Source organism: Vipera ursinii (assembly GCF_947247035.1).
Source record: "Vipera ursinii genome assembly, chromosome: 6".
Lineage (NCBI taxonomy): Eukaryota > Metazoa > Chordata > Lepidosauria > Squamata > Viperidae > Vipera > Vipera ursinii.
Window position 1 is genome coordinate 64,910,575 of NC_139515.1, and position 72,089 is coordinate 64,982,663.

A 72,089-nucleotide genomic window follows, 5' to 3' on the forward strand; every position below is an offset into this window, starting at 1 on the left:
GCAGAGCGTAATTACGCACAAATTGATAAGGAGGCATTGGCCATAGTAGCTGGAGTAAAAAAAATTCCATGACTACTTGTATGGCAGGGACTTCACAGTCTTCACAGACCATAAACTGTTATTGGGGTTATTCACTACAGACAGACACCCCACACCTTATCCCCTAGAATGTTAAGATGGTCCATTTTTTTTATCGGCTTACAGTTTTAAGCTAATTCACAAACCCGGCAAGGATGTGGGCCATGCAAATGGCCTAAGCAGGCTCTCACTGCCTCAAATTGAGCCAGATCTGGCCCCAGCGGCCCACGTTTTATCCATTCAGAACTTGCCGGAGTTTCCCCTCCACGCAGGGGACATAGCTGCAGAAACGGTGGCAGACAAGACTCTAAGCAAAGTGCTATCTTGGGTTCACATGGGGTGGCTGGAAAAAAGCCCTGGACCTGAGTTCCAGAGCTACTTCACACATAGACACAAGCTCTCAGCTCATAAGGGTTGTATTCTATGGGGGAGCAGGGTCATTGTTCCCACCTCATTAAGGGACACGGTATTGCAATCACTTCATGAAGGTCATCTGGGTATTGTTCGCATGAAAGCATTGGCACAAAGCTATTTATGGTGGCCAGGATTAGATAAAGCCATTGAAGCTCAAGTACATGAGTATTACATGTGTCAGCAGTCTAGGCCTGAAATGCCACACGCCCCTGTCCATAGATGGGAGGAGACACACACACCCTGGTCGAGCATTCATATCAATTTTGCTGGGCCCTTTCAGGGACAGCTATTTCTTATAGTGGTCGACAGCCATTCTAAATGGCTGGAAGTTATACCAATCACAAATATGACTACTGCTAGGACCATCCAGGTCCTAGGAAACTCTTTGCAACGCACGGGCTACCGGACGTTGTAGTGTCAAATATCGGGGCCCAATTCACTGTGGCAGAATTTCAGTCCTTCTTGAAGGCAAACCTCATTAGGCACGCGACATTGGCTCCATTTCATCTGTCTAGTAATGGGCAAGCTGAACGACTGGTGCGCACCACGAAAGAATCACTGAAGTGCATAGTGACTGGGGACTGGCACCACAGACTGGCCGACTTTTTGCTTTGCCAGCATACCACACTGTGCACGGCAACTGGCAAAAGCCCAGCAGAGCTGCGTTGGGGGAGGCGACTAATCACGAAACTGGACAGGTTGCACCCAGACTGGGTGGCAGCAGATGCCTCTCGCCCAAGACCTCCAAGGGGGTTGCAAGTGGGTGATGGGGTGTGGGCCCGGAACTATGGGCATGGGAACTTGTGGGTGCCAGGAAAAATCACCAAAATATCAGGCCCTCTCTCATACAAAGTGGGCCTAGATTGCGGGCGAGTCGTTTGCTGCCATATTGATCAGCTGAGGAAGCGGTTTCCAGAACGGCCACAAAATGAGGACTTTGCTCCAGGTCCCATCCACGGACCTCAAACTGGCAGCCAGGCCGAACAATTCACATGCTCTGAGGTCCCTAGCAGTCAGAGCAACGGGGAGGTGGTCATAGAGGGGCAAAGCCCGGGAGTGCAACATGGGCCCCCTGACAGAGAAAGTCAACCCAAACACTACAGCCGCTGTGCTAACTCTGCGGAAACAATGGACTCTGGGGTGGGCCGACCTGGAACAGCCAGCCAGAAAAACTCAAGTCAGCCAGACTCTCTTGGACTCAAGGACCCTGGTCTACCCAGCCTGGCAGGTAAGCTGGTAGACAGGGAGCTGCCAGGTGATCTCCCAGGTGATCTACAAGGGTTTGCAAACCTCCTGCATACTTACAGGATTTTGTCCCCAAATAATTGAGCTGTAATGTTGTGTTTGTCACTGAATTGCTGCTAGACACGGAAGCCTCTGTATTAGCGAGATGCAGAACAATGTGTATTCATGCATACTACTATTTTGTATTCTTGCGAACTCTGTAATTGCTGTAATTGCTTCTTTTGTTGCTATAATGTGTGTACATTCTAGGGGGGAGGGGTGTAATGTATTGGGCTTTGTCTTACTAAGTGTATCACGTGGGTTTGATTGCTAGAAGGTTGCTTAAGCAGGGAAGCTGGCTAACGGCTCCCAGCTCAGACAACCTGGCTCCAGTGCCACCATTGGCTGCTACTAGGGCGGCAATAGGTTGCTTTAAACCTATTGGCCACCACCTAGAGCAGACATGTCAAACACAAGGCCCGGGGGTCGGATCCGGCCCACAAAGTGGTTTCATGTGGCCCGTGAAGCCATCCTGGAAACAGTGAGGGAACGGCCCCCACTGCCTTGGCCCTGGCCCAGAGACACTCCTCCTGCCAGAGACCCTCAGATTTGTCCCACTCCTGCCCAGGCCCCCATAGGCACCCTTGATGCGAACGATGTAGAGCTGGCCACGCCCACCCAGTAGGCCATACGCACTCTAGCCACGCCCACCCAGTAGGCCACACCCATCCAGGTCATACCCACCCGGCCCCCTGAGGGCAACCGCAATGCTGATGGGGCCCTCAATGAAATTGAGTTTGACACCCCTGACCTAGAGGCTTGGGTATAAATAGCTGCATTTGCAGCCCTGTTCCCCAGTTCAGTTCCTGTAAGCAAATAAACAATGATTCTTGCTGAACTCACTCGTCTCGTCTCTTCAGTCAAGCACAGAACCCAGTACACAACAAGCAGGAAGTTCCAAAATATGGCAGACCTGACTGATCACAACTAGATCATTTAACATCATAAAGTTCAGAGTCTACAGCTTCCTATGTGCAGTACAGTACTTATCTGGCCAGCACCTTACAAATATAGTAGTTGTGATGTGCACAGTATGCATAGATACAATTCTGGTATTGACCTGGGTAATTTGTTAGGAGTTACTTCCTTGCTTTTCTTTTCTTTTTGGCTGGGAACTACAAACTCTTGCTGAGAAGCCTCCTTGTACTCTTTCTCCACATTTGATTAGAAAGTGTATTATACTGTAAACCAAGCCCAAATTTCACAGAAAGCATGTATTGGTAGTGAAGTCATTTCTTTAATATGGCATATACAAAGCAAGTCTCCCAATTTCATGGCATAATTCAACATTGCCTCCCCCCAAAAAAACTTTGTTTAACCTGGTGAATGTCATTTGCAGTTCTTTCTGAGAATGAAAGTGTGACACAATCTAAGGGAAGATTATGGTGGAAATAGAAAAGTCATGATAGTAGGTTTCATCAGATTCAATTTTCCCCCCAGAAAAGTCTTTGCCTCCTGAACAATATAGCTTTGAACACTGAAAGAAGAAAGCCTTGGAAGAAATTGATACTGCTCAGAATTACACACTATGCAGCTGGTATCTGGACTGGAGAGAGTATGTGCTTGGCTTGCAAGCAGAATTCTTAATGCAGAAATAGTGGTATGTAACACAGTGTTACATGTACATGCATGTATGAAAAAAGACCATAAGCAGTATTCTTTTTTCACAGCAAACTGGATCCCCTATTGCTAGTGGAGAAAAAAAATACAGAAAAGCTAGCTAAGGATTGAAACAACTGCCCAATTTGACATAACTACCTGTAGGATTGGGAAAAACTTACAAATCCTACTACCCATTTTCAACACACCCTTTAAGAGTCATCATCATTAGAGAAAGATACGCACAACAAAACAATGAAGAACGCACCCAAGACTGCCTAGATCTCCCAAGAGAAATCCCAATTCATCTGGCAAATGCATTTGACAGCACTGCAACCTCTTCCTACTGTTTGCTTTGCTTTAGTGTCCCCTATTGCAGCAATGATTAACCTAACCCAAAGCCGTCTGGAAAGAAGGCAGGAAAGAAGGAAAGGGGGAGATTCTCTTCTCTGATCTTGTCTCCTTTGGATTCCCCTCTCTTCCCCAAGAAGTGCAATGCAGAGCAGATAGGCCCTCTTGTAACCACGGCACACCAATCCGCAGAATGGCTCATAAAGCGAACATTGCATCTTCAGCTTTGTCCTTCTTTTGCCGAGGACCGGACTTAGTAGACATGGAAGGAGCCCCTGTGGGGGCATTGGGAAGGGTAGGAAGTTGATCTGCCACCTTTGCACGCTCCTCAAGGAATCTGTCAAACTCTGGCAAGAAAGAATTAGGGAGAATTTTAAGAGAGGAAGAGGAAGAATTAAACCAGGCCTGGAAGGGCACTAGGAGGAATTACAGCTGAAACATCTATGAGGGCTTCTTGGTGCTCTCTGAACTTGGTCGTTTTCTTTCAGACATTTCATTACCCGTTTGGGTAATGAAAGGCCTGCAAGAAAACAACCAAGCTCAGAGAGGACCAAGGACGCCTCATTTCAAGTCTGAGTTACAACTATTCTCTTCTATTGGTGAAACACCTATCTGGAGTTGCACAGTTTATATCACTGTGGTAATAATCAATCACAAAGAGTTGCTAAAAGAGCTAATGCATAGCTACAAGAACTAATAAATCTAACAGATCTTGGTAACCCTATTGGGTTACAAAAATTATAGGTATGCTAAGAAATCATATGTGTGTTGTTTATATAGGATGGTTTGATTTTAGACTTTGTACACAAGGGGGTCAATAAATGAAGAACATTTCAGGCCTAATAGCTGGGGAATATTAGTCATAAGGACAGGATATATGATTGGGTATAACTTGCCTTCACTGGTGACACCCTTTGGATCCACTGTCTCGTTTCCCTGAGGAGGAAAAAAAGGCAATATGGAAAAGAAATAAGTTAAATGGAAACTTACAGGGCTTACTTGGAACGGAATGTTCTATAAATACTAAGATCTGGTATATGTTCATCCAGAGTAGATAGAGTTTCAAGGAGCAGTTGAGTTTGGGACACAGATATCAAATTTCTGTTTTTAATGCTGATATGTCAATGACAGACAGATCTGGCCATAAAAAAAGGAAGAGTAGACATTTCCTTTTCTGCCTCAGAAGAGACTCAAGGAGAGTAGTACAAGAGAAGAAGTGTCAGTAGTTAATACTTATCATCTCTATAAGCTAGAGATAGGATCTAGGATTCCCCCCTCCCCCCCATATACCATTTAGTTATTTATGTCCCTCTCCGAAAGACAGCTGGTAGGATGTGCCGGTAATTAGCTCCTTATACACAAGCATTTCATCTTCATTACATACCACTTCAGTAGAGATCCACTGTTCAATTTCTTCCATGAAAGCAGCCTGGGGTACAGGAATCTGACAAGGAAAGTGAGAAAAAGAAAAAAGGCAGAATAGACCTTGCATACCCATGTTTGTGAAAAAAAAATATCCTCAAACCTCAGGTTTAAAAAAATCACAGTTCAAATCAGTGCAATTCCTGGAGCCCATTTTTGATTCAACATTTCTTAAATGAAGCCAGCATCATTGAAGAATGGTTAAAAAATTTTTGCACCCAGCTTGGGTCTTCTTACCTTGCAGGTACAGATGTTATGGATAACATCATAATGTATATGGAGAGACATAATTAATTAGAAGTCTTTGATATACTGTATGTTTTAATTTTATCAAGCAAAGCATAAAAAGCTTCTGTGTTTTAGTTTATTTTAGGTCATACCACTGTATTTAACAAGCTTAAAGAACATTTTTCAAAACAAAATCAGGTAATTTATGTCTAGCAAGTGCTTCTGCGGGCTTCTGCTTTACTCCCATCTTATAATATAAAGGCCACTTTAAGCTCTCACTGTGCCACTCTGGTACAACAATCATACAGTTAAGATCCGACAAATAAGATCTCTCAAAGTTTCACTTCTTTCCTCTACACTTTTATCTTTTTTGGCTAATTATTACCTCTTACACTAATCTTCTTCATACAATTGTTTATGTGGGGAACAAATGGAGGAAAGAGTGATGTGTATGCTATTTGGAGTTTCTGAATGAAAGGTAGGATGTAAATCCAATAAAAAATTTAAATAAGATTCTCAGATTTTGCCCATTTGCTTTGTTTAGTAAAATATTTTTAACATATTCTTAAAATTTAAAAGAAATAGGGTTTCTTATATAAACACATTGGTGTATTCAGTCAGCCATTTTTAACTTATCGCTGTTAAGCATGTAACCTGTGCCTGTGATACAAAGGGTTTTGCTTCCATTACAAACCAAAAATGAAAACTTGCCTGGGGAATTATATTGTAATTTCACAATATAATGATGAAACTCCACTTCTTACTTCCCCACATCTTCATTTTTAAGTTTATGTTCCTATCTTAGACCAAGTATGGTAAGCTTATCTTGATAGCCAGAATGTGCAAATGAAAGAATATGTATTTTTTTGTAGCTTTTATTTTTCAAAAGCAAGCAGGTGTGGTCTCAATAGACAGATTCTTAAGTTAAGAAAGAAATGTTCAAAGTTAAAGCACAAATACCATTAAGGCAGAAAAAGTATTGAGCTTTTGTTTACAAAAACAAAGAGAACTGAACCAGAGGAATAGAAGCCAACTAGCCCAAGGGAAGAAATCATGCAATCAGTTCCATTAAAGCCGCTCCCAGAGTCTGATCTATTTTAATCTCATTCTCTTCCCTCTGCCAAGAAAAAGCTCTTTTTTTCCCTTCAAACCGGGTTGAAAATTTGGCAAAGAGAGGCATTATTAAGAAAAATGCAGTCATTTTTTTTTTTTATTCTCAGAAGAGCTTTCTGGAACAGATGGAAATGAGAGCTACAAAAGTAATCCAGAACAGTGTATGGGTTCAGCTTGGACAAAGCAGTACAATTCCAATCCTAGGTTGATGTTATTGATTAGTTCAATGGCATTTATAATCTTGGAATCTCAGGATCAAAATGATAGATAGCTGGATATTGATTCTAGTGTTTGTGCATATATTTCTCCTGAAAGTGGACGCTATAGAAAAAAGTCAAAAGAAAAAGCAAAGCAGAACTTGCCATTAGATAACTGTATGTGCCCTATGTGAGAGTACAAATCCTTGCTTGATATGGAACCATAGGATATGGTCACTTCATAATCCTTTATAATCCTCCTCTCTATCCCCCACCCCCGAAATATGGAGAACATTTCTAGTCTCTTACGAAGATAGTCAGAAAGAAATAACGGATTTTTCGTACATAATCTCTGGATTGTAATGCAATGCAAGTGCATTCAGAGTTATACACATTGTTACAAAGATGGTGGGAATACATTAAAAAACTGTAAAAGATTCTATTTTGGCTATTGTAAAAACTTTTTCTCTACCCAGGTAGTATCTGGAATGTGGCATTTTGAAGAAAAGCTTTCTTAGCTTCAAACCTAATCATATCACTTTGTCTGCTGTTGTCCCCACACAGTGTTCAATCTGTGCCACAATATGCTTGATATTCTTTAAACGCTTCTTAAAATCTTCCCCAGCAGTGATACATTCTCACCATTCCTTGGCGCATCATCCAGTTTGTAATCGGGGCCTCATCAGTAGAAGCAACTGGCTCCAGCTAATTAAGAGAAAATTTGCTTTCAAAGAAGATAGAAAATGTGGGTGACGAGGAGAGCAGGGATCTTTTATCTAAAAGATCATGGGGGAACCATCTCTTCTGCCTGTTATTCTTTTTAATAAAATTGAAGGAACTTATGGCCGAAGTCCATAAGAGAAGGTTGAATTATCCATAGAACAGAAAGAAACTGAATGGAGAAACAGTGCTTTTTGCTCTTAAGCACTGAGTTTAAAAAGGACCTATTTAGGAGTCTAAATCAGACTTCGAAAGAAGCTCGATTCAGATGAACTATATTTGAAACCTATGTTACTATAAAGTGGATTCAACACAAGAAGATGATATATTTAGAGAACTCATCTTTTTGACTGTATTTACCCCAGGATGAATGCATAGGACTAATTCTCTTTTGCAGTTTTTTAGTATTGTATTTTTGGAGCTTGATGACTGTTAATTGATTGAAGAATTTTGATGATACATACAGCATTTTTAATTAGCATCTTTTCTTATGGCTGAGGTATAATAACTCCAATATACTGTATTGTAGAACAAAAGTATTATGAGGATTAAAATGTTATATAGGTAAATATATTCATATACAAATTCTACATGAAAACATAGAAACCTGTATTATGAAGGATAATTACTACAATCTCCCCAAATTTAGCATCCTTCAGTTATGTTGAATTACACTTCACATTGTCTCAGCAAAAATAACTGATCATGCTGGTTAGAGATCAGTGGTACATATGGGGAGGTACATGATGCCTTGAACAGACAGGACATGTCTCTTCAGTTATATAATTATGTAGTTTATACATACAACTGTCTAACAGTTTGATAGATAGCTACTCACTGCTCCTGTATTCTGTTGTCTGGCATCCAAGGCTCCAGCTAGACCTTTTGTTGCTAAAGGATCTTCATACTTCACCCTGAAAGAGGAAATCAGGTTAGCCGACATGGGTTTGGGCATTTTATCCAAAGCACTGACATTGGGGGTGCTTTACACACAGACAGACAGACACACACACACATCCCACATAGACACACCAATAGTCAGGCCCAATAGAAATGTAATATAAATTACATTAAATGTCTGATTTGTCATTTTCTTTTAAACTTTTTTACTCATTTAATGCATAACAGTTGAATGTTCTTAAGTAAACTACATTTTCTCTGAAGAAAAAACCCACTGTGATTGACTTATAAGACTTGACTTTTGGTGATCTATCTATCTATCTATCTATCTATCTATCTATCTATCTATCTATCTATCTATCTATCTATCATCTATCCTGCATATAATTTGGTAAACACTGGTACATACATGTACTTAGGTTGGCCGTAAAACCAAATTTAAAAAAAAAGGTGAGAGAGAAAGGATTTAGAGAAAATTTTAATGTTAAAATGAATAAACTCCCCTTCAATTGTCTCTTTTTATAGGCTCATACAATATTAAAGAATTTTCTAGGAATATATGGTGACATCAGATATTAGATTTATGATACTGATTAGTTGTGGACATTTGAGAATGAAATAAAACAGCAAATTCAACTGCATCAGAGATTGGAAAAATTAGCTACAAATAGTTCCATACACAGTTAGAATTCATATTTAGAAGTAAAATATCAATCAGGAAAAGAACTATTTCATTATTGGTAATCAGTAGAACTCTCAGATGAATTATTTACAATGTATGTTCACAATTTTGCTGGACATTCTCAGAATAGTTGCTAGCAAAGCTGTGAACCTGCAGGCTCTTCTGTGTATTTATGAGTGATTGAAAGACTATACCCAATCTCTGCCCAAGTTCCATGAAAAAACTGCTGACTCCTAGAGTTTGCAAATAATTGCTTAAATGTAAATATCAGTAGTTGTTGAAATACATTTGGGTAGCATTAATAAGGTTGTTAAGACACTGGCAGCACAGAAATGCTGGTATCAATTTTCCTAAATTCTCAAGCATTCTTTGTAATATATCCTTTAACCACCCATCAATCTCAAGTTTGTACAATCCTTCATACTTTAAGAAATGACTTACTTTGTATTTTGAGAAGGCCATGTGAAAACTGTAGAAAAGTTCTTTCTCCACATTCCATCTCTGTACGTTTTCCACTGTAACTGTAGTATCAGAGTTATGAAATCTTATTCTCAGCTACTTAATCTCTTTTAAGAGGCATGTGAAAAATGTTTTGCCAGGCTGTAGCTATAGTTGGATGATGCTACTGGTGTGAATTATTTATTATTTTTAGTGGACTTAGAATGGCTGTAAATCATCTTAAGCACCAATGTGCAGGAATAAAGTGTGCAAAGGGTTAAGAAGATGCCACAAAGATTTTAAGTCTAAGTCTTTGATAGCTAGATCTTTCTCTATTGCATATTGATTTGCATGCATATATACTAGGTGAAGCAGTTGCAACTGTTTCATCCTAAAATTTAATATTCAATTATAGTTTCACTGAACTTTACTGTATGTTTTCTCAATGATATAAAGCACAGAAAGTCAAGATTGCATACCTGCAGAATCTGTTTTGTTTTTGACTAGAATTAAAGAATTCTGAGTTTACACATCTATCACCAGAATTAAACGGAATGCCTAGTCATTCCACATAAAAATCCATTCAGTCAGCTTAAACTTTATTTTGGTATAATAGTTTACAACTAATATAGAACCAATTTGTTTGCTGCTAAACTGAGATTTAGAATAAGTAATTTTAGAAAAAAATAATTTATTACAAGACTACTGAAGTGGGTTGGCTGAGAATAGGTGAAAGGCTGTAAGTCACCCAATGATTCCGAGTCTTCTCAGCCCAACATCTTACAAACTAAACCTTAAAAACCCAGTTTGTTTGAGAATCTAACCTGGTCCTCTAATCAAATCTATTTCCCATTTTGAGAAAAAAAATATAGTTTTGCAGCCTGCATACACTAAGCAAATAAAACACTTTTGCACGCTATCTTTCAGTTTGATATTTTACAGAAATTATTTTGATGTTGGTAGTTGGTGGGGAAGGTTAAAGGATTATAATAGCTATTAATCTGCTGTGCCCTGCCCCTAGCAATCTGTCTATCTGCTTGCTTTTTGCAAACATCATTTTAAGTATAGCTCTACAAGAAGAGGGAATAAGATACTTTCATTTAATAGTTTTTATAAGCACTCGATATAGAACTGCTCGTGCACATAGATCTACATTTAACTCTATTTTACTTTAATATATGAACCTAACACACATTACACGCTCTCTTTTACAGATAAAATTAGACTGGCATAACGTTTCCAGATTAATTAATGCATACCGGTAGTTATTGCAATGCCTTTTCAACTGAACATCATCTCATAGAAACTGTTTCATAGAGTTACACACTTTTTGACAAAAATCACTATTTTTTGTTAATTACTCTAAAGTATAACCAGATCTGCCTTCTGTCTACATTCTACCTAAATAATTTCTTATACAGGGTCAGTGCAATCTTGGATGATGTTGCCCCAGAAATGAGCTCCCCCGAGCTCATATTTCTGTCCCACCCATAATTACTGGGACTTGTTCCTTCTTGCAGCCAGGGGGTTGGGCCACTTCTGCTCAAACTTTTCAAAGAAATGCTTGTCTGTGAAGGGCCCACTGTGCACAATAGCATCAAGGATGAAGCAGAGTGCCACCACCATACCAGTGATAAGGCAGAAAGGTAGGAATGGTTTAATGTGTTGCCAGAACTTCTGCATGATGCTTATGATGTTTGGAAAGACACCCAAGCCCAACTCCAATAAAGTTATCTTGATCTGACAGTCAAAGCATAAAAAAAAGCACAAACGTATGTGGAAGTAGAGGCAGGCTGCAGAATAGATAATCCCAATCTGGTTTCCGAGCAAAAAAATTAAAATAGGAGGCAACCAGTCCAACTTGAGATAGCAGAATAAACCGAAGGTGTCTGTTTATCAGAAAGATTACATTTGCTTAATCATAAGAGGATCTAGTAGTGCTGGAGAAATATGCTGCCAATTCCTGTGCAATTATCCAGAGTGGGAAAAGATCAGCCAGAGTGGATGTCAAGAGATTAGGTTTCAGCTGCTTCTAGTGCTGGTTCACTCTCTGCTTTCTTTCCAAATAGTTCCCAATTCTACTTCATATTATATTAGCAGCAAGCAGGCCGGGATTAGTCTTCCTGCCACCTGGTATATTCATGAGGCGTCTGTATTCTTCCTCTGGTATGGTTTCCCTTCATCTTTGAACCAGGCAGAATCTCTGAAAAGGCGCTCTCTGTAGCAAGCATTATAAGTTCTTCAGTGGCGGCAAGAGCTGAATCAGGGATGCCTAAAAGCATACTGGCACATAGCCTATTTTGCTAAGTGTTGGAGAGTGCATAAGTGCACATGCCCATAAAAACATCTGTTTCTATTAGCACCGATGTCACTCAAAAAGACTTGCTCTAATCTTATGCTATCAAGACTGAAAAATATGTCAGGGCATAGCTGTGTTTTTTTGGAACTACTGAGTTAGGCAGGACCCTCAAAATTAGCTATATATCACTGTAAGACTAAAGCCAGATGAACAGTACTTAGAATTGTGTATCATAGTTTTTTGGTATACAAAATGCCTCAGGTAATTTTCATAGCCATTCTGCAGAGTGGACCAGTACTGCCATTATTCCTATTAAACAAATCTTGGAATAAAGCGAGGGAAGGTGCAATGTCTAAGAAAATTATGGTTATTTTAAAGCTATTTGGTGAATGCATGGTTTTGCATCAGGAATGTGTCAGAAGAGTGTGTCAAAATAGCCTGTCCTATTGCAGGAAATTTCTGTGGCTTTATACAGAGAAGAGCTGTGTCAACTTTTAAGATGTTTATTTACCAAACAACTAAGTAATTAAGAATATGTGAGAAAATTAAAATCAAAGAACTTTCTGACAAACAAGCAGTTTCCTCAGAAAAATGCTACCTCAGCCATACCCTGTGGAAACAGCTCATGCTTTTAGCTTGCATAACAGCTTGCAGACAATCTGCATTACGGCTACTAGATAAATAAACAAGGTGCAGATCCTCAACTGCCAACCACCTGTTAAGCAACTGTTTGAAATTACAATGGTGCTGAACGAAGGGAGCTACAAGTTGTACTTGAAGTTCTGACTGCTGTAACAACCCTGTGCTCACATGATCACAATTCAGGAACTTGACAATTTGCCAATCCTTACAACCGATCTCAGGGATGCCACAACTGCCCCCACCAGCCTATCTCCCCCACCCAATCCTGTCCTATTATGTCTCTCGGGCTTAATTTCCACTTGGCAGGGTCCTAGGGGCCTTGGCCTGTTCCCTGTCCAACTAAGTCCAACACCCTTGGGCCAGTTCTGATGGACTTTGCTCCACTTACGTTTTCCCAAGATTGCCTTTATGAAAGAGAATCAGTCCACGTGCTTTTCTATACAGAAACCACCAGGTGCCATCCTGGAAGCATGCACCATTTTGGAAGCAGTCACAATTCTCACAATCCAAGAATGACAGTCATTTCCAAAATGGCACCTGCCTCCAAGATGGCACTAAGCAGCTTCTATATAGGAAGGCTGTGTGGCACATCAGCTGATTTTCTTTTGGAAAGGAGATCTTCAAAGATCAGTAATCAGTAATAAGATGGAGGGTTTGTGTCACTGTAAGTTGGGGGTGGGGGGCACGAAGGGAGGCTCAGCCAATCTCAATGTATACATGGTTGTACTTTGACAATAAAGGTTCATTCATTCATTTTCCAACAGAGTGTCCAGCCGATGTGCCCCACAGGCTTTTACAGAGGCTGCCTCGCACCATTCTGGAAGTGGCTGCCATTCTCACAATCTCTCAGAAGGACATGATTTTCCAAATTGCATGAATTGGAAAATCACGCCTCTCTGAGAGATTGCACAAATGGTGCCCACTCCGGAACATACAAAGCTGTTTCTGCAGGAAGACTGCAACATCACATTGGCTGGAGGTCAGAAAAAGTCAGTGGAACAAAGCATGACGGGGAGAGAAGGTCCAAGGGGCAGGAAGCTGTGCAAGGGGTGCCTTGAGGGTGTGAGAGGTCCTGAAAACCCAGCACAACCAGAGTGAGCCGGGGAAGTGCATAACATTAACTAAGGCATTAGTCTTAATTGACTGTTACTTTGCTAAAACTGCACTTATTCATAATTCTGTTCTTCATTTGGTCCATGTTATTAACAACAAACCTTCCATTTTATTGCAGCTGCAATTCACAGAAACCTCTAGAGATTTAGGAAATGCCAAGGAGGACAGGGAGTGGAGGAGAGGAATGTGCTAATTACAGCTGAGGTTAGTCCTAGTTCTTCTGAGTAGAACAACAAACAGACTTTTGAAATTTCAACAATTTAACTCTGCAAACCACACTAGCATTATGGTTAAGGCATAATAAGACACAAAATATGTTTTGTTAGTATCACTGTATTAAAAATTTAAGGAGTCAATACCTAAAATTCAATAGTTTATTGTCAAAAAGGAAATCTAATTCCAAACGGTACTACTCATTCCCAAACTGACACCAAAACTAGGAATTTCAACTTCACATACAACATGGAAAGACTGAAGCTATGTGAACCAAGTGACATCACTTTCAAAACTTATTCTTCGTAATAGTGGCAGCCTTGATTTCAGTCTCCTGGTTTGTCTTAAGTACTTGCAGGACTTAAGAATTTTGGATTAACAACTTCCTTCTCTGCATGAAAATATATGGAAGGGCAGATAGTCGAAAGCTTTTGAAATTATGTCTATATTTAAAAAATGTTTTGCATAGATGAAATCAAAATGACACCAGTAAAATCTGAATACAGACATACATTAATTTACCAAATTGGGCATTCAATCTCTTAGTTTGAAAAATTTGGTTTACAGTATTAATTTCTGCCCGTTTTAATATAGTGGGTATATTCACTTACTCTTTGCGTTGCTCAGCTAAGGAACTGCCACGGGTCAGTGCAAACATATCAAACTCTTCTTCCAGTTTGCTGGAATTATTGAGGGACTGCAAACCTGCACTGACACTGCTAGAACCAAGATCTATAAGGCAAAAAACAGCAAGGTATCTCTAGAATGTTAAAAATACATGATGATTTAATGAACCTATCAGTCTGAAAAAGAAGAATCAAGCTTTCTTGCATGGAGGGGGGGGGCAAATTCTCCAGAAGAAGAAAGTATTACAAAGATCTATTGTGACTTCTACACAGCATGCATTTGGCCAAATATGGCGATTTGGTTTTCAGTAATTTCTCAATAAATCTGCCTATTAGTGATTGTGTTTGCCTGCATTCAAACAATGTTGTTTGTTGTTTTTAATTAGGAGGGAAATTGTATAAAAACTAGAGAGCGCTCGCCAAATGGTCAGAAGTTTGAATTGGAATGGGGAAAATAATTTTGCAGCCCTACAAACCCAACTAACATACTTACCAATTCCTGCAAGTTGAGATGAAAGTGTATTGGCAGTTTCAGGAACGTTTTGTGCTGGTGCGATACTAGGTCCCATGTCAAGCAGACTGTTTTCATTCTCTGTCTCATTTTGTTGCTTGGGAAAAAAAAGTAAAACAAAATGCATTTTGCTAATCTTGGATTGCTGTGAAGGATTATAGCATTTCTTTCAAAACATGCCTCCCAATTCACAGATCATGTGTTTGGATTTGTTGGGGAAATCCAACCGAGGATATGAAAGCCTGAGAAAAGGGTGATATGAATGAAAAGTTGCTACATTAAACAGTCAGTTAAATAGAGAAACAAGGAAACAAAGGAAAAAAAGGCCACATAGCCCTTCCCATGTTCAAAGGAATTCTCACACAAGCATTTCCTGGGGCATCTTAAGATTTCAATACGTATCAGACTTCATGCTTCCAATGTAGGTTCTACTGTGCAATCAGTAAAATTTTGGGGGCTTCCTGGAGTTGAAGTTTATGGAGTTATGAAAGTATATGACAAAAACGACAAGTCTAATAATGTACACAAATTAAGAAAAGCGTTTTTGGATTGAAATGAAAATATTATTCACCATCTCAAACTATTCCCTACATTGATTGGCTGTCGATGTCCCATTTCTATCTGGAAAAGTCAGAACTGAATCTAGGATCTTTGGCACAGAGTACACAAACTCTTACCCTGAATCACAACAATTGCCCTAGTTTAGGAGCAGTCCAAACAACCAGGTACACTAACGAACAATCCTCCTAGAATCTTTCTCTAAATCTAGTAAATGCAAAACTTGGTTAAATTTTAGGCATCATAAAGTGATATGTATCCTGAATCATAAACTGATGTGCATCCTGTATTGCAAACATTTTGGCACAACCAAACCGAGGTAAGTTCCCCAGCAAAATGCCACTAGAACTTTTAACAGCTTTATGTTGTTGTTTAGGTGGAAAAAGCCCAACTATAAATATCTGAAGCCAAGAAGGATTGTACAAAATAAGATCAAGTATGCTTTTGCAGTCACTATCTATTTTATCTTATTCTCTAGCAGTATGACCTCATGAGCATGCTTTGAAGGAGTACTTAGTGGTCAAATAATTACATTAGGACAAGGAAATCCCAGGATCAAGTCCACCCACAGCTAAGGAAATTTACAGGTAATTTTAGGCCACATACTCTTTCAACCCAAGCTATCTGTCTGGGTCGCTTTGGAGGGTACAGATTAGTAAAGGCAATGTATGTTCTCCTGAGTTCTTGGAGAAAAGGTGGGTTGTAATTCAAACAAAGTAAGTAAGTGATGAAATACCTTTGCAGACTGGCCAGATCGGAGCCGTTCAAACCTATGAGGATCAAGGAGATAGTTTCAATGGAAAACAGCAGGCTGCTTCATTTATAAAAGAGAAGGGAAAGAAAAAGGGAAAGGGAAAGTTGATATCAGAAATACCGTTCATGGCGCAGGAAAATATTGTTGAGGTTGTCATTCACAATGAGCAGCTCCTCAGTTAGCTGTTCATTGAGGATGCGGGGAATCAGCTCCAATATACGCTGCTGCATTGCTTTACATGTCCGGTTGAGTTCCTAGACGCAGAAGGAAGGTACAAGTTATGAGAACAGAACCAAAGAAACTAAGTTAAGAAGCAGCTGCTAATAACTAATCAGTTAAAAATCTAGGTTTACTCATCCAGGTCATGAATCCGAAAATTAGTTTTTGGGTTCAGGCTCAATGATTGCTAGGTTGAACTAAATGTCACTAAATAGTAGATGTCACATTTCAGCACTTCGTACCTGGAGCAGTTCAAGGTCAGAAGGTTCAGTTTGTCCTGGCACTAATTCTGTTAACATCTCAGACATTACTTTTACATTTCCATTCACCACTTCCAATTCACTGCGCAATTTTCCAATCTGAAAACAACAATAGAGACATTTTCTAAGCATTCCGTTGCTGATATGTTGCCTTAATTTGTCAAACTAATAGTCATCCATCTAGTATAATCTGGTTGCTCTTGTCTATCAAGTTTTCTCTGTTCGTTAGGTGTGATAATTTACACATAAATAAGCTCAGTATTTTCCTGCTCCTTTCCTGGCTATTTCCAGGAATCTCCTCAAATTAATTTTAGATTCTGAGTTAACAACACCTATTCCTCTTTTACCTTGAATTCTTCAGCTCTATGGTTAGACAGATGCAAATAGAGCTGAGTTTGTCCTACGTTAGAACAGATAACTGGAATTTTGTCTCCAGTGTTATGTCGTTACAGTCAATATGACCTAAAGTCTATCAGCTAAAAGTGAAAGCTAAGAGGCACCATTTCAAACTTTGCATATAAGTTATGAATAGATTACAAAGGGTGTGACATATGTACTAATGGAAGTGGTCTTATTAGTGAATTATACATGGGAGCCTGGCTATTCCCTTCTCCCCTGGCTTCTGCTCAGAAGTAATGTTTTTATACTGAACATCTGAAATTTAAAAAAAGATAATGTTCCCTGTATGACAAATGTAATAAGGATTGCTGACAATTTACCGTCATCCCAGGAAAGAGAGAAATCCTTATATCCTGTCTAAATCGTCTGTTTAATATTGTTACTCTTTCAGACAAACATGTCCTTTGACATTGGTCCATAAGATGCATGGATTCTTGTTTCAGAAAGTCAGAAAGTAAAAATGGGCGGCCTTCAACAAAAAAACTCTTATATAGAGAGAAAGGAGTGGTTAGTGTTGCTCTTACCTGGTCTGGCGTAGGTGTGATAGAGGCATCAGCTGCAATCTCTGGAACTTGTGGTAAGGACACAGGGTGCAGGATTGAATCTATCGCTTGAGGAGAATCTGCTGATGAAGTAACTCCTGACTGGGAATCTGGTGGTGTGTATACAGTCTAAAGAGAAATCCATAAAGGAGAGGAAGAACAGTTCAATTATTTCTCCTTAAAAAATTCTGCCCTATATATTATATGCTGTTTTTCTTACCCACAACTATAGTGTTTTCTTTTTATCTAAGTAATGAGCTGGTCAAAATGTTTCCCATTCTCCTTAATGTTTCTTTATGGTTTCTAAAGCAGGCACTGCAGTCAGGTTCTTTTCATTTCTCTGCATGAGTAGCAACCAGCAGTAGGATGAAATATGTTACTTTTCAAAACAAAGCAGATTTTCAACTAGACTGTGTGCTTTGGGGGAAATGTCCAAAATAGTTTGTGTTCAAAACCCTCAACTATGTCTTTCAGTGATTATGAGGCCTGTTTCTAGAATTCTGTATGGTTCTTAGACTTTGATTATGATAGCAATAAATTACCCTAAATAAATAAATAAACCAAGTGATCTGCTTACTTTCACCACACTTGATATATCTTGCCATGCAGTTCATTTTTTTTTCATAACATGTATCAGTTTGGAAAGGGGAAAAAATTGGAACAGATCAACAGCACTATTTCTAAATACCTTCAAGATACATTTCATATAATATTATTCATATAACATTTCACTCTAATATTTGTAATGCAAATGAAGAATTATTGTGCATCAAAACATTTACCCTCTGTGGTGTATGGATGGGTGATAGCATATCTAGATCTGTCATGGGAAACTCCAGGCCTTTTCTCCTCAGGTCCTCATAAACAGTTACAACCCCAGTCAGGTCCGGTGCACTACGAAAGGCATCAGCCCAGGACTAGATAGGCAGGAAAACAATTACAATTTTTTCATTTTTAAACTCCTGTGTGATTTTTTTTATAAGCAGGAACATTATGATTCTGTTAAGCATGCAAGAAAAGCAGATTGTGTTAAAAGCAAAGAGGAATTACCAGATTTGAACATTCCATAGTACCCTAGATATTTCAGCTTTTTAAAGGTTTTTGGCTGCATGGGCTGGTCAGAGTCTAAATGCTGGAATGATCTGATAAATACTAGATATATGGTAACACTAACAGCATATAGCTGTTAGAAAACCTGATTTTGACTTTTTAAAAATGTTTGCCACCCATCTTATCACAATGTTAAGTTTCTAGCCCTTGTGACCATAAGCTTGTAACTGCTCCAGCTGAGATCTAAAAGAAACAGTAGGTTTTATGAGTTTAAAAAAAATAGCTTTTGCCTGTTGCCTGCGTTTTGCCTCTTTCCATGAACAGTAACATAATTATTTATACAAAATGAGGTCTTAAATTATTTATAATAATTTTATACAAGATAAGTTCTGATATTATGTAAACTGAATACATGTACAATGTACATAAATGTTTCAGATTTCAGTTATCCTCAGGAAATCAAGTATGGGTAGAAAGTTTACTTCTATTTAATAAGCATAGATTACATACTGCCATGAAAATAATCTGGGTTTGTGGTTTAGTCAAAGTAATTGTGGGTCTGTTATCATTCATGGAGACCCTCTGAAAAACAGAAAGATTGACAGGGATGCACTTACTTGGATGAGGGTCAGCACCTTATCATGTACAATAGCTGGAGGATTGTTTTTGGGAAGGATAGTTCGTACTAATACACCTTCTACAAAATCCTGGCTAGCAACAAGTATGTGAAAGCGATGACCACAGTTTTTGACACATGTCTCAAGTACCTGCAAAGTCAAAGAAGATACATTAGAAATTACTTTTGGTCTACTTGCTTTTTGCTTTTTCATTTCCTGATCACACTACAGCTAGTGTTTTAGAAATACCTACGTGTCACCAATCCCAAGTGATTCAGTTCCTTGGTTGCAAAAACAAGATAAGTTCTGATATTATGTAAATTGGATTGAATTGGTGTCCACAGGCAAATAGAAAGGGATAGTTGTTTCACATTAGAGCAATAAAATTATTCTTCTACTGTCAAGTGTATTTGCACTCTTTCAATTAATTCAGACAATCTTCACAATATACTTTTTTTAAAAAAAACTGTGCTTCCTCTTACTTATATGAAAACTTAGTATTCCAGGTTAGAGGTCACTCCTCTTTTCCATGTATATCCTTGAGATAAGACAATTACCACAACAGCTTTCTCCCTTGCTAGCACCTTCCTAATGGAGCAGAACTGCCTCTCACACAGTTTGTCAATAAAGCTTAACTGGAAAGCTATCCCCACTGACAGATGGTAAAAAGCAAAGGTGAGAGAGAAAGTGAAGGGATAACTTTATGTATAGTGGAAGTAAGTCTACACACCCCTGTTAAAATACCAAATTTTTGAGATGTAAAAAAATTGAGATCGAACATAGAATAATAGAGTTGAAAGGGACCTTTTAGTTTTTAACCCCTTGCTGAGCAGGAGACCCTATACCATTTCAGACAGTGATGGAGCACCCACAACTTCTGAAGACAAGCTATTCCATTGGCTGATGGCTCTCACCATTAGGAATTTTCTCCTTAGTTCTAGGCTGCTTCTCTCTTTGGTTAGATTCTATCCATCGTTTCTTGTCTTGCCTTTTGGTACTTTGGAAAATAGTTTGATCCCCTCGTGTCTGTAGGAGCCCCTCAAATACTGGAAAATCACTTCAGAATTTTTTCCACTTTTAATATAACATATAAACTATACAATTCAATTGAAAAAACTGAAATCTTTTATGCATAAACATAACAATAAAAAACTAGAATAACGTGGCTGCATAAGTATGCCCACCCTCTTATAATCAGGGATGTGGCTGTGTTCAGAATTAATCAGCCACATTCACAATGATGGTACACACCTGCCATCAATTTAAATGACTCTGATCAAGTTCAGCTATTTTAGTAGGATTTTTCTGACATTTACTCAGTTGCCTTTTACAGCAAAAGCCTGCAAAGGGCTTACAAAGAATCAAAGGGATCTCATTGTTGGAAGGTATCAGTCAGGAGAAAGGTACAAAAAAATTTCTAAGGCATTGGATATCCCAGGGCTCTTCAAACCTGGCCCTTTTACGACTTGTGGACTTCAACTCCCAGAATTCCTTAGCCAGGCACGCTGTCTGAGGAATTCTGGGAGTTGAAGTCCACAAGTCGTAAAAAAGCCAAGTTTGAAGAGCCCTGGGATATACCATGGAACACAGTGAAGACCGTTATCAATAAGTGGAGAAAATATGACAATGACATCTCCTATAGATATCCCTCCATAACTGAGGGGGAAAAAAACAAGACAAAAAAGTGGTCCAAGAGGCTGCCAAGAGGCCTACAGCTACATTAAAGTAGCTGCAGGAATTTTGAGCAAGTGCTGATGGTGTGCTACATTTTACAACAATCTCCCAATTTATCATTTGTCTCGGCTCTGGGGTAGATGGCAAAAGGGAGACTTTTCTCACAAAGAAAAACATCCAAGCCCAGCTACATTTTGCAAAAACCCTATAAGCAAGTCTGACAAAAGCATGTGGGAAAATGTGGTCTGGTAAAACCAAGTTGACGTTTTTGGCCATAATTTCAAAAAGCATGTTTGGCACAAAAACAATACCGTGTCACCAAAAGTACATCATACCACAGTGAAGCATGGGTATGTCAGCATTATGCTTTGGGGCTGCTTTTCTTAGCTGGAACCAGGGCTTTAGTCAAGGTGGAGGGAATTATGAACAGTTCCAAACATCAGTCAATGTTGGCATAAAGCCTTTAGGCCTCTGCTAAAATGCTAAAGCTGAACAGGAATTTCACCTTTCATCACAAGGACCCAAAGCATACTTCCAATTCAACAAAAGAATGGTTTTACCAGAAGAAGATTAAAGTTTTGGAATAATCCAGCCAGAGCCCGGATCTGAATCCAACTGAAAATCTGTGGTGTGACCTGAAAGGGGTGGTGGTGCACAGGAGATGCCCTTGCAATCTGACAGTTTGGAGTGCTTTTGCAAGGAAGAGTGGGCAAAGATTCCCAAGGCACAATGTGACATGTTGATAAGCAGCTCTTGCAAAAAACTGAACGCTGTTGTAAAATCAAACGGTGCTTCAACAAAGTATTAGTTTAAGGGTGTGCATAGTTATGAGCTACATTATTCTGGTTGCTTACTGTTATTTTCATCCTAAAAGATTTCGGTTTGTTTTTCAATTGAATTGTATAGCTTATACGTTATATTAAAAGTGGAAAAAAATCTTTGAAGTTATTTATCTTGATGTGGTTTTTTTTACATCTCAAAAACATGGCATTTTAACAGAATGTGTAGACCTTCTATTCTACCGTGACTGAAAAATCTGCATCATACTCACTGTCAAAGCCAGCATCACTTCGTGGAAATTCTTATTCCCGGCAATCCTTTTCTTTATGGCTCGAAAAGCATCTTTGGGCCTAACAATAGCAAATGTCAGATTATAAAAGTACTAACATTGAAAAAGAGACATATACTTGCAATTTGCCAGACAATAAGGGTCAGAATCAGGTTTGTTCTTCTTCAATTATACCCTGGAATCACCCAACCAAAGCAGAAAAAGAGCAACCTCCTCTTCACAATACAGTAAATGATTTTCTTTCTCCCCCAACACACAACATTTTTATTCACATAAATTAAAAGAACCAAGATTCCTAAACATAACGAAAATACCTGAAAATGAGGCACTAAGTTGGAAAAGAAGATAATTTAAATTATTTAAAGAATTAACAATTAACATTAACAGATCTAGAGAAAAATACATTAAGAGTCGTTTTAGTTTTTTCAGATGTCAGGAAAAGTGTGTAAGATTGATTTTACCCTTGTGCAAAGTATTACAACTATGATAATGGGATTTTTGGCATTGATAACAAAAAACAGTGTTTGAGCTATGCTCCTTTTTGAAAATTGTCAGAAGACCCAGCGTTGAGCTTTTAAGTTTTATATCAATGCTCCCTGTTACAAGTATCACTTTTCCTGAGCTGGGTGTGTCTATAAGAAACTCGGGAAAATGTGTAGGCGAATGCAAAATCATCAGTGAACATATCCAGAAAATGACTGTTGATTCTCTGTTCAGCACTTGTTTCCTTACCCTTCTTCTGTCTCATTAATGATGTCACAGATTTCCATGTTAAGAGCCCAATCTTCATTCTGTAAGGAGCCATCAGTAGCTTTCTCTGCGGAAATAGAAAAAATACAACCTCTATTATTCAATTTACTAGGCTTATATACAGCTTCAGCCACTGCTGACTCTGAGAGGTTTATACAATCAAATACACATAAACTTTGAAATAACCAGTGCCAAAACACATAAACTTGATTTAAAAAAAGTAGTGTAAGATCATTACAACTGGTAACAACATTTACAGTGCACCGGGGAATAAATACAATTCAATTAAATGAATACATTCTCAAATGAATACATATCCACTCCTAAGATCGGCTGATAGAGCTAGATTTTGATAGGTTTCCTGAATCTTAGCAAGATTGGGGCCAGTCAGTGTTTAGGAAAAATATTATTTCAGAGAAGGGGAGGAGCAGTAGAGAAAGTATACTTTTTCAGTGTCTTCTGATGGCACTGCCTGAGAAGGAAACCACATGGATTCTACTCTTTCTGATGGTATTGAATGAACAAATACAACTGGGAGACAGTCCTTAAGACATATATCTGTTATACAGAATCATACAGAGCTTTAAGGGATGATGACCATCATCTCAAATTGCACACAAAAGCCAATTGGTAACCAGTGCAGTTCAGAATGTACAGATGCATCCATAACTATTTGAACTGCTCTATTCTGGACCAATTATAACTTCCTAATGGTCTTTAACAACAGCCCCCGTGTACATGGTGTTGCAACAGAGCAAATGAACCAAAGTGTGAATGGCCTTCTGTTCTGGGAAAGTTTGCAGTTGGTGCATCAATTGAAGCCATTTTCCTAGACCAGAATGGGCCAACATGCCATGGCCAATTCAATAATTCAATTTAATTATTTAAAATAATTTAAAAAATATTTTAATTTTTTGTCATTCGTGTTTCATTTTGTCCCAACTTTTGCATTCTTTCTTTAATGATTCTATTCCACCATTTCTTTGATATTGGTGTAACTCTTGTCCTGGGGCGAGTTGGCAGTGGTGAGTTGTCTATGGTGTGCTATCCTAGACCCTCCTAGACCCAGCTTCACTTGCTCTTCAAATAGGAGCTGTGAGTCATAAAGGACCCTTTGAGAATAAACCAGTTCAGTATAGTGAACCATGATCTTATCCACAATTAAAGATGGAACATCCCTTGTAAAAAATCTCTAGATGTAGGCCCCATTCTCCTTAGGACAGATAGCAGGGACCAAGCCAGTCAGTTACGGTGCCTAGTAATCTCTTTGTTTACTCCCATGATACAGACGGTGTTTTGCTACCGAGCCTTAGTCATGTGATAACTCTTTAAAAATGCTTTTAAATCCCAAATACTACAATAAAGTAATACTACGAAAAGCAAAACAAAATAAGAAAATGAACAGAAAAAGCTATACAATTATATATACAACAGAACATAAACTCTTAAACAATAATTAAACCTTGACCATACACTAATAGGGCAATGGTGTCCCTCCACCCCATTAGTCATGTGGCTGGTTGCTGAAAACCCTTTGATAGGTTTCTCCTTGTTTGCTTATCCAGGTTTTGGTTATAATAGTCTATTCAACAGCTACCGTCTCCACAGATGTGCAGTTTCAGGCAAACACTTGATTTCTGAGGTCTTATAGAGGCAGTAAGGAGATGGCAACATGCAGTTACACTCTGCCACTACTTCTGTAGCACCCCCTGAACTCAAATGAATATTTTCCTGAGCCTGCATGGCTAGCATCACACTGTAGAAAAAGACATGTACCAAGGTGGCTATGCTGAATCTAAACTGTCTTTGCCTATTTCAGAATAACATACTGCACAATGCTAATCTATGAAAGATTCTTCAGAGGGAAAAAATGTGCAACAGAGTATAATAACAGAGTATTATAATGTAGGCAGATCTTGTTCTCTCTGCAATGTTGCTAATGCCAGGGTGATGACCGACAAGCTGTTAGTGCTAATGTTTAATCCTGCAATCAGTGGAGTCTCAATTGCTTTTGGCAAACAGTTTGATTTAAGTTCAGGGAAGAGTATTGTCAATGTAAAAAAAAAAAACCCACCACTATCACCACCACCAAAAAGTGGATGTCTAGACTTAAACTAATAGTAGCTGATAATAACAATTAATTAGCTAATGGAAAAGAAAAGAACCAAAGGTACAAGTTATCTACAGTAATATAAACAAGCAACAAACAGGACAAATGAAAGAAAAAGAAATTTCACTCAGAAGAGCAGATTAAAAATGCCACCGATTTTTCCTGGATGAATTACTCCAGACATGTCAAACACAAGGCCCGGGGGCCGGATCCGGCCCGCAAAATGGTTTCATGCGGCCCACGAAGCCATCCTGGAAACAGTGAGGGAACGGCCCCCACTGCCTTGGCCTTGGCCCAGAGACCCTCCTTCTGCCAGAGACCCTCAGATCTGTCCCACTCCTGCCCAGGCCCCCATAGGCACCCTTTATGCGAACGATGGAGAGCTGGCCACACCCACCCAGTAGGCCATATGCACTCTAGCCACGCCCACCCAGTAGGCCACGCCCACCCAGGCCATACCCACCCGGCCCCCTGAGGGCAACCGCAATGCTGATGCGGCCCTCAATGAAATTGAGTTTGACACCCCTGAATTACTCTAATAAAGTAATAATAACAGTCTAGCACCAGTAATTAGCAAACTGAAACCCTTAGGAGGTGCCTGGGCTTTTTGGGATTTCCAAGGTGTGGTTCAGTTTTTAAAACAATGAATACTATTAACTGAAAGCTGTGAAACTAATTATGTTAAAATATATTAGATATTATAAGAGTGAGTTCAGTCTTAAGAGATCTTTATCCTGCCTGCTTCTGAGCAAATCACTAACAGTCTGGTCCCAGGTGTCTTGAAGTCTAAAGACCCTGAAGCCTACTTTTTAACTGATTGGATAAGGTAGTAAAACAATACTTATAAGAAGCCAGTGGTAGAAATTATTAGGGTGTTGAAACTGAGTGTCACAAACATGCTGTTACAAAGCAGCTCTCTCCCTCTGTCATTATTCAGATGATTTAATTTATCAGATTTTAGGTGCCACATGATTTCACAATACATGTAGTAGTGGAATTAGACAGAATTATTCTGTTGTGATTCCGTGCCAGCCTGTGATCCTGACAGCTGTATATTTTATAAAATATAAAAAACAGACAACTTACTTCACTTCCAGTACTTAGGAGAACACGTCTTATATTAAAAAAATGTCTTTTCCACTGTTAACAATTAGTGTCCTTTCTGAAGAGAGAATTGTCACTATTGCTTCTGGAACCACTGCCACCAAAATGGGTTTTCCCAGTTACCCCTACCTCTTACTAACTAAAGACACAAGTGCCAATAGTTGCTGAGTTCATATTTGGATACATTTTGAAAGCAACAATTTATAGAATCATAGGTTGGAAGGAACTCTGTGTCCAAGGCAGGAATCCTTATACCATCTCGGATAAATAGTTCTACAATATTTTCTTGAAAACCTCCACCCCCTATGTGGGTCTACGGAGCACCCATAACTCAGGAACCAAGCTTGTTTGCTCTTCAAATTTGAGAAACACAGAACATGAGCTATAACAAGGCATATTTGTCCATGGCAAAGTGATACTATATTAGTAACTTCTTCCATTTCCTTATGACTGTGCATTATGCTGCAAATGAAAACCACTGGCCTGATTCTATCTCATTGTACAGTTCTCATGTTTGGCTGTGCTGAACATCTCTTTAGATTGAGATCTCATAAAAGAGCCTCATCCTATCAAATAAACCCTTTTTTCCTCTCATATATCAATGAAATAGATTTTGAGTTATAATATTTCATGTTTTTGCATTTGAAGTGGGGAAAAACAAGAAAAATTATTTTATTTAAACAAAAGCTTTTATTAAGCTTTTCTAAACACAAGGTCCTCAATAGTGATGTGAATGATAGATGCTAAATTCAGCTTCGGAAGCTATAATTAGAACCATCAACACCTCGGAAGTCTAACTCAGGCCACACAATTTCTATACAGAATAAACAAAGCAGTTTAAATCTCACCTGAAAACTACAAACAATTCTAGTTGAAAGACCACAAAATTAAATGTGCCAGCAAATTTAATATTCCAAACTAGTAATATATGTGAGTTTTGCCTGAGTTCTTACAGGCAAACTCAGCAAGATATATCTTAGCCTGCTGCCAGGGTGTGGAGATTTGGCAATTAATGACACATCACTAATATGTTAAGAATTACTGGTTATGAAGGTTTTGGATTCCAAGGGCTCCAATATCATCAGAAACTATTATTTTTATCCACTAAAAACAGAAGAGGATTTATCAGTTAATACCATTAACATCTATTACAGTCTAAGCATATTTCAATTGCTTCAAATTTCAATTGCTTCAAATTTCAATTTGCTTCAAATTTCAATTTGCTTGTTTAAATTACATTTCAAACACATAAGTTGAATAAAATGAAGCAAAGCACAAAAATCAGTGGAACAGATTTTTACGTTATTTGGTTTCAGTTGATTTTAATGTCTCTAATCTCTAAGTCTAGATTTTTCTCAGCATTATGAACAGCATACACATGTGTGTGAATTTAGGCAAAGATCTTATTTAGGAGTTTAACTTCAGATTTAAATCAGAAATATATTTTAGTAAGTCACATGGGATTTTTATAAATGAAACAGATTGTGATGCCACAAGGAAAAGATATACCTGTAGAATAGTAAGATGGCACTTGTGTGGTATGCTTTTTTCTTACAAAAATACATGTTTGCGTGGCTATATAATACATATAATACACATCGCTGGCAATGCGTTCTCTGACACAAGAACCCCAAGATCAATAAATGAATCTTTTTGGCATGCCTTAATTTTAAAATTACAGTACCTGTACCTACACAGCACTTTTCTTCCAGATAAAGAAGGAAGGATTTAGGAAACAATGTCATTATTTTCTCACCCAATAGGCATTCTTGATTATAGGGTCCATTGCTGAAATCTGTCCTAAGATCCTTAACTTAGAACATATTCATTAAAAAAGGAACAGCAACAGAGAACGTAACTCTACAAACGTTTGAGAACTACAGTTCCCAGGACCCCCTGTTTGCATGACGGAATGCTTCAACGTGCGAATCAGCAACAACAGTAAGGCCACAGGCTCCTCGCCAGTCACTTAAACGATACAGATAGAATTTTTTTCCTCTCTCTTAGGAAACCAGGACCAGACTTTTTTTTAGTGCTCCAAACAGCCAACCATTTTTCATTTTGTTCCCCACTCAATGCCATCCCCACGGGACAGACCGCACCTAGAAGAGATGGAATTCGTAGTCTACTAAGTACTTCACGTGGACGGTCTCTGGTTACTGGGACGACTAGAGCAGCGTTTTCCAACCTTAGGAACTTGAAGATGCGTGGACTTCAACTCCCAGAATTCCCCAGCCAGCAAAGCTGGCTGGGGAATTCTGGGAGTTGAAGTCCACGCATCTTCAAGTTCCTAAGGTTGGGAAATGCTGGACTAGAGGAAGGAAGGATTTAAGCCTCTGCCCATTCTGTTTGCCAATTAGTGCTTTTGCGACAACCTCGAAAGCAACTGAAGGGCAGCCTTCGAAGACCTTTTTAAAATTATTTCAACTGTTGGTAGGCAGCCCACTCTTAAAAGATCGACTACGCTACAGCGAACAGCCTTCCAGGGGGCGTGACGTTTACACCAGAGGCGCGTCCCCTTTAAATAAGCAAACTTTATCCCTTCCTCGAGACCCCCCCCTCTACTGTTACCGCGACAGGATTGGCCCACAAGGCCTACCCCAAGAACCCGCCTCTTCGATGACACCTCATTGATCGGCACGAAATGTCCGTCAGAAAGAGTGTCCTATCCGCATCGACCAGGGGAAAAAAACACATATCTCTAAACCCCGCCTCCGTGGTTTGTAAGCTCCGCCCCTCCCGCGGTCAGACGCTGACCTGAGGTAAAATCTGGAGTTTAAAACTACGGTCGCGCCAGCGGTCGAACTCGGGAGATACACGGGGGACGGAGGAAGCCCTAAAACGCAAGAATCAGGCTGCAACTCACCAATACGCTGTCCGACCGGAGAGCTGAAAGGATTGCCGAGGAGAAACTCCATCACCACCTCCTAGACAACCGCCACGGCTTAGCAGGCATCAGCTGACGGGGGCCGCGAGCGGATCACGTGACCAGCCTGAGCTGCAGGAGGGCGTGCTTCGCTCTTTGCTCTTGCGACACTCCCCGCGGCCTAAGCGCCTCCTTGGCGAGCGGAGTTGTAACGCGGAAATCTGACAGACCGAGAGGTTGGGCGGAATGTAGGCCCGGCCGGCTTCTTAAGCATCTTCGCCGGGAGTAAGATTTTCTAATTTCGGGGGAGGCATTTCCTGGCAAGGACGCTCGGGAGACTCTAGACTTTTACAAGGCTCTTGACTGTAGAGAAAGGTTTTGTTACCTGATGACGGCAAGCGGCGACGGTTGGATGATGCCATAATACAGGGGTCTTCAAACTTGGCCCTTTTATGACTTGTGGACTTCAACTCCCAGAATTCCTCAGCCAGCTTTGCTGGCTGAGGAATTCTGGGAGTTGAAGTCCACAAGTCATAAAAGGGCCAAGTTTGAAGACCCCTGCCATAATAGGTCGCAGCCATGGTAGCTTCCCCGGAGGGCCTGCTCGGGGGAAAAAGCAGCTTGAACGAGACTCCATTTCGCTCTACCACAATCGAAGTCGTAATTAAGCTAAACCTGACTGTAAAAAAAGGCGCGTTACTGCCACCAGGGCAGAGCTGAGGTATCTTCTTCCATTACTGATGTCTTTCAGTTCTTTTTCAGTAGCAACCAAAGAAGATGCCCAAGTTGTCAGACTGTTTTTCCCATCCAAACTCATATGTTAAGGGAGTTATAAGCATTTAATTGTATGTATCAATATCAACGCAATGCAAGAAAGAAACACGGTTGAGTAGATTCGGTAAAGCCTTGAGAAAATTTTTGGAGTCTCATCCGGATTCAAATGAATTTAAATTATAAATTTAAAAAGTACATTTGCAACCTCAAACCATAAATGCAAAGCTATTACACTACTGGAATACTGGAAAGTCACATCTTTGAATGTTCATCAGAAGAGTTGTTATATGTACAGTATACATATGCAAAATACACCCAATTGAAAAAGTAATTTTAAATCTAACACAGATTACTGATGATTTCAAGGTATTTTGCACCATGAGTATAGTATTAATATTTCAGTATTTTATAGATGTCATTTAATGTGGAAATAGAAGTAACACCTCAAAAAAGCAAAGCATCTTCCTTGCTAATAACTTTTAATAGCAACAATTTGCTTGATTTGCTGATGCATATTTTTTATTTATTTTTATTTTTATTAGATTTATATACCGCCCTTTCCTGAAGGACTCAGGGCAGTTTACAGGGCATTTTAAAATCACACCAATACAAAATACAAAGTTAAAAGACAATTAAAAGATTAAATTATCCCTGAAAATAAAACCCCAGTTAAAATTCTCAGCCTGGGCCAGAGAGCTCAAAGAGCCAAGTCTTCAGGTCCCGGCGGAATGAACGTAGGTCAGGGGCAGTCCTGAGCTCCACAGGCAGCTGGTTCCAGAGGGCAGGCGCACCCACAGAGAAGGCCCTCACCCTGGGTGTTATCCGCCGGCAATCTTTTACCGGCGGCACCCTGAGAAGACCCTCCCTCTGCGAGCGCACTGGACGAAGGGAACTTGATGCTGGCAGCAGGTGTTCCCTCAAATATCCCGGACCCAAGCCATTTAGGGCTTTATAGGTCATCACCAGCACCTTGAATCTCACCCGGAGGGCAACTGGAAGCCAATGCAGCTCACGGAGTAGAGGTGTTACATGGGAGTATCGGGAAACCCCCATCACAACTCTCTCGGCCGCATTCTGCACCAGTTGAAGCCTCCGAGTGGTCCTCAAGGACAGCCCCATGTAGACAGCGTTGCAGTAGTCTAAACGGGAGGTCACGAGCGCATGAGTGACTGCGTAGGGCATCTCGGTCCAGGTAGGGTCGCAACTGGCGCACCAGGCGAACCTGGGCAAAAGCTCCCCTGGTCACGGCTCCTATATGATCTTCAAAATTGAGCAGTGAGTCCAGGAGGACGCCCAAGTTGCGAGCCCTATCAACGGGGGGGTGACACCTCACCCCCCATCATTAAAGGTGGAATAGTTTGGTTAGCCCGAGATGCTGATACGCAAAGCCACTCAGTTTGGCAGGATTGAGACGAAGCCTGTTTCTCCCCATCCAGACCTGGACCGCTTCCAGGCAACGGGATATCACGGCGAGGGCATCGCTGGGACAAAGTTCTCCATTTTAAAACAAGCTTGTGTCAAAACCAATGTAAGAATGTATCTCACATGTTAATCTGTTACAGGCTCAAGTTCTCATATTTCAAGTAAATACAGTACAGGTAGTCCTTAATTTACCACAATTGAGCCCAACATTTCTGTTGTTAAGTGAGACATTTGTTAAGTGAATTTTGTCCCAATTTATGACCTTTCTTGCCACAGTTAAGTGAATCACTTCAGTTATCAATTAGTAATACAGCTGTTAAGTAATCTGGCTTCCCCATTGATTTTGCTTATCAAAAGGTTGCAAAAGATGATCATATGATCTTGGGACACAGCAATGGTTATAACTATGAACCAATTGCCAAGTATCTGAATTTTTATCACATGATCATGGGGATGCTTTGTTAGTGTGAAAAATGGTCATGTCACTTTTTTCAATGCCATTGTAAGTTTGAACAGTCACTAAACAAACTGTTGTAAGTTGAGGATTACCTATACTATGCTTTTCCACTTCAGGACCCAGACTGTTATGAATGCCAGCAGACCGACCCACAAACTTCACATGAAAATTATGACAAACTCATTTACAACTAAAGAGTTTATAACAACTGTTCCTGGAAGACACACTGACTGAATTTCAAACTAATAACCTTGAAGCAAAATTAAAAAAAGGCATAGAGTTCTACAGAAGGACATGTATAGGTGATTATCATACAAGGATAGTGACATACTGATGGGAGAGGGAGGGAAAATTTTCTGATACTGAAAAACCTGTACATGAATTAATGGGAGGAAAGAGAAATGAATCAGAATAAAATGTCCAGGTATAAAAACGTTTATGTACAATACCAAGAAGGTTGAATGCAGGAACTAACAAATACATAAAAAACAAAAGCATTTACGTTCAAAACCTTTCACTATCAAATATGACAAGATATGTATTATACAAATGTGTACAAATTTTAAATAAAGATACATCAAGTACATTTAAAACATCAAGTGTACCATATTGCAAATGGTAAATGTGAAGCAGATCTTCTATTTAATCCAAGATGCTGAAAACTTAAAACTACATATTGTCTGTTTGTGAATTAAAGCCTTTAATTGACAAGATTATTTGAGCCACTGGAAGAAGGCAATTATTTCTGATTCTCCTGTGCTCACTTTCTGTGTTCTGGTTTTTTCTAGCTTTTGTGATGTATCTGTGGGTGGGGTAGCACAGGACAGGAGGACATAAGTAAAAATTGCTTTTCTTTATTTGTAGGAGAGCCGTGTTAGCCTAGGCTGGCAAAAAAACAAACAAAAAAACCCAGGTGTTTGATAGCACCAACTAACATATTAAATGGAGTAAGCTTTTGCAAGATGTAGCTCATTTGGTCAGACGTGAGATATCCGATAATGCCTTTTAATTACATTTCTTAGTTGGAAAAGGTGCTACCAAACTCCTAATTTTAAAGACTTTCCACTCAATGCTGAAAACCCAAAGAACTTTCCAAAAGCATATAGTGTGATGATTCTGCTAAATGTCCAGGTCTAAAGATTGATACTCTTTATTGCTCATTTACTGCTTGTATGTCTGCACATTTCTGAGTGACTGACTCACAGGATGTTTCTTAAAAGTAATTTGCCATTGCTTGTTTCCTAGGGCTGAGAAAAAAATGATTGGCCTAAGGTCATCAGATGGCTTCCATGTTTTCCTGGCTTCCAGCCTGATGCTTAAGCACTATATCAATTGGTCCTTATATTGCTTGTAAAGGTAAAGGTAAAGGTTCCCCCGCACATGCGTGCTAGTCGTTTCCAATTCTAGGGGCCGGTGCTCATCTCTGTTTCAAAGCCGAAGAGCCAGCGCTTGTCCGAGGACATCTCCGTGGTCATGTGGCCGGCATGACTAGACGCCAAAGGCGCACGGAACGCTGTTACCTTTCCACCATAGTGGTCCCTATTTTTCTACTTGTATTTTTACGTGCCTTCGAACTGCTAGGTTGGCAGAAGCTGGGACGAGTAACAGGCGCTCACTCTGTTACGCGACACTCGGGATTCGACCCGCCAAACTGCCGACCATCTGATCGACAAGCTCAGCGTCCTAACCCACTGAGCCACCACATCCCTTATATTGCTTGTAGCACAGTTCAAATAACACAAAATCTGAATAAGTTTTTAAAGCCTCAAGTCATTAGCTCTTAACACATAGTACTTTAATCTTCAGGTTTAACTAGGGCAGACAAGTCAAACCCGCAACGTCACATGATGTCATGTGACATATCCGAGCTTTTTTACCATTGCTGGCAATGGGATGGGCGTGGTTTCCTGGTGATGCGTGCGGCCTGCGGGCCAGCAGTTTGACACCCCTGAACTGGGGGATAGGAATGGAGATGGGTGCTTCATTATTTAGAGGAAGTTTAAAATGAACTGATGGAAAACCAGTCAATTTAGCACCTTACCAATTAGAAAAATATCCACTATAAGACCTAGGAAAGCGATATATATTTAATCTTGGATTCAAAATTATTTCATTTCCTGTTTTAAGATTTTTAAATCCTATGTGATAAGGTTATATGATGTAGCATTTTAACATTTGTTTCATCCCTTTTTTTAACCACACTGCAAGGACACATCGATTCACAAACGCAGTTGGGACCAGAACTTCTGTCCCTAAACAGTGTGGTGGTTAAGTGAGTCATCATGTGACTGCACCTAATTTTATGACCTTTTTGCTATGGTCCTTAAATGAACCTAGCTTCCCCCATTGACTTTGCTTGTGCGAAGCCAGGTGGGCAGTTCACAAATGGCGATCACATTACCCTGGGATGCTGCAATCATCATAAATATATGCAGGTCACATGATCATATGTCACTTTTTTCACCCTGTTGTAACTCTGAACATTTGCTAAATGAATGGCTGTAAGTTGTGGACTACCTGTATTGCTATTTTCATTTGAATATTTTTAAAAAAATTCAAAATCTCCTTTGAATCAATACTTGTTATAACATGAAGTTCAATTCTGACAAGATCATATAGATGAGAAAACCAATATAGTCCTTACAACCATTTGTTTAATGACCATTTCAAGTTACAACCGCACTGAAAAAAGTGACTTATGACCATTTTTCACACTTATGACCATTGCAGCATCCTCATGGTCATGTGATCAAAATTCAGATGCTTGACAACTGGCTCATATTTATGACTGCTGCAGCATCCCAGGTTGTGTGATCACCTTTTGTAACCTGACAAGCAAAGTCAATGGGGAAGTTAGATTCACTTAACAACTGCATTACTAACAGTTACAGTGATTCACTTAACAACTGTGGCAAGAAAGGTCATAAAATGGGGCAAAACTCAACAACTGTCTCAGCAACATAAATTTTGGGCTCAGTTGTGGCCATAGGTTGAGAACTATCTGTACATGTTTTCTGAACAATAGTAAGAGGAATTTTTTGTGTCCTAATTAGAACTATATACAAAAATACACAAAAAATGTAAATACCTATATTAAGAATGCCATACTTAATCCTATGAAAATGCTTTCCCAGAGAAGAAGAGATTCAGAACACTAAAGCCTGTGCTGGGACATTGGATTTCTCTTCCTCTTATTAAATCCTTCAGTATCACCTCTCTAACTGCCTCTACATGAATATTAGCACCATAAGAGAAAAAAAGTCAATTTGCTGGTAGTAAGAATTGGAATTTGTGTAATTGGGGGAATGCTCTTTGCCTTCTATGACAATATTTTTAGCTGCTGTTTCAGAAGTCACTAAATGTGAAAAATTTGGAGCTTGGAAATGTAGGCTAAGGATCTTTTCTCTCATAATCTGAAGATTGTGTGAAATATTACATTTCTATACTCTAATTATAGTGCTATGTTTTGAAAATTATTTGGAAGAATTGCTTCAAAACTTGATTGAATTTGAGTTAGCACTTCACTGCTACTTATTAAAACAAGTATGTGTGGAGAAAAATATAGCTGCTTTTAGCAGTCACATTAAAGAAATAACTGTTTTAATGATTTGATTTCATTCACTACCATATTTGTATATAGCCCTGTCAATCAATGAATGCAACAATTACCGTAATAAGTCCTAATGTCAGAACAATTCTTTAGGGATAGGACAATTTTTTCCATCATTACTTAGAACAAGATGTCCATTATTTTTTCCCCATTCCACTGTTTCCACTTAGAGAAGTACTATTTTATAGCAACAGCAGTAACATTTAGGCTTATATACTGCCCAATAGCATTGTGCAGCACTCTCTGGATGGTTTACAATGTTGAAGCATTATTTGTATATTGCCCCAACAATCTGGGTCCTCATTTTACCTTTCTCGGGAAGATGGAAGGCTAAGTCAACCTTGACCTCTGTTAGGATCAAACTCCAGGTTGTGCACAGTTTGCCTGCAATACTGCACTTTAACCACTGCACCATCAGGGCTCTGTTTTATACTAAAATATTAGTGGTACTGGGTCTATGGCACTTATTTGCCCCAAAGTTGCTTGACATTTCTAATTAAAATAATTCAATATATTTTTCTTTTATATTAAGGCTGATATGTAAAAATACTAAACTCTTAATTATGTCAAAACACAGACTTAAGAAAACATCTTCCAATACTTGCAAATTAAGTGCAGAACTTTTCATAAAATCAAGTTAAACAATTATTGACAAAAAGTTAAAATTCTGTAGGTTGAGACTTGAAGAACACAATATATATGTATACACACCAGTAACACAGCAGTAGATTACTTTCCACACTCCCTTTTTTTGTCAAAGACCGGGCATTATGTAGGCAATATTATCTAATGTATTTGACTGAAAAGACAGAAACATTAAATTAATTCAGTATGTATGTTACAAAGTGAAATGTTTTTTGCTTGAATAGAATATTTAAGGAAAACCCCATCAAAGGTAACTTGTCTTCCCAGCCCCACTTCTGCATTGCCAAAATTGACAACAAATCTTCAATTTTTGATTCAGTATAATTTTTCCTGTTTACTTTGTTTTAAAACCAACAGTGTCTGAAATAAATGTGACAATTTCCTATTTCACACAATAGCATACAGAAAATGCTTAAAATGTGAGCCCTGGACACTGTTGATCGTGTCATGGTATCTACCATATTTTGGCTTACGACCATAATTGTACTGCCCATCCCTGTTGTGAATAGATACCAAAGGCTGCATTTCTTCAGAAATACTTTCCTCTGACCTGGATTATATAATTGTTATAAAGCTAATAAAGATGTTAGAAGGGGTTTTTTTGGCTCCCTTTCATAGTTAGGTATAAACTTGTATCTAAATCTTATTAAACTCATTGGGACTTATGTTAGAAGTAATTAAATTAAGTAACAGATTCAAATGAATATTTTATCTCCATTTTATGCTCCATTTCCAAAAATGGAGACCATTTCCTCCCCACCTTGGATTTATAGAGATCAGCTGAGGCATTTGTACTGTTAAAATGGAACTCTTCAGCTCCCTTTCAGAGCCAAAGAATGGGAAAGCAAGTTGGAATGTATTTATTAGCTGTGATAACTCTCCAAACCCCATGCAATTAAAAGAGAGCTGCTATTTCAATTATCAGTTAGGAAAAAGGATGGAGCTCCTTGCCCTTTTCAAGCCAGGATGAAAAACTCACTTTTGATGATAGGATTAAATGAATGTTCAGCTTTTAAGTCTCTTTCCCCCCACTTACAATACATGTATTTCAGGATGTGGTAAGAGAGAGATGTTAGCATAAAAGAACACTCTATTTATGAAAACTTCCCAAGGAGTGTATTACCTTATATAGCTTGTCCTCGATTAACAGTGGTTAATAAGAGACTGGAATTTACATTGCTAATCGGTGTGGTCATAAAGTGTGATGTCACATAACTATTGCTTAGTGATTGCAATCCTGGTCATCCCCATTGCCATTATTAAGCAAATTGTCATGTGAGGACCACCCCGATCCAAGCCATTCTAGACTTGGTCCCTCCCAGCTTTGGTAAGGTAAAGGAGTGCCTCCTTTTGAATAATCTTCACCTGCCTATCTCTCTCACTGTCTCTGCCATTTTGGTTGCCTGCCTGCCTGCTGCCACCCAGTATCCCCATCACCTAGCTGTCCATTGCCCCTGCATCTGCAGCACTGAATGCAACTATTGTACTGGATGGGGTCTCTGTTTGCGCCCTGCATAACTAAAATTTAAGACCTAGTAAGACAGTTTGGTAATTAAGGGTAACTTACCAAAACATGTTTGGGGCAGCCATTTAGCTCAGGTAACTGGGATGTGAGGCAAGTCAAAGGGCCCAGAGCACAAATAATTGAATCCAGGAGTACTGATAAACTTCCTGATACAGCTACCATTCCCTGGGAGGCCAAAAAGGAATGAGAAAAGTTGTTAATCTAATATACTCAGTATCAATGTACCCTTCCTATTTTAGGTCCATCATAATTTTCTCAAATTCAGCAGCCCTATTCTGCTCTGTGAAAGAGCTTTTACAGAGAAATCGCACACAGAGAAATGAATGAACATGAATTCAACTGAAAGCAAGAAAGGCTACATTCTGTACCACACATGTATAAGATAAGCAAACACAAAATGTAGCACTTCATAAAATACACAAGCAAAGTAGATTCTCACCTAAATATTTATGCACTGGGTGTGCAGTTAGAAAATTAAGTGCACTGTTGTTCAGTAGGCTAATATATTTAAAATGGAGAGCCTCCACACTTCCTCTCTCTTTAGGCAGCTTCTTAGTAGTCTATTCTACAGGGCAGATCATAATACCATAATTAGGTTAGAATATCATGGTGGATCAGAAGTCCCATCTTCATCCAGCATTTTGTTTCCTAAGACAATAGTTGCTTCTGAGATGCTCTCGGCAAGAAGTGGAAAAATAGCTTATTTCCAATATTTGCCCTACCAATTTGATACTTGGATATCACTTTCCATCTCCAAGGTTAAGAGTTTTTGATATAATCTGTCCATTACTTTTTATTTGTATCCATTGGTATCTATTGCCATCTTCTGTGATCCTGTGTATGCCAGAGTTTAATCAGGCGCTCTATGATAAAATATTTTCTTCGATCTGTTCTAATTAATCTTTCAATTGCCTTTACCAGATAAATTCAGATCTTTGGATGAGGTAATGAGATTTATTCGTTTTCTTTTTTAAAGTAATTTCAGTTGTTAAACAATCAGTGGAACCTCTGAATAATGTACTGTAGGTTAGAAACTTCATGATTTACAAGAAGCAGAAGTAGTGGTATATCAATTGCATTCCAAGTATGCTAAATTTTGTAGATTACAGTACAATCTTCTACAACATAGCATACTATAGATTTTTGCTGCATTGCAATTGCCATTAACCTAAACTACTCACTACAAGAGGTGGGACTTGAATTTCCAGCTCCAACTTTTGTAGGTGAGTTATTTCAATAGTTGTTTATTTTTTAAATGAAAGCTTATTACAAAAGGTAGACATCTGCAATAAAATCTTAGGATGCAAAAAAAACTAGAGGTGGGGACCTCATGTGACCTAGGGATTATCCACTCATGATCTGACTGAAGAATAGAGCAAGAAATCAACTACACAGGAAGCATACTACTACTTTTATTAAGATTGGCTACAATAAGAATCTTGCAAGTCTGATTGTGCTTCTTCTTTCTTATAAGTCTGAATTAAGGAGGTACCTGTCTGAACTGCTTCCAAATATCTGTCTATGGAAGACTTAAAATATGTTTCAATTTGCTATTGCCTGGTAACAGATCTTGTGTATCTTTTATTTTCTATAAATATTAAAGAGGAATGAAACTACATTATAGCTCTTGTACCTACTTCAGTCTCCTGCAGCCTGTGGCCAATAAGACTTAGAGACTCTCCCAGTAATTGCAGATGTGCAGCTACATCAATGGGATCTGTCTCAGGAACTTTCACTGGTGAAGAGGATAATACCATCATGCTAGTTGGGGACTTTTTATGGGGTGAAGGCACGCTTGTTAGAGAAGCTGAAAACAGACAATAAAACAGTTAAAAAAAAACAATATACCTTTATACAATATACAAAAAAGTTAAAATGGGAACATACATATATATAATTGGGTTAGAAAACCAAGGAGTATATGAAATCCCATGCACCACCTGCCCCACCACATACATCGGACAGACCAACAGAAGAATAAGTGCACGCATTGAAGAGCACAAAAACTCACTCAGAAAGGGAGAACAAACTTCATCCCTGGTCCAACACTTTGAAGCCACGGGACATGAAATTGATGTAAAAAAACCCAAAACTATCGCCAAAATTGAACATTTTAACAACAGAATAATCAGAGAAGCCATTGAGATAGAAAAACGCCCCCACAGCATGAACAAACGAGATGATACCTCTCGCCTACCAGCCATTTGGAAACCCGCCTTGATTGACAGACGAGTCCCAACCACCAAGAATGATACCAGACCCAAACTCATGATAACATCACATGACACCACCACCACACAACCATTCAAAAAGCAAATCCGAACCCACAATGATAACGACGCACAACCACAAAACAGAAACCTAACTACAGCTGCAACATCAGCCACTTTAAACCCCTCCAAACCACACAATAAGCAAACAGACACCCACTATAAAAACATAGCACCACCACAAACACGAAGCCAAACAAAAGCAGCACAACTCACCAGCTCAGGTCTAAGGCTGGCAGCTGAGACCAGCCCATCCACTCAAAACACCCCCCCACCCAATCAGAACACACCCACCATTCAAAACACACTCCCACCCAATCAGAACACACTTAATCCCCCACCCAATCAGAGCACACCTCCACCCACAGAACACACCCCCTCTGGCAGTTTAAAAAAGAGGAACAAACAGCCACTACCACATGCTTCTCCCAGAAGAAGGAAGCTGAAGCCTCCAGCCTGAGGATGACGGATGGGATTCCGTCGAAACGTTGCTCCTACACCTTCAACTCTACACAGGAAAAAACCCGAATAACCAAAGATCCACATACAAACACCCGCGAAAACCTCAGAAAACACACACACACACACACACACACTTCTTTAATTCATGCCTTTTGGAAAATAAGAAGAGCTGGAAAAGCTGCCCAGAGATCCAGAGAGCAGAGAAGTTTAATAATTATTATCAATTTCCCTCACAACTCAAATAACTCATGTTTGCATTGGCTCTGTCCAAAAAAGCTTTCCCTAAATTGTTAACCTTCCATTATACTGGATTTAAATTTTCACAATTTCCACGTAATTGTGGGGCTTGAAGTTCTCCAATCACTGGTCCATCAAAGTTCTCTTCGTATTTCACATTGTGAGTACCGTATTTTGTATTGATTGTTCAATAATCTTTTGTCCTTAAGTCAAACCCTACCTAGGAGATAAAAGCAAGATTAACACAAAGTTCAAGAAAGTATCTTTAATGATAGTCTGGATTAAAACAGAATCTTGACAATAGCAAGAGTAAATTCTCAAATTTGGCAATAATGAATTAATTTAAGTGGAGTCTCTTGGAAATATACTGTTCTCACATCTGGACTGTGCTGCTTCTTCTCAGATAATTCAACTCCTCAACCACTGCTTTCCTACATCTCTTATACCTTTCCATCTATTACTTTATTTCAAAAAGGCAGCTGATAATTCTGTAAAAGTGAAATCAGTTTAATACACAATTATCAAAAAATGAAACAAATTTACATTTTTGGTGCCTAGTCTTTTGGTATTTGATTCATTGTTCTAATCTATGCAGACTTATTCTAGATAGTCTGATTAATAGCAATCTTGGCTTAAAGCAGCTTTTACAGTACTTCTCAGACCTTCATATTTGAATTTTGAGGTCTGGGAGTAAACCAAAGCCCTAATATCTGCCAATTTCTCATCAGCTATTAATGATAAAATTTTTGTCTGGAATCTTGGAGCAGTTTGATGAAAGAGACAAATGTCCCAATATATTTAGTTACAATAATACAAATTAACTTGGGAGGAAAACATGAATATAATGGAATGTGGAAGCTACCTTTCAATTTTGGGGAACCCTCTGATGACATTGCTTTCCTCTTCACTGTCGTTGCCTCTGCTTTATTCTGCTTATGTTGCAAATACTGAGCCTTCTGCTTCCAAACCTGCAAAGAATAAGGAAAGCAAAACTGACACGAAAAACTGCACTGTTTAGGCAATTGATTAGCAAAATGTGCAGCCCATATAGTTAAAAGTACTTAGATCCCAAGTATTTCATAATTATTAAATGTGGAGGGGACTGCTATACATAAACTACTCTGGGGAGTAAATTAATGCAAGCATCATCCCAACTCAGATTTTTTTAAAAAAAATATCTTCTCAAATATTTACCAGCTTATCTTTCTCTGGAAGCTGTTTCCAAACCTCTGCTAGCTTTTTGCTCAGCTCACCAAAATCTAGCAGGAAATCAGAGAAGGTGAACAGTTCAGAATAAAAGCAGATAGTTTCTAATTTTAATGAGGAATCTGATTCATGAACATTTAGTTAACCACTGAATCAATTATAAGACACATTAACAAAACATGCAACAATAAATATTTTTCAATAACTATAAAATATAAAGCTATCCATGTCAGATTTTATATTAAATGTACAAAGCAAAGGCATCCCATAATAATTTTATTTATTTCGGCAATACAAACTACTACCATAAGACTGCAAGTACTTCTAAAAAAATTCTGAGTGAAAGGAACTGGTGCAATCTGGCTGCTAAAAGAACAAAATAAGATAGATATTTAATTATCCTGATTTATATTAGCCAATACCAGTCCACATTTAGGAAGATCAGTAAAGCAAATTCTTATTGATAGGTGTGAATTAATTTATTTAGATACTCAGCAAAAATTAGTATGCTTGTCTTTTGATACTGCAAATTTAATTGCTAGCTTAATTGATTATAGCTACAATGGCAGCCATTTTTATTTATAATGTTGTTGTTGTTGTTAGCTGCGAAGTCGTGTCCGACCCATCGCGACCCTATGGACAACATTCCTCCAGGCCTTCCTGTCCTCTACCATCTTCTGGAGTCCATTTAAGCTCACGCCTACTGCTTCAGTGACTCCATCCAGCCACCTCATTCTCTGTCGTCCCCTTCTTCTATTGCCCTCGATCTTCCCCAGCATTAGGCTCTTCTCCAGGGAGTCCTTCCTTCTCATTAGGTGGCCAAAGTACTTGAGTTTTAGCTTCAGGATCTGGCCTTCTAAAGAGCAGTCAGGATTGATCTCCTCTAGGACTGACCGGTTTGATCGGCTTGCAGTCCAAGGGACTCGCAGGAGTCTTCTCCAGCACCACAGTTCAAAGGCCTCAATTCTTTGGCGCTCAGCCTTTCTTATGGTCCAACTTTCACTACCATACATTGCAACTGGAAAGACCATAGCCTTGACTATACGCACTTTTGTTGACAGGGTGATGTCTCTGCTTTTTAGTGTGCTGTCTAGATTTGCCATGGCTTTCCTCCCCAGGAGCAAGCGTCTTTTAATTTCTTGGCTACAGTCCCCATCTGCAGTGATCTTGGAGCCCAGGAAAATAAAATCTGTCACTACCTCCATTTCTTCCCCATCTATTTGCCAGGAATTGAGAGGGCCAGATGCCATGATCTTGGTTTTCTTAATGATAAGTTTCAACCCAAGTTTTGCACTCTCCTTCTTCACCTGCAACAAGAGGCTCTTTAGTTCTTCTTCACTTTCTGCCATTAGAGTGGTATCATCTGCGTATCTTAGGTTGTTGATATTTCTTCCGGCAATCTTAATTCCAACTTTTGATTCATCTAGCCCTGCCTTTCTCATGATGTGCTCTGCATATAAGTTAAATAGGCAGGGCGACAGTATACAGCCTTGCCGGACTCCTTTCCCAATTTTGAACCAATCAGTGGTTCCGTGTCCAGTTCTCACTGTTGCTTCTTGACCCGCATATAGGTTTCTCAAGAGACCAATAAGATGGTCTGGTACTCCCATCTCTTTAAGAACTTGCCACAGTTTGTTATGATCCACACAATCAAAGGCTTTAGCATAGTCAATGAAGCAGAAGTAGATGTTTTTCTGGAACTCCCTAGCTTTCTCCATGATCCAGCGTATGTTGGCAATTTGATCTCTAGTTCCTCTGCCTCTTCGAAATCCCGCCTGCACTTCTGGTAGTTCTCGATCCACATACTGCTGAAGTCTAGCTTGTAGGATTTTAAGCATGACTTTACTAGCATGAGAAATGAGTGCAATGGTGCGATAGTTTGAACATTCTTTGGCACTGCCTTTCTTAGGAATTGGAATGTAAACTGATCTTTTCCAATCCTGTGGCCACTGTTGAGTTTTCCAAATTTGCTGGCAAATTGAGTGTAGTACTTTTACTGCATTGTCTTTTAAGATTTTGAATAGCTCAGCTGGAATACTGTCACCTCCACTAGCTTTGTTGTTGCTCAGCTTTTCTAAGGCCCACTTCACTTCACATTCTAGGATGTCTGGCTTGAGGTCAGTGACCACCTCATTGTGATTATCAGGGACGTTAAGCTCATTCTTGTATAGTTCTTCTGTGTAATTTTGCCACCTCTTCTTAATCTCTTCTGCCTCTGTTAGGTCCCTGCCATTTTGGTCCTTTATCATGCCCATTTTTGCATTAAACGTTCCCTTCATTTCTCCAATTTTCTTGAAAAGATCTCTGGTCCTCCCTATTCTATTGTTTTCTTCTATTTCTTTGCACTGTTCATTTAAGAAGGCATTCTTATCTCTTCTAGCTATTCTCTGGAATTCTGCATTTATTTATAATAGTTATCAACATTTAACTGAGCTGAGAGGAAATCAGTTTATACTTTAACCAAACTACTTAGCTTAACTAAGAATTAAATGACCATCTGCTGAAGTAATTATTTTACAATGATAGGCAGTAATCCTACAGTATATGTACTTACCTGAAATCAGTGGTAGTGAGTACCAAGTTGTCTTGTATAAGAATTTATTAATTACTTTTATTTTTTTTTCCTTATGCAAAAATTTCCCTACACTGTAAAAATATTAGAGATGGTTTCAACATTTGCACCAAGCTAGACTACCTGACAACATGTTTAATTCAAAAACTGTGTAACAAAGACAAAGAAAAGGAAACTCAGAACCTGAATTATGTCTGGCCATGTTGTCTTGAGAATTAAAACACTGTTTGCCATGTCTTATTTTGTTTGTTTTAAAATATGCCAAAATATAAATTATTGCAGTATGTTTTATGTGGGCCTGCCCTGATCAGAAACTGTAATTGTTTTAAACTACAAGCACTAGAATAGAACTGGGAAATACCTTTCTATTCTTTAAAATTTGTTCTTTATAGTTCTAACTTAAAGATGGCCAGACAGGTTATTACAGTAAGTGTCAAAAACTATTCTCTGGGTTCTAATGTTATTAATAGTGAGGAAAAGACTAATTGGAAATTTAGACTTTTCAGTGGTGACATCTTGAATCTTCCCATCAGGATGATTCATGGAATGGTGAATTTTGTAATTTTCGGCAACCAGCTAAAATGTTTTTTTAAATTCGACTATGAAATGCTTCTTTTGTGATATATAATTTCTTAACACAGATTCAAATTGTATTGTCAATCGCTATAATTTCTGGAGTGGAAAGTGGAGTAACAGATGGTATCGTAAGAAAAGTGACGCTTATGAGGAAATATCACTTTCTGAAAGTGCAGATTTTAAAAGCATGTGCATAATCTTTATAAGCATGTGCATAATCTCACTTACTGCTCAAATGAGTATTTTAATCTTTAGGCAAATAATTTGAAGAAAATATAATAGAGGTTGGATTAAACAAACAACAAAAACTCAACCCTCATAGGGCTGTTATTTTACCTATTCCTGGATGCTCAGCCACAATGTTCACACGATATTCCTTACAGAATACTTGGTAGGCAGACATATTTTTCTTCTTTGGCTAATTAGAAAAAGGGGGGGAGGCAGATAATATTTTACAGTATGTACTAGTATCAATTTCTTTCTAATGCCTATAGAAATAGCTGAAAAACCATTTCATATTCCATTTCTTTATACATTAGTACCTGAGCTGAATTTTTTTGTTATGCAGCATATGTTTTTAACAAACCATAGCTTTATAGTTGGAAGGAAAAATGCAGTATTTCTTATTCCCTTCATGATGATAATGAAAAAAGACAGCATCTAAAACATTTTGCAACACAAAAACCTCTGGAATAAATAGCAGATTATGGCTTAAAATCTGGAGTTACAAAGGACATTTTGAATTTGCTATTGCAAGAATCAACCATAACTTATAGTACTCACTTCCTACGCAGTTTTACCTTTTCTTTTTCAATTTTCTCAATCTTCTCTTTTTCTTCTTTCTTCTTCTTTTTCTCATTCAGGCCATCTGTACAGAAAACAGGTGGTAATGGTGAGGGAGGAGGAGGGGCAGGTAGAGCAAACTGGATGCTAGCTGGAGAAACAGGCAGCTGTGGTGTTATTTCTACTGCTGCTGGTGATGAAGAGAGGCCAGAACTCTTCTTCAATTTAGAGTGTTTTTTCTCCTTGTGTTTCTCCTTGTCTTTCTTCTTTTTACTCTTCTTTGATTTCTTTTTCTTTTTTATCTCCCGATATGAATCGTCAATGATTAGTTCTCCAGCTTCCAACTCACCTCCAGATGAAGATCCAGATTCCATTTGTGGTTCCAAGTTTGAAAGCTCAAAGTCACTGCTTTGGCCTTCAGGGAAAAGGGATGTGTCTGGGCTGAAGCCCTCAGCAGGCGAAAGGGGATGGGGATCTGGAGGTGGCTTGTGCTTCTTCCGGGATGATTTCATGAAGCTGTGTGTATCAAGGCCTGGGGGCTGCGAGCTTTGTTCATCCCGAATAGACTTCTTAGAGGTCTTTTTTATAGCTCCAGAATGTGAAAAGGGGTCTTCTGTTATGCTACTGGCTTTCTCTTTTGGTGAGAGGATTAACTTCATTTTTAAGCCATCAGGCTCACGTAAGGTTAGCATTTCAGTGTTTACATATGGTGGTTTTATTTTTTTGGACTTGTGGAAAGTTCCATCATCCAAGGGTGGTTCGCTGCTTCCACTTAGCTTCTTCTTGTGATGTTCCTTCTTACTCTCTGAATAACTGGGAGCACTGAATGAAGAATGAGATGATTTTTCCAAAGTCCTTTTAGATGATTTGGAGCTAGTGGCTAAAGGAGTGTTGATGGCTTTAAGCAAATCCATGGCAGTGTTAGTGGAGAGTGGGGAAAAAAAATACTTTTTCCTATTCTTTGATGACTCCAAAGGCAGGGAAAGTTCAAAAGGACAAAAGTCTAAAAGAGCACAGAAAAAACAGGTAAAAATAAGTACATGCACCAGACATCAAAACCAACTGTATCTTCATTTACAAACTGTAAACAGTATTTAGAGTAAGAAATCAGAAGAATAAAATACAGGGTTGGAGTAGCAAGAAACTAAAACATAAAATGCCTAAAACAATTAAGTAGTGCTTGTCTAGGGCCAGACATATATAAAACAGGTACCAGGCAGATTTTCAGGAACAGGGATTTCCACAACTGAATACCCTCAAGATGGATAATATGACTAAAGCCCTGCCCTATTTTAGGTACCCATTACACCCATTTAAAAAGTGCAGGGCTTCAACTGCATAACCACACCTGCCACTTTGACTTTTTTTTATCACTCCTCAGTAGAACTCCCAAAAGAATGTTCAGCTGTGCTTTTGCTTTTCTCAGATAAATATTTTTGGATCTTGCTTAAGATGTGTGGTGGGAAAAGCTCTCCAAATACCAAGAACCAGAAAGTTTTTTAAAATCAAAAGCAATACTTTGATATAGACTCAGAAATGTGATGGCACCTGGTGAACATGATGGAATACTGCTTAATATACTCATGATGTCCAATGTAAAGTATTATGGTAGTAGCACAATTTTGATCCACCTGATTACTTTTAAAGGCAGAATCATAAATTGTGACTGATTGAATGAATACAATATTAATCAGACTAGAAACTAACTTAAGTATTTTTAGAAACCATTTGAGAGAAAAGAGGAGAGGCAAGAAGGTTGAGAAGGTTGCTCAATGATTACGGCTGTTTCCTGACATCTGTTGATTGTCCATTAAATTGTTGACTGCACTGATTGCAGTTAATTACTGAGTATGACACTGGAGCATGGTTTTAACACACCTGGAAATGTGAGAAGTTCCTGGACAAGATAGATGAAATTCCTCAGGAAAGACACATAAAAGTGAACACCAGAGAAGGGGAAAACAAGTAGAAAAATGTGACAACCCCCCCCCCCCAAAAAGCAAGAGAGTCAGGAAATACTCAGTGCTAGTCTAGTTTGGCAGCTGGTATTATAGTTTTCTTCTAGAAGACAATTCACGGCTACCCTAATGTCTGCTAATCCTGGTTTCTCAGAATAAGGTGGGTCAAAGAAACCAAATAACCACTTTAAGGAAGAAGAGAGTTGTGGTGATTGGTGATTCTTTGCAGAACCAACGTAGCAGTGAGAGATTTGATATAACATGTGGAAGGTGATTCATGTAGGGATGAATTATATTACAGAATATCTAAAACAGAATATCTGAACATTAGAGGAAGAGAACAGAAATTATGATCAAAATGATCTGCTTATAATTCAAATCTCACTAATCAGATTTCGAAACACAATGCTTCGCTAAACGGACTAATTCAGCAAGAGTATTTTATATTTTTATTGTTAATTTTTCAGTTACTCCACAGTAGTTTACATAATAACAATAATAATTTCTTAAGTTCTTTAACATTTACCTAACTTCAACAAGTTAAAAGACTGAAAATAAGTTCAAACATGTGAGAAGTGCTGTTGAGCTACAGGAAACCTGGCAAAGAATTGGGGTTTACCTTATTCTGGATAGTAAGTGCTTTTCAGCTGTTTTAACCTTCAAACTTGTGAAAGGTGTATCTAGTTAGGTCCAACATCATTTTATGAAATAAATAAATAAATTTATACAGGTCTGAGCTACATCCCAAACTGATCACAACAATGTATTCTGCATGAAGCTACTGTATTCCAGAATAGTTTCTGGAAGTTTCAATTAGTGAAAAATGCAGCAGTTCATGATACTGGGTATATATTACACTTGTGTTAAACGTTCAGCACTTATTGCCAATTATTCTGTAAAACAGTTTAACATGTTTGTGTTAACATCCAAAGTCCTAAATCTATCCTGATGAGTCTGTATGCTGAAAAAAATGCAAAACTAACTCTCTTGAAGTTGCCTTTACTTTTCAAGGCCTGTTTGCTGGGCCACAGCAGATGGCCTTCTCTGTTCTTGCTCTCAAGCTATGGACACTCCCTCAAGAGCTGCTCTTGGCTCCCATTCTTGTCACTATTCAGAAAGGAATCCCCCATGGACAGAAAAATGGGATATAAAACAAAATAAAGACAGTAATACTAGTAGTATTGGTAATAACAATAAGCATTTATAATTTAACTTTTTAGATGCTGGAATTTGGATTTCAGTTCATAAAATAATGACACTGAATAAGAAACTCATTGTCAATGCATTCCTAATTCAGTTGTTACCATTTTAACAAAATCAGAGCAGAAAATCTTCTCCTTCTCTCACCTTCAGTCTATTTTCTGCATTCCTCCTGACTTCAGCAGCTCTCTCTTTTTCCAGAAGCAGATTCTTATAGGAACGTTTCTTTTCTTATTGGGTTCTGCCAGCTGCTAGTCCCACACCATCTATTTGGTTATTACCTAAGAAAGGAATACAATTAAGATGAAGGGCAGTGCTTTTTTTGTAAAACAAAAAGGTGCCGGAACTCACACGTTATACAACCCGCCTTGCCTACCCTACAAGGTTTTATCCAAAAAAGGTGCCTGAACTCCGTTCTGAGCGTTCAATGAGAAAAAAAGCCCTCATGAAGGGAAGCCTTAATTATAAGATACCACATTATGACCCCAAATAAATGATGATGCAAAAGAAAGCAGACAATACAGGCAGACACCCCTTCACATTTAAACAACAGTGGTTCTAAGTTGCAAGTATGCTTTTAAAAGAATGAAATTGTATTCTTACTCAATTCCTTCCCTCTGATAACAATTGAAAAGGCTGTGCATACAATCAAGGACATAGATATAGTATACTGCCATGCAGAAGTTATGCATTCGGGCTCTAAATTGAATTATTATTCATTGGAGCTGACAGAATTAAGTATGAAGACAGAATTCTACCCTATCAACATTCTACACTATTCTTTATGACACTCTTGTTTCAGTCCTGATTCCCTGAGAATAAGGAGAGAGGATATGAAAAGCTGTAGACACCCAAACCATGCAAGGCATTGGTTTTTCCCCCCACCCCCTAGACATGGCTGGGCTACTATACTCTCCGTAACATCTCTTAGATTAAGAAATTATCCTACCTTTTTTCTGGGAGTCATCATAAAGCCATGTCTCTCCTGCACGGATCTGAGAATGTGTTGCCACATCTAGCCTTCTTCCCAACTACAGAGTAAGGTCTAAGAAACAGAAAATAAGAATCACCCTCCCATAAAGTGAGAATCATAATGCAGAAAGGGACTAAATATTTAAAATAATGAAAAGTAGAAGGATAAAGAGATGCTACTGTCTACAACTTATTATCTTTACCCTTCAAAGAGATCAAAGCACAGAGAAAGGAACTAATTTTAACAAGAATTCATTTATCCAATGTCCTTATTAATAGGTAGAGAAGGAATTCTTATTAAGATGATAGCTAATATTCTATTTCAAGTAGCTGGATGCTAGGTTCCAGATTTTATTTAAAAAGGACAGTGATCAAATGGCTTTTATAATGTTACAAGGCCTTTCAAACAGAGATCTGTATTTAATTCCATGTATTTTAAGTTAAGGTTATATAGAATGAGAGTATGAGATAGAATTGTGAGGTATATGAGTAGTTTTTGATTATGTCAAGACATAAATGAAATAATCCACTTGGAAACCACTTTTGGACTTTGTAACTGAAAATGAAATATTGACTTTCCATTTTGCTGATTAGATAAGTTTGTTGCCATAGAAATGTAAAAATAAAAAGTTGATACTGTATGTTATTTTATTCTACTGTGCTAAAAAACTCAGAAGTCAGTGCTTTTCTTCCTTTCCCCCCTACACTTTCCACTCTCCTCTCTCCCCCCTTTCCCACTATTTCCCTTTTATCTTCTAATAAATAAAAAGAAAGAAGACAGGAAAAAAGAAAACTCTTTCCCTGAGCCTCTGCAGCATTTCTAGCTTCTTGTGACCTACAATTGTTCAGAGGTTCCTCATCCTGGCTCAAGAAGGACAGTTCAGTGAGAAGGGCAGCTGCTACCTCTGTTACTGAAGGAACCTTCCTTCTCTCCTCTCAGAATGACAGCTGCATGACAGCTTCTTCCAGAGCACATTTTTTAAAATTGCTTTGGAGCGTTACCATAAAGTAAAAAAAAATAGTTCTAGGATTATTTTTTTTAATTTGTTATTTTCATATGAACATCAATTTCAACCTCCACTTCTAAAAGACAGCCAAAACAAGCTAAATTTACAACTGATGCGCTCCCGCGACAGAAAAACTTTCCCTGGGTATAAATGGGAAATAGAAAGCTCAAGTGTCAAGAGACTTTATTCATTACAAGTGCTATAGTGCCTTGGAAGACAAATCCCGAAGAACACAATCATCCTCCATCAAGCGAATGCCTCCTAGATCAGGGGTAGGCAACCTGGGCTCTTTTATCACTCGTGGACTTCAACTCCCAGAATTCCTGAGCCAGCCGGCTCAAGGAATTCTGGGAGTTGAGGTCCACGAGTCATAAAAGAGCCCAGCTTGCCTACCCCTGTCCTAGATAATAGCAGTTCCCGCCACAAGTCTCTCCGGCAGCCTGTTGCTTATTCGGCGTTACCGTCCTTCAGCCAAGGTTGTGCTTACAGTCAGACATCAGACCTCACGCAGATAAGACCAGGCACGAGCCGTAAAAGCCGGCAGGCAGCGTCTTCTCCCTCCAACCGCGGCAAGAGGACCGCCCAGAACAAGGAAGTCGACGCCGGCGGGGATACCCGGAGCCTTTCGCAAGGCCGCGCTGACAGCGACCCGAGTCCCGCCCCTCGCGAGAAGGCGGAGAGGCGCGAGATCTCGCCAGAGTCGGTAGCGTAGACATCGCGCGAGATTTCAGCGGGAGAGGGGGCGGCCCTTGGAAGTTTGTCTCTCGTGGGTTTTGATAAGCGGGAGAAAGCGGGCGGGCGGGCTAGAGCCGGTTCTCCCTAATGGGGCTACTGCAGTCTAGGCCAGGGGTCTTCAAACTTGGCCCTTTTATGACTTGTGGACTTCAACTCCCAGAATTCCTCAGCCAGCTTTGCTGGCTGAGGAATTCTGGGAGTTGAAGTCCACAAGTCATAAAAGGGCCAAGTTTGAAGACCCCTGGTCTAGGCTAAGGGTGGGCAGCAGTATCTTATATTAATTTTCAAGGCCCACAATTTGGATTTCTCTTGAGATAACACTTTATAATCTCATAAAGAAATTGGGAATGGAAGAGCGGAGCGTCGGATCAAGCGCCCGTGGCTCCCCAAGCGGTCACCAAAGACGCTGTTAGTTCAAGCATCGCGCTCCATGGGGCGCATTTCGATGGCTCCTACTCCTGCTGGACGGCAGATATGTCAAACGGTAGTCATATATGTTTCACAAATCAAATTTAAAACCGAGTTTTCTTTAAAAGATGTCCTAGTCTTTAGCCTCAAAGGCATGATTTTCGGATTAATTCGCTTAAGAGCCACTCTTAGCCTGACCAGCGGCCGGCGGTGGAAACTGCCTCTTTTCAAGCTGTTTGAAATTGGTAAAAACTGCAAGGTGAAATAATTGTATTAAGAAGAGGCACGAGTGCATCTAAGATCTAACCTTATTTAAAGTTTGAAATGTTTCCATTGCTTTTTACTCCAGAGTCGCAAGAGTAGGGTAGAATGGCAGTCCATGCTAGCTCAGAAAGCTTGACTAAGGAAATTATTTTACAATTGTTTGTTCGTCTATTACAACAAACTTTATTACAGTCGTGGACCAGAATCCCAAACAAAAGCATTAAAAACAATGTTAGCTGCGAAGTCGTGTCCGACCCATCGCGACCCTATGGACAACGTTCCTCCAGGCCTTCCTGTCCTCTACCATCTTCTGGAGTCCATTTAAGCTCACACCTACTGCTTCAGTGACTCCATTCAGACACCTCATTCTCTTTCGTCCTGTTCTTCTATTGCCCTCAATCTTTCCCAGCATTAGGCTCTTCTCCAGTGAGTCCTTCCTTCTCATTAGGTGGCCAAAGTATTTGAGTTTTAGCTTCAGGATCTGGCCTTCTAAAGAGCAGTCAGGGTTGATTTCCTCTAGGACTGACTGGTTTGATCGCCTTGCAGTCCAAGGGATTCGCAGGAGTCTTCTCCAGCACCATAGTTCAAAGGCCTCAATTCTTTGGTACTCAGCCTTTCTTATGGTCCAACTTTCACTGCCATACATTGCAACTGGGAAGACCATAGCCTTGACTATACGCACTTTTGTTGACAGGGTGATGTCTGCTTTTTAGTGTGCTGTCTAGATTTGCCATGGCTTTCCTCCTGAGGAGCAAGTGTCTTAATTTCTTGGCCATACTCCCCATCAGGCATATACATAGAATGAAGGCTATTGTTAAGCTTGTAAGCCGCCCTGAGTCTTCGGAGAAGGGCGGGATATAAATGGAATAAAAATAAATAAATAAATAAATCTGCAGTGATCTTGAAGCCCAGGAAAATGAAATCTGTCACTACCTCCATTTCTTCCCCACCTATTTGCCAGGAATTGAGAGGGCCGGATGCCATGATCTTGGTTTTTTTAATGTTAAGTTTCAAGCCAACTTTTGCACTCTCTTCACCTGCAATAAAAGGCTCTTTAGTTCTTCACTTTCTGCCGTTAGAGTGGTATCATCTGCATATCTTAGATTGTTGATATTTCTCCCGGCAATCTTAATTCCAACTTTTGATTCATCTAGCCCTGTCTCTTGATGTGCTCTGCATATAGGTTAAATGAAGGCTACTGCTAAATAAGAATGAAGGCTACTGCTAAGTTTGTAAGCCGCCCTGAGTCTTCGGAGAAGGGCGGGATATAAATGGAATTAAAATAAAAAAAATAAATAGGCAGGGCGACAGTATACAGCCTTGCTGGACTCTTTTCCCAATTTTGAACCAATCTGGTTCCGTGTCCAGTTCTCACTGTTGCTTCTTGGCCCACATATATTTTATTTTATTTATTTAATTTAATTTGTATACCGCCCTTCTCCCAAAGGACTCAGGGCGGTGAACAGGGCAATAAATACTAAAATACCAAAATACAAAAATTAAGAACAGATTAAACCAAATGCCCAAATACAATAAATAAATAAATAGGTTTCTCAAGAGACAAATAAGATGGTCTGGTACTCCCATCTCTTTAAGAACTTGCCACAGTTTGTTGTGATCCACACAAAAGCTTTAGCATAGTCAATGAAGCAGAAGTAGATGTTTTTCTGGAACTCCCTAGCTTTCTCCATAATCCAGCGTATGTTGGCAATTTGATCTCTAGTTCCTCTGCCTCTTCGAAATCCTGCCTGTACTTCTGGTAGTTCTCGATCCACATACTGCTGGAGTCTAGCTTGTAGGATTTTAAGCATAACTTTACTAGCATGAGAAATGAGTGCAATGGTGCGATAGTTTGAACATTCTTTGGCGCTGCCTTTCTTTGGAATTGAAATATAAACTGATCTTTTCTAATCCTGTGGCTACTGTTGAGTTTTCCAAATTTGCTGGCAAATTGAGTGTAGCACTTTTACTGCATCGTCTTAAGATTTTGAATAGCTCAGCTGGAATACTGTTACCTCCACTAGCTTTGTTGTTGCTCAGCTTTTCTAAGGTCCACTTCACATTCTAGGATGTCTGGCTCGAGGTCAGTGATTATCGTGATTATCAGGGACGTTAAGCTCATTCTTGTATAGTTCTTCTGTGTAATTTTGCCACCTCTTCTTAATCTCTTCTGCCTCTGTTAGGTCCCTGCCATTTTGGTCCTTTATCATGCCCATTTTTGCATTAAACATTCCCTTCATCTCCAATTTTTTTAAAAAGATCTCTGGTCCTCCCTATTCTATTGTTTTCTTCTATTTCTTTGCACCGTTCATTTAGGAAGGCATTCTTATCTCTTCTAGCTATTCTCTGGAATTCTGTATTCAATTGGGTGTATATTTCTTTTTCTTCCTTGCCTTTTGCTTCCCTCCTTTCCTCAGCTATTTGCAAAGCTTCCTCAGACAGCCATTTTGCTTTCTTGCATTTCTTTTTCTTTGGGATGGTTTTAGTTGCTACCTCTTGTACAATGTTGCAAACCTCTGTCCATAGTTCTTCAGGCACTCTATCAGATCTAATTCCTTAAATCTATTTGTCACCTCTACTGTATATTCAACAGGGATATGATATGATATTTAATTCATACCTGAGTGGCCTAGTACTTTTCCCTACTTTCTTTAGTTTAAGCCTAAACTTTGCAATGAGAAGCTCATTGTCTGAGCCACAGTCAGCTCCTGGTCTTGTTTTTAGTGACTGTATAGAGCTTCTCCATCTTTGGCTGCAGAGCACATAGTCAATCTGATTTCTGTGTTGACTGTCTGGTGATGTCCATGTGTAGAGCCGTCTCGGGTTGTTGGAAAAGAGTGTTTGCTATGACCATCATATTCTCTTGTCAAAATTCTATCAGCCTGTGCCCTGCTTCATTTTGTAATCCAAGGCCAAACTTGCCTGTTATTCCGGTTATCTTTTGGCTTCCTACTTTAGCATTCCAATCCCCCATGATGATAAGGATATCAATTTTTGGTGTTAGTTCTATGAGGTGCCATAGGGCTTCATAGAATCGGTCAATTTCATCCTCTTCAGCACTGGTGGTTGGGGCATAGTCTTGGACTACTGTGATATTGAATGGTTTGCCTTCGATTCGAACAGATCATTCTGTCATTTCTGGGATTGTATCCCAGTATTGCTTTTCCTATTCTTTTATTGACTATGAAGATTACTCCATTTCTTCTGAGGGATTCTTGCCCGCAGTAGTATACCTGATGGTCATCTGAATTAAATTCACCCATTCCTGTCCATTTTAGTTTGCTGATACCTAAGATGTCGATGTTCAGTCTTGTCATCTCTTGTTTTACTACGTCCAGCTTTCCTTGATTCATGGATCTTACATTCCAGGTTCCTATGGAGAAAAAATCTTTACAGCATCGGACTTTCCTTTCACCACCAGACACATTCACAGCTGAGCGTCCTTTCGGCTTTGGCCCAGTCGCTTCATTCTTTCTGGCGCTACTAGCACTAGCCCTGTGCTCTTCCCCAGTAGCATATTGGATGCCTTCCGACCTGAGGGGCTCATCTTCCAGTGTCATATCGTTTTGCCTTTTGGTACTGTCCATAGGGTTTTCATGGCAAAGATACTGGAGTGGGTTGCCATTTCCTTCTCCAGTGGATCATGTTTTGTCAGAACTCTGCTATGACCTGTCCGTCTTGGGTGGCCCTGCATGGCATAGCTCATAGCTTCATTGAATTACGCAAACCCCTTCGCCACGACAAGGCAGTAATCCATGAAAGGGAAAACAATAATAGTAAAAAACAAAAGAATAAATTGCGGTTAATATTGCGGTTGGTGGTGGATTATTAGTGTGCATTTAAAAGTTTGCTTAATTTTATATACAACATAGCAAAATTTGGCCATATTCAAAGAAACTACTTTCACTTTTCTGATAGTTGCACATAACAATGATAAGTATTTCCCAGATATTTTATTAGGTAAGGTGTTATAAATTGAGTCTGTGTCCCCTTATAGAACAGGGGTCTTCAAACTTGGTCCTTTTATGACTTGTGGACTTCAACTCCCAGAATTCCTCAGCCAGCAATCCTGGCTGAGGAATTCTGAAGTTGAAATCCACAAGTCATAAAAGGGCCAAGTTTGAAGACCCCTGTTATAGAAGATGCTGTATATTAATTTAAACAATGCATTAAAGTTACACATTAAAATACTAAACACTCTGCTGTAACTGGCTAAGAGCTAGATGTGCTGGGGATGAGGTCTTACCCCATCTGCCAGTGGTGAGTGTCCTCGGGGCTGCAGGCGACATGGCAAACCCACGTATTAATACCCTTCAGGAAGGCCAAAAGGGTGGGGGCAGTTCTTTAGTGGTAGAATGTTCAACACAGATGGGCCATAGCCAAAAAGGTTCTTGATCCTGCCTGCTTCAATTCCTTGGCAGACAGGATCAATAACGCATCTGTGACACAAGCTGGGCAGGTTTGTCCCATTGGGGATAGATGGCTCCTCTGATACAATTGATATCATTGCAGTTGTTTGGAAATCAATATAAAAAGCACCCTAGGAAAATAATGCTTCTATTGTTTGCAATTGCAATTTAAGTCATCTCATTAGTCAGTTTCAGTACATAATTCAGGTTACATTATCAAAACATCCTCAATTTCCCTTAACATTTCATACAACCAGTTTAAACTAATAAATTTCTAGAAATGTTCAGTGGAAAAATTTGTCAATTCAGTTTCGTCTATGTCCTGTTATTAAAGTCTACCTAATTTTAATTATTCAAATTATCCCAAATAATATTCACAACCCAAATTTCCCTTATTTCATTACAGCAAAAACTATAGCATCTAACATGTACACAGTGGCTGAGTAGCTATGTTCTACCTAATAAAACATCTGTTTCACATCCTAATACATCATACGTTGCTGACAGGACCACAGCCTACTGACATAATGTAAATTTGGTTTATAAATCCCACTTTTGATGTTAAAAGACATTTGATTATTCTATTTAAGAATTAAGAATTAGCTAAAATTTAAAACAGAATCTGGTTGTGTATAAATAGTTACAGGTTGATAAACAAATTCTTAAATAATACCATTTTTTGATCAGCTTGTCTCCTCCCAGGCACAAGGCCATCTGAAGAAATGTATTGTTCATTGCTGAGCTACAGTGGTTATAAAAAATGTGGTGGCTAATACCAATAGTATTCTCCATTCAGCCCTTGAAGACTTTGATGTTCTCATTTTCCCTCGACTCAACCAATCACACAGAACTGTGCAGGAAAACAGGAGGAAAGATCACTAAACTACCTTGAGCTTCTTGACAAAAGGCAGGAACCTGTGAACTACAATTGTACATAAGTATAACTGTTGTGCCAGTCATTACAAACCAGCAAAATTTAAACTTAAAGTTCAAGATCAATAGGACATAAGAGGATTTATTTATTAATTAAACAAATTTATACTGCTAAGCTTGTAAGCCGCCCTGAGTCTTCGGAGAAGGGCGGGATATAAATGGAATTAAAAATAAAATAAAAATAAATAAAATAAATATAGCTGCTTAATTCACACATGGTGAAGCCAGGTGATATATAGCAATAAAACTCAAACCCTGCCCTCCCTCCCATGGCAGTGACAAGCATTCAAACAAGCCACATGAGTGGCTCCATAATCTGGGGTCCCCAAGCCCACTGACAGAACCATGTTTTCAGAATAATAATAAAATGGGGATTAATCTTAATCTGGGGAATGATGGTTCACAGTGGGGGAGCCACTACGAGAAGGTATAGTGCAACATACCAAGCATATAGTCATTTAACTGTATGCATATATAATGAAATTTGGTTATGTACTATATTAGAAGATATTTCAGAATTTATTTCAGAGTACATGTAATTGGAACATAACATTCAATCAGGTTTTAACGACATCATTTGGCTTATGTTGCATTACTCTAAGGATGTTGCTAATTACTGCTAATTAATTCAGAGTTCTATATATGTCTGCAAGATGTTGATATGTCATGAGCTTTCAGTGATTGGTGGAGTTTTTTTTAAAGCCCAGTTTGTACTTTTATATAAGCAAATCCAGTACTGCTTCTGAATTCTGTATGCAAACCCTCAAGAAGACCAACACCCTGGAGGCAATTTTAGCATCAGAAGCTGAAGATTTTTTTAATAGTCTATTAATAAACAAGCTGTCAAGACTAAAATAGAAGTATGATTAGAAAATGAGGATAGAAGCTTAGTGTCCGTCTCCTATTTCATGGGAAGCATAAATGTAGTCCCTTTGAAGGTCAGTTATTTTACCAATGATTTAGAAGTGTTGCATTCCATACATGATTGAAAAGACGTCATTTCATTCTTAAAATGCCTGGGTTCCTTGATAGTTTTGTATTTTAATTAAAATTCCACTCACTACTTTTGCTCTAAGCTGCTATATCCTGTCCAAAGCATACAGAATTCACATAATGAATTCCCTCTGAAAGCTGTTTAAAAATGTGCTATTTTCAAAGTCAAATTGCTGTATGGCTCCATATCATTTATTCTCATGAAGCATTTAGAACAATTGCATCCTATTGCAGTCTGGCATCAGTCGGTTGTGGGATTGCAATTCCCAATCCCAAAACATCTGGAAAATGCCAAATTGCAAAAAGCTGTTTTGTTGTTATTAAGCCAAATATGACATACATTCTTCTGCTTAGTTCTGTTTCCCGTTCTCCTGCTCCAGTTTTTTTGTTCGCTAAAAAATTGAAAGCATGTGAGATACAGGCCTGTCACATCCATTCTTTGTGAAGTGCTATTTACATGGCTGAAGAAATAATTATTATCTTGCATTATAGTTGTCTTTGACACTGAATATTGTCAATAATTTAACTTGAAAACAGGGCTCTTTATTGAATTCAAATTAATTCTGAGTTGAATTTAATTATTTTTGTCTCATAGATTGATGGAGCTAACAAGATAGGGTTAGCTCCTTTTCTAATCAGAAGCCTGGGCATTAACATTTTCCAGAAAATAGAAACTTTTCTTTGAATTCTTCTGTTGTGTACTGGGTTCGTTGTGCAGGAATGAAGACGAGGCGAGTGAGTTCAGCAAAGTTCATGGTTTATTGCTTGCAGGATCTGAACTAGAGAACAGGGCTGCAGATGCAGCAATTTACACCCTGGCCCCTAGGCGGCGGCCAATAGGTTTGAAGCAACCTATTGCCACCTAGGGGCGACCAATAGCAGCACTGTCTGAGATGCTCCCTGCTCCAGCAGCCTGCCAGCCGTTACCATGTGGTGTTAACAAGCAAGCTCAATAGATTACATCTTCTATCTAGCAACAGTCCCCAGTAGCTAATCTGCAGACTCAAATCAACTATGTATACTTGGACTTTCCAGGAAATGGACTTGGCACAAAGAGGATATATACAGATTTTACCTAAAGCACACTTTAGGCTTTTTGTCAGATATTTATCTTCTATAAATACAGGGGCCTTGGTTGCTTACAAAACATACTGCATTGGTGTGTTCCATCAATGGCCTAATTTCTCCTAGAGAACTTGAGAGCAGTTATTTCAACAGCTGAGTGATGGGGATTTCCATACCTGATATCTAGCTCCATTGACATAATAAATGAAAACAGTATTTGGATTTAATACAAGTTAGCTTTCTTGTCATACACTGGTATTGTTATCACATGTATCATTTAATTTAACTGAGATGTACTACTATTAAACATTTTCCATTCTCTACCATGAGAAATATAGCTATTCAAATGGCAAAAGATGCATTCATTTCTTATTCGATCCACAGTAATTGTACTTTTATTTTGTTTGGATATCTCCTACTGAGCCTGTTTTACTTCTTTTTAACTTGCTTCTGAGTTATTATTTTGTTCCTTAATTGTTTCTACTTGAAGAAACTCAAAGGAAAAATTATGATGACTAATAGATTTGCAAATGATCAATGCTTAACCACCCTTATAAATTGCTTTGGCAAAATTAGCAGAACGAACAGCTGTTGGCATGCATTTATTGCAGTAAGAAACATAAATAAATTTGAAAACATTGTTCACATGAAATTCAGCTATATTTGTAGTGAAAATTAGAGATAAATTAGGTTCAAGAAAGAGATTGAACATAGGAACAGAAAAGCTAAAGAGGAAGATGAAGTAAGAAAAACTTGGTGTTTTATTATATTATGTTACCTTCATTACTTCTCATGGTAAGATAGAACAGCAACTGCTACTTTATGTTAGCAATATAACATTACCATGATGTTTCTGTATTTTGATTATTCGTTCCTACATGAGAAAAATACATGAAAAAGAAAATTATTATTAATTAGAGATCTATGTGATGTAGAGGCATGTCTTTCATCTCAGTTTTAACCACTAATTGAAAACAGTCTGTTACAAGCAGCTTTTATTTGTTCATAGAGCAGCATGAACAGACCTTTTAGACTGCATTGACTTCATAGATAGTTCCTTGCCTTTCTCATTGCATACTGATTTTGTTGTCCTGCTTTTACATAGACATTTCTATCAAACTATTCAAGGTTTGCATTTTAAAATGGATTTTCCTTGCTTTGAATTCTTCAGATCTTTTGGGACTTCCCTCATATTTTTTAGCTCTTAAATGGATAGACATTCTGGGAGTTATAGTCCTAATATACCTACAGAATTCCTGGGGAAGATAGGGTTAAAATGAAGCTTAAGATGGGACTGGCCAAACTTTATCACATTAAAATCTTGATCACATAGTAACTTTATTAACCACAAAAATAGGCTTGGGAGAGCTGGATATTGTGCACCACCAGCCTGGAACCAAAGATCCATGATATAAGAAAGAAGAAAAGAAATAGCTCCATATACAATATTAGTTATTTCATAATCCTGTATAGTTAAATTAGATAATTAATAATCAAATGAGATGGTAGCCATAGAAGAAATTGGTTGTACATACAGGAATACAAATGGCAGGGCCCTTGCTATCTACTCTAGTGGAATACTACCATAGAATTTATTAGATTTATATCAACTTTTTCTTCAGAAACTCAAAATGCTCTACACAGTGTTTCTTTCTTCCACTTCCCTCCCTCATGGAAGTAGCTAGGAGGACAATTGTCCAAACTGCGTAATATTTCAACTATTGGATCGAATGGCCATAATCTAAATTAAAAGAAAAAGAAAATACAAGATTTTTGAGGGCCTAGGAATCTTTTGGTCATAAGATGGCATTTGTTCTTCAGATCAAATGAGAGGTATCATACTCCATACACATGTGTAGCAAGAAAATTTAAATATAAAACTTAAGTTCGAGGTAGTGGTGGTTAATTTTTAATCTACCGGTATATTGTCTACCAACACAACTGTAGAAAAAAAATATGTAATTTCTAACACATTGAAATTGATGTGGGAATTCTCAAACTGGTTAAGACTTCCTGAGGGCAAAGGATTTTTTTACTCTTGTGTAAAGGTAAAGGTTCCCCTGCACATGCGTGCTAGTCGTTTCCAACTCTAAGGGCCAGTGCTCATCTCTGTTTCAAAGCTGAAGAGCCAGCGTTTGTCTGAGGATGTCTCCGTGGTCATGTGGCCGGCATGACTAGACGCCAAAGGCGCACGGAACGCTGTTACCTTCCCACCATAGTGGTCCCTATTTTTCTACTTGCATTTTTACATGCTTTCAAACTGCTAGGTTGGCAGAAGCTGGGACAAGTAACAGGGACTAAATAGGCACTTTAACCATCTGCCATAATGAAAGTATTTTATATTAGTTTTCAAGGCCCACAATTTTGTATTCTCTTGGGGTAACACGTCATAATCTCATAAAGAAATTAGGATAGAAATCTAAGAAAACTTGGAGAAAACAAGAGCTGATGGATAGCTAGGTTTTTAAAAAAAGAAAAAATAGTATAGAAAGATAGCAATAGCAATAGCACTTAGACTTTATATCGCTTCACATTGCTTTACAGCCCTCTTTAAATGGTTTATAGAATTAGCATATTGCTCCCAACAATCTGGTTCCTCTTTTTACCAACCTCGGAAGGATGGAAGACTGAGTCAACTGTTGTTCCTTAGTAGCTGGTGCTTAACCATGTTGCCTTAGATTCTGGAGATTAGATATAGCCAGTGCTTTTTTTGTAAAAAAAAAGGTGCCAGAACTCACATCTTGTTAATCTTTTATTTAAAAAATTATATATTCAGTTCTTAGCAGGACCAGTGGTTGAGAAGTAATTAGTATTTTGTTTTTCATTTTTAAATTCGGGGTCACACTTTTACACTAAAAATTTTAAAAAAGATTTTCAATTCACCACTATTTTTTTGAAATAAATTGTTTATCTTTCGCACTTAGTCAATCACTGTACACACACCCACACACGTCAGTTGTGTAATGAAACATAACGGTCGCCGCCTGCAGTAAGCATTCAGCGTGCGACCACAGGACCAATCACAAGCTGAGCAGTGCCACAAGCCGAGCAGCGCCATCACAAGCAATGCGGACAAAGTATGCATGCTTTGGACTCGACACACAAGCAGCCCGCATGCACCATTTTAATAATTTTGCCACCGACCTGCTATGCTCGACAGGGCAATTTGAGTCCACGTGGACCAAATATCAAATTTTCAAACTTTTAAAACTTGAAAATCTATAAAAAAAAAGAGGTGCCAGAACTCCGTTCCAGTGCGTTCTTTGACAAAAAAAAGCACTGGATATAGCCATTGAGACAAATACTGTAGCTATGTTGCTGAAACTCTTCAAACTATCTAAATGGAGTATCTTGCTCCATCTGATGGTAGCCAGTTTCACTGTGTTATGAAAAGAAATGCCTCATCAGGATCTAATATTGTGAGAGAGGAAGAAGGCTGGATTACGTATAACTGTATTACATATAACCCTTCTTGGCAGTCTCCTAAATTAGAAAGTCCTAAATTTGTAGCTTTCGGACAGACTAATTTTGATTACCCTTTTAGAACTTTGTCCAACTCCACAATACCCTTTGTGAGATATGCCAAACAGAATTATGGGCAATAATCTTTAGTGTGATCACGGAACTCCTCTGAAGCTATGACTAAATTTACAGTTTTATTTTCATTCCTTTTACTGTTGATGGATAGCAGTCAAATATCAATTTTGTATATAGAAGCTACTAAATAGGGTTGACATTTCACTGAAGCATCATAACTCTTGATCCTTTCTTGATTATATATGATGATCAAGAAAGGATCAAGAGTTACGATGCTTCAGTGAAATGTATATGTTTAGGCCTTATTATTGTATACTGTATATAAAATTTGGCTCTTTTGCTTGAATGTGCATCACTTTGTATTTGCTTCCATGGCATTGCATTTACTAAAATTTTAAATTCATGACTGGGAAAATCCTTTTTAAATTGTTTGCAATAATGAACTCTTGTCTTAGCATCCTTTTAAAAGATCTGCTTAAGTATGATACCTGAATGATACTCAATTTTGCATTTTTAAGCAAACTAGGTCTGACGTAATCTTACCTGATAGGTCAGAAACAATCTCTCTCTCTCTTTCTCTTCCTCCCTCCCTCCACTGGGATTTATTTACCACTCCAATCTAGAAAGATTCAAATTTCAAAGTGCAAGAGAACACTACTGAAGAAGTTATAAAGCACATCAATAACATGAAGATAATGATGGTAACTAATGGCCATTTCCCCAGGGCCTGCTAAGTGAATATGATGTTGCTAATTACTTACTCATAGCTACTGATGTGTTCCTGCTATTTTAACATTCTTGTAAGTTTGTCTTTAGAATTAATAATCTATAACTGGATTTAAGATAACTGCAAGCAGTTTTAAAAGCAATTGGCAGAGTTAAGCAAGTATCTTTATTTAAGAAGATGTACTAGTTATTCTTAATCAGTAGTCTTCAAAATAGCTAGGGCAGTGATGGCGAACCTTTTAGAGACCGAGTGCCCAAATTGCAACTCACTTATGTATCGTCGGGTGCCGTGTGGGCGTGGCCCATTGGGTGGGCGTGGCCCATTGGGTGGGTGTGGCCCATTGGGTGGGCGTGGCTGTAGTGGTAACGGCAGATGGTGGGACTAAAAAGTTCAATCAATTCCAACTTTGCAAGATCTTTTTTGTTCCTGCAAGAAGTTGAAATTGATTGATTGAATCTTTTTTTTTTGCCCATGGCGGCAGAGGTCTAAAGCGAAAAGGTTTTATAAAAACCAGCTGAAGGGCTAGGACTGGGCCGATGGGGTGCGTGCCCACAGAGAGGGCTCTGTATACCACTTGTGGCATGCGTGCCATAGGTTCGCCGCCACGGAGCTAGGGAAAACTTGTTAGAGCAATATTTGTCCTACTGTCCAATTAAAAATGATGTGATTAGAAATACTTGATCTGGATGCGCAATCAGTTGATAAGAGTTTTTGATTCTTACTTGTCTAACAAACACCAAATAAAAAGCTCATCCTTAAATAAGGTCTCTGAAATATGACAATCAGCTTGTAATTTGTCAGTAATAGAAATAAGTGCAAAGATCTTTTTAGCCAAAGATGGATAGCTTGGTCCCCTAAATTCCTGCCTGGGGAACTCTGTGCCTTAATTCTGGCATCATTTTGCTCATTCTGAAGTATTGCTGGTTGGTGAGTCTCAGTAAATAGCCACACAGTTAATTTGGCAAGCTTGAAAGTCTGCTAAATGTCTATGTGCAAAGACAGAGGCTTCAGTTTAGACAACGAATGGAACAAAAAAGAAATGTTAAGCAATCAGAAATGCAAAAGTATCTCTTCCCATATATAGATTTGTAAATGTGAAAATATTATAAATCCCACTAATGTTCTGTTTGTGCCCACCTCCTCCCAAAAAACAGCTAAGTACCTTCTTTGTGCAACTTTACACTGTTGAAGGTTAAGCATAACTACTAATTTGTACTTCTATATACGTCCCCTTGGTGGTGCTATTAACCAAGCTTTCCATTTTTTGTCTTTTAGCCTGAAATTCTGATTAAAATTACCAAATGGCAGTATGCCATAGTTGTTCTAACATATAATCATTGCAAAGCATGATCAGGCTTCTAAATGCTAAAAGACTGCATTAAATTTGAAAGATTGCAGTAAAATAAACCAGCTCTGCTTCAGAATGGTGCATGTTGCGTATACATCTCTGTCTCTGTGAGATTGGTTTTTCTCCTTCAAATGTTTTCTTTAAGTAACTTTTCAGATTCTGTACTAGAAAACTGAAGCAATTATATCAAAGAGACACAAAATGCTAATAATGGTATATGCAATCTTTAGCTGGGCTATAATTTAATATAATGATACCATTCAATATTACTTGGTTCCCTTCTGGCCAATTTATTGGAAATATTCAGCCTTTTTATTATCCAGAATATAAGTCTTCATGGTAGGATTTAAAGAAAATGAATGATGATGCTGACTACCAGAGGGCCATCTGATCTGAACAATAATGTTTTATTGTTAAAATAAAATGCTTCTTAGTACCTTAAAGATTAATAGTTTTATTAAGATGTAGGATATCACTGGCTAAAGCCTACATCCCAGATATATTAACTGTGCTTCTCTCTCTCTCTCTCTCTCTCTCTCTCTCTCTCTGTGTGTGTGTGTGTGTGTGTGTGTGTGTTTGTGTGTTTGTGTGTGTGTATGTATATGTGTATGTTACATATACCTTAACCGGGCTACAAAAACCCAGATGAGCACCAGATGGTAGCAAACAGTTTCTGTATTTTAATGTTTTCTTTAGGGTTTAAAACTTTCTGTATTTCATGGCTGCTTGGGAAAAGTATCTTTACAGAGGGCCCCCTGTTTGAGTAAAAGAAGGTTATTTTTAACAATTAAAGAATAGTTTGGATTCAGAGGAGAAGGAGGAAATTTTGAGGCTGAATACCTAAAAAACATGGCTAGAAAACCTGGACATTCGCAGACAGATATACAGCTGAAATCAGAATCTTTTCCATCTAATGGATGGAGACCTAATCCCAAGATAGTGATGATGCTGTTGTGCAGAAGTCCAGGAAGTTGAATGGCACAAGTCTGAATATGCAAATCTGGTTTTTTTTTGGACCAGCTATGGTTAGTCATGTGCCAGGTAATCTTAGATTGGACTTGTTTGAGCATTAACAGCCATACCTCTGACTGAACAAACAACTAAAAGTTTATAACCTTTTTGTCATCCTGTGCTCAGAAACCCAGACTTGGTGAGAACCACACAGTTGTTGATTAACCATCTGCTGAACATGCTTTAAGCCTGACTCCTGATCATGACTACGTCTGCAGCTGTTGCTTGGCTTCCTCTCTCATTTATTCCTTGTGCTGATTATCATGCTTAAACCTGGGACTATCTGATTATTGCTCTTCACTTTCCCCAGAATAGAACATAATCAGGTATGGCCTTAGAGTTAATGTGTGGCTGCCTTCCAATTAGTCCTTTGGTTAATCACTACTGTACTTAATAATATCAGCACTAACATTAAAAGTTTTATTAGCAGGGTTGTGCTTATTGTCAGAGCTATACAAGGCTTTAGATTGGAAAGAGATGTTTTAAGATATCCAGGAATATGAACAAAGAACCTATCTGCCACTCATTAAAGCAGCCATGTGTGTATCAGGCTTGTATATCTGTTTGATCTGGAAACAGATGTAAATGCTTTAATCCAGGGGTGTCAAAGTGCCGGCCCACGGGCTGGACACATCACGAGGAAACCATGCCCACCCCATTGCTAGCAATGGGGAAAAAGTTCCAATATATTACGCGACATCATGTGACATTGCGAGTTTAACATGTCTGCTTTAATGGGATTGCAGACAGAACTGTATTAATTCTCCTTGGCTTTCTGGATCACCTCTTCCCAATCATATCCAAAACAACAAACAATCCAAATAGTAGCTCATATTGTGCTGCAGTTTATTTCCCTGCTTCATATATGCCTGACTGCAAGGTTTAGGTTTAGGTTTAGGTTTTATTTGATTTGTATACCGCCCTTCTCCCTAGGGACTCAGGGCGGTTCACAGGGCATATATAAATAACGATACAAAAGTTAAAAGGAGATTAAACCAGTGCCCAGTTAAAAAACAATAATACAATACTAAAAACAACAATTTAAAAACCCATAATCCCCCATCAGGCCAGACCAGCTAATTCAAATAAGTGGGTCTTCAGGCCGCGACGGAAGGTTCGGAGGTCTGATGTCATCTGGAGCTCCACCGGCAGTTGGTTCCATAATGCCGGAGCGCCCACAGAGAAGGCCCTCCCCCTGGGGGCCACCAGTCGGCATTCCCTGACCAGAGGCACCCTGAGGAGGCCCTCTCTGTGGGAACGCACAGGGCGGAGGGGAGTTGACGCCGGCAGCAGATAATATGAAATCAAGAGAGGTAACTTATCTTAGGTTGGTGTTTCACAATTTGTTGTCCAACTGTATTAGGGCTACATCTACAATTTCCAGCTAGTATGTCCACCAGTGATTGGACATTCTGGACACTGGTCAAAACCTCTAAAGTGGGAGGGGGGCATATTTCCTTTAACAATTTGTTTAACAAAAATGTTTTAATCATTTTTTTAAAAAAATATTTTCAACTCAAAACTTGGCTTGGCTTGAAAATGGCAAGGTTCATACAGTCTTATGTCTTTAATCAACATTTTATTTCCACTGTATGTTACTTGAAAATTAAATTAGTAAGCCCTTATGGATATAATTGCATCAAATACCATCAAATTTTGTTATTTTATAATTAAATAAAGTTTTACTGTTAAAATAAACAAGCCTGCCTAATATGCTGTATAGCTTAGCCTTCAGGGCTATTATCTAAATTCATCAAAAAGAATGTCATCATAAAAAATTCCTGTCCCTGAGGCTTTAGAATAAAAAGAGGAAATTGTGAGTGAGAAAAAAAATTAATGGAGCTTCATCAGCATCAGAATAAACTCAAAAATAGATACGACAAGTTGGATTTGAATAAACTTGTCAGTTGCTACGATAGAGACAGAGATCTATTACTTCTCTGTTATGCTGCTGCTAACTTAATTTATAGCAATTTATTCTATAAAAGTAGATTGTAACTATGTTGTCTTGGAACAGGAAGAAAAGAAATCACCTTGCTGTTCTGAAAATAAAAATGGTAATGTGTATAATAGATTTCTGATAAAGTAATTTGAACAGAAAACTAATATTCAAGCTAAATGTATTTTAGTGAACCTCATCACATCCCAACAACTCTAGATGCATTTATAGATAGAAAGATAATTGAGTCACATGATCTATAAAACGTCTGTTGTGGGGGAGAGGATATGATTTTGCCTATAATAGCATATTCTGGAGAATATCTAAGAAAACAGAAGCACTAGCTCACAGCCTGATATTAATTTTATCTCCCATATAAACTACTGTTGCACTTACAATATAACTTTTATGCCTTTCTGAGATGTATATAAAAGTTAGGAAAAAAATCTAGGTATCGTGCAAAGCTGGAGCTACAAGATCCCAAGTCTGAAAATAGATCACCAAACAAGTTTCTGCAAGGAATTTAATTGACTTCATTCAACATTTTAGAGGTCTTTTCACATGTTTCATTTTGAAGAAGCAACTAAGATTTTTTTAAAAGGCATGCATAAAGCATAACCAATGTTCAGAATAAATTTCTAATTGTATAGGTACATTTACAGTGATTGAGTGAACAGTCAGTGACTAACCTGATTTTTCTATCCTGGAAAAATGAAATGTTCCTTGCACTTAATTTGACTTGTTTTAAAACATTCATTTCAACAAAATTACATATCACTGTGCTATAGTGTCCAGTATTTTTGTAGAAGTCATGCTAATACTACTTCAGGCTAAAGAATTCCATTTTATACTTGCAAAATTAACATTCTTCAAGATGTTGTCTTCCCTCCCTTGCTCAAAGTCAACAAGTTAGGAGCATCCAATATAAGGCTACTGTATGGTAGGATCGGATAGTAACAACATTCGTAGAGCTGTTTCTCCTTTGTCTATCTTGTAACATCAAGTACAGAACTGTAAAATACAATTCGTAATATGATGTTATCATACACTTGTATTTCTTCACTACTCTCTTCCATCGTTAAAGCTGATAAAGGGACGCAATGGAATTCAATGTGATGACTGCATTCCATGTATTGTGTTACTTTGACATTACTGGGACGAATGGAGCAAGAAATCCAGCACAGGGCTTCTTGTGTTATTTAACTATCAACCCTATTAATTTATATTTTCAGAAGCATTCCACAATACCATTATCTTAGGAGCATAATGGTGTGTTATACTGGCAAGGGTACATCACCAGTATCAGTACTCATTTATAAATGTATTGTGCTATGCATTGAAAAGGGACGCGGTGGCTCAGTGGGTTAGGACGCTGAGCTTGTCGATCAGAAGGTCGGCAGTTTGGCGGGTTGAATCCCGAGTGCTGCGTAGCAGAGTGAGTGCCTGTTACTCGTCCCAGCTTCTGCCAACTTAGCAGTTTGAAAGCACGCAAAAATGCAAGTAGAAAAATAGGGACCACTACGGTGGGAAGGTAACAGCGTTCTGTGTGCCTTTGGCGTGTAGTCCTGCCGGCCACATGACCACGGAGATGTCCTTGGACAAGTGCTGGCTCTTCGGCTTGAAACGGAGATGAGCACCGGCCCCTAGAGTCGGAAACGACTAGCACGCATGTGCGGGGAACCTTTTATGCATTGAAATCAAATGATAGAGAAAAGGATTGTGGTTTCATCCTACTGATGTGTTACATGTAGGGATAATTTATATATAATTATATTCATTCTCTTGTGAGCATTTGAAGAGGTAATTTCTCTTCACCTGCACAATCAGATTTTTACTGGAAAAATAGAGGGAGATGGGGGAGGGAAAGAATAAGAGCTTCCTTTTGAGGACTAGAGATGGCTTTCTGATGGGCTTCCTGAAAACAATCTGCAGGTCTATAAGTAATATTTATTAGACTATGCCACCCACCCATCCATCCATCCATCTTCCATCCATCCATCCATCCATCCATCCATCCATCCATCTCCATATAATGCAAATAATTATATAATATTATGCAGCAACATACGTACAGTTTCATGTGAATATGTGTGAATAGTTGTATGTAAAAGAATAAGTATATGAGGCTCAAAACAGGTCATGGAGGCAGAAGGGTTGGCTTAAGAAGATTGCAGTTTGTGCAACCTGTGGAAAAATATCAGAATGTGGTGTCTGAAGAAGACCTTAGAAGTTCTGATTCTCAAAATAAAAGCTGGTTTCAGAAGAGCTGTCAGGTGCAAAAGACATATGAAAAGTCAATTAACCTATTTTTTTGCTAAAAGCCTATGAACAGAAATTTTCTCAACAGTCAGCATCTGGTTAGAATTAAAGAGTCAACAGCATTCAAGGGAGATTGGACTTTGCTTGTAGCTACATAGAATTGCTAGACTCATCCCCCTTTTCATTCTACCCCCATGGTCTGCTATTCCTTCTTCCATAAGAGCAGATGATTCCCACGTAAAGTGGATAAGGTAATAGCATTCCAGTGAAACAATATCAAGAAGTCTGAGAAAAATGCCAGATGTAGATCCTCTGCAAATGCAAGATTTCTCATTTGCTCTAAAAGTTTTTGCATAACAGTGTTGGGATAGAATGACTGCTGATAATCAGTTACGGTTTTTTGCTAAAGCTATCCAGGCTTTATAAAGTTCATGGTAATTGAAAGAGGGTCACATAGAGTTTCATAAACAATTCTGCATATTCTCATGGGCAGGTCAAAAATATCAGCCATACATGTGCAGTCACAAAAACATGTACCAAAACAACCCCATCATTAAAGAGTGGTAATGAAGCTGGAGGTCACAGCAATGGCAGAGTCTTAAGACTCTAGCTATCTCTTTGTGCTGAAGGTGAGATCTTTCTGTACCTTGTGGCCAGTCCTGATCTATAAGCTCTATTGCTGGGAGATTTTGTTTTGTCCATACTTAAGTAAGATTCAATCAGGATCTGTATAAGAAATTTAATTTTGTCCTTCACCTAACAAAAATCAGCCCAGATATAAGTTTAACAAGCAAACAAAATCACTCTTCAATGCCATATCTTTTGAAAAGAATACTGGAAATGTAGTCTAAAGAAGACAAACTTAACCTTGATTAAAATTGGGAAGCCTGTAAAACATTGGCACTTGAATCGTATTTCTTTACAGGTCATAAATGTGTCATGTCATTCACTTCTGCTTTAAAACATTAGTACAGTACCTTACTCATTTATTAAGGGCTTATATCTGGATTTTTGTCCCCTCAGAGTACACTAGTACAAACAAGATAAAATGTCCTGCTTGATTGTGCATTGTGGATTTTTTCCTTTTCTTTTTGTGCTTTCAAGTCAGTTTTTATATTCCTGGTGACTGTCTTGGCAAGTTCCTGAAATTTTCTTTGCAAGGTTTTTTCAGAAGTGGCTTTCCACTGTGGATACATCTTCTAAATTTATAGGATGAGTTTCAAGGACTGCAGCTTCATTGTTTCTTCATTGTTCCTGCTTGCACTAGTCTTGTCCTAGAAAATAGTGGCTAATATTGCTTCTTGTTTCTTAGCTGAAGGACTAGTGCTTTAATTCTCTCAGGGTGAGATTTTTCCACTGAAATCAATAGCCAAATTTCCTATGGTTTCAGAAAGAGATTAGGCTTTGGAAAATGATCTTTGAGTGAGGCTATAAAAGGAGAAGAGAAAAGTATAGGAAACAATTAAACCACCAATCCATAGCAGGATTGGTGCCAAATTGATGAGTTACTTAACCTCAAAAGCAATGATTTGATGACCTCAGAAGTTTCTTTTAATTATTCTTATTGCCTTTGCAATAAAGGTATTGCTAGAAAACCTATAAAATTAACCACCTTCTGAAAGTAAAGTTTTGCTGGAATGACATCTTAAAGGCAAGGTATTCCATAATTTAATACTATTCCACAAATATATTTTTGTTGTTTTATTGATTTGCAACCTAGTTGCTTTACATTGACAACGTGGCTGATTTTGAAAAATAATTTTGTGGGGCAAAGTACATATGAAGAATCAATCTGTTTTGCAGGAAATGTTTGATCTTTTAAAGTGCTTTAACCATCTTAGAACTGTTCACCCTTGTAGTCTAACAGTTCTTTATCTTACACAAATTCAGCCTGCCTTTTCTGGTGACCTTCCTCAAGCTTCTTTATGACTTTTACCTACCCTCCTTTTGCTGAAAAACTGAAAAGCAAGCTATACTATGCAA

General features: G+C 38.6%; 2 protein-coding genes and 2 long non-coding RNA genes across 8 annotated transcripts in view; 2 read left to right on the top strand and 2 right to left on the bottom strand.

The window, feature by feature from the left end:
- Positions 1 to 2,993: 2,993 nt before the first annotated feature.
- Positions 2,994 to 28,934, bottom strand: TOM1 (target of myb1 membrane trafficking protein). Of its 4 annotated transcripts, none has more exons than XM_083365727.1 (16): positions 28,803 to 28,934; positions 22,705 to 22,789; positions 21,955 to 22,033; positions 19,230 to 19,379; positions 18,345 to 18,479; positions 17,545 to 17,691; positions 16,604 to 16,720; positions 16,263 to 16,396; positions 16,125 to 16,158; positions 14,813 to 14,927; positions 14,305 to 14,425; positions 8,245 to 8,320; positions 7,329 to 7,391; positions 5,111 to 5,170; positions 4,623 to 4,662; positions 2,994 to 4,073 (listed from the first exon to the last, which is right to left on the bottom strand). In XM_083365727.1, exons 1-16 carry the CDS (start codon positions 28,852 to 28,854, stop codon positions 3,925 to 3,927), a joined length of 1,557 nt encoding a protein of 518 aa, XP_083221853.1. In that variant the 5' UTR covers positions 28,855 to 28,934; the 3' UTR covers positions 2,994 to 3,924. The 4 variants fall into 4 exon arrangements, with proteins under 4 accessions (XP_083221853.1, XP_083221855.1, XP_083221854.1 ...); XM_083365729.1 differs by lacking the exon at positions 28,803 to 28,934 and adding an exon at positions 27,906 to 28,038; XM_083365728.1 differs by lacking the exon at positions 7,329 to 7,391.
- A 15-nt stretch (positions 28,935 to 28,949) lies between these two features.
- On the top strand, positions 28,950 to 32,110 carry LOC310642211. The gene is made up of 2 exons (XR_014492848.1): positions 28,950 to 29,087; positions 31,572 to 32,110. It is a non-coding gene; the product is annotated as an uncharacterized lncRNA (long non-coding RNA).
- HMGXB4 (HMG-box containing 4) lies at positions 31,875 to 46,291 on the bottom strand. Of its 2 annotated transcripts, XM_083365731.1 has the most exons (8): positions 45,691 to 46,279; positions 45,359 to 45,426; positions 44,895 to 44,976; positions 41,399 to 41,463; positions 41,067 to 41,172; positions 38,873 to 39,042; positions 37,278 to 37,400; positions 31,875 to 35,864 (listed from the first exon to the last, which is right to left on the bottom strand). In XM_083365731.1, exons 1-8 carry the CDS (start codon positions 46,253 to 46,255, stop codon positions 35,820 to 35,822), a joined length of 1,224 nt encoding a protein of 407 aa, XP_083221857.1. In that variant the 5' UTR covers positions 46,256 to 46,279; the 3' UTR covers positions 31,875 to 35,819. The 2 variants fall into 2 exon arrangements, with proteins under 2 accessions (XP_083221857.1, XP_083221858.1); XM_083365732.1 differs by having other exon boundaries at positions 45,359 to 46,291.
- A 13,739-nt stretch (positions 46,292 to 60,030) lies between these two features.
- Positions 60,031 to 72,089, top strand: part of LOC310642880 — a 16,278-nt gene continuing 4,219 nt past the window's right edge. Inside the window, exons 1-4 of the long non-coding RNA XR_014492979.1 lie at positions 60,031 to 60,080; positions 61,851 to 61,926; positions 63,450 to 63,523; positions 66,035 to 66,234. This is a non-coding gene — a long non-coding RNA (uncharacterized lncRNA). The remainder of the gene's footprint in view (positions 60,081 to 61,850; positions 61,927 to 63,449; positions 63,524 to 66,034; positions 66,235 to 72,089) is intronic.

What these genes read in the sequence shown, in the direction of transcription:
- TOM1 (XM_083365727.1), bottom strand. Translation starts at nt 28,854, where the DNA reads ATGGAGTTTCTCCTCGGCAATCCTTTCAGCTCTCCGGTCGGACAGCGT. An exon ending in GACAACAGAATACAGGAGCA is followed by an intron (nt 7,392 to 8,244) that starts GTGAGTAGCTAT and finishes TCTCTTAATTAG; the next exon opens with CTGGAGCCAGTTGCTTCTAC. An exon ending in GGATGATGCGCCAAGGAATG is followed by an intron (nt 5,171 to 7,328) that starts GTGAGAATGTAT and finishes TTTCCTTGTCAG; the next exon opens with ATTCCTGTACCCCAGGCTGC.
- HMGXB4 (XM_083365732.1), bottom strand. Translation starts at nt 46,255, where the DNA reads ATGGATTTGCTTAAAGCCATCAACACTCCTTTAGCCACTAGCTCCAAA. An exon ending in AGAAAATTGAAAAAGAAAAG is followed by an intron (nt 44,977 to 45,358) that starts GTAAAACTGCGT and finishes TTTTCTAATTAG; the next exon opens with CCAAAGAAGAAAAATATGTC. An exon ending in GCTGCCCCAAACATGTTTTG is followed by an intron (nt 35,865 to 37,277) that starts GTAAGTTACCCT and finishes CTGTCTTTTCAG; the next exon opens with TCAAATACATTAGATAATAT.